We start from the raw sequence: 72,089 nt of genomic DNA, 5'->3' as shown, positions 1-72,089 counted from the left end.
TTATTTTCTTCTTTCAATATGGTCGTTTAGAAAACGTGATTTTAGGGGGGTTTCTTCTTCATGTTTTTCCAGAAAACATCATCTTGGTATCGGAAATCCATCGCAAAGTTCAGCTTTCTATTTTTTTTATTTAGCAACTTTTTGGACCTCCATGACCAGATTTCATGGGGGGGCATTTCGGGCATTCTACATTATATATTTTTTTAATTCTCTTACAAGTCACATAGAAAACTCAATTTTGAAGGGGGTTTCTTCTTTGTGTTTTTCCAGAAAAATTCATCCTTTTGCCCGTTTTTTATCTCAGATGTAGACAGATCATGTAGCAGCTTTTTGCCAACCTGTCCACTTTTGATCTAAGGGCATTTTGGGGATTTCATAGTGAGTTTGTTTCAATTCTGTTTAAAAGGTCGGGTAGAAAACTCGATTTTAGGGGGGGTTTCTTCTTTATGTTTTTCCATAAAAACTCGTCTTGGCCTCCGTTTCAAGCCTCAGTTATGGAATCTCACTTTTTTTTTTTTTTTTTTTTATTTCTTGCTGTTTGCTTGTGCAAGCCATTGGACACCGGTGGGCTCGTGCATGGGCGCAGTGTGCGCCATGGCTTTCGTCGGGCCGCCGCAACGTCTTAACTTCAAACCCTCGTTTCTCCCATGTCCGGACTCCAAATCGAGTGAACTTTTTTTTGAACTCAACTAATTTTTTGCTGTCTTTCCAACGGTGTGCTCAGTTGCACCCAAATCTTCCTGGATAATTGCCAGTTTACCTTTTTAGCCTTAAGTGCTCGTTTTTCTTCGTCAGGCCGTTTCTCCTTCGTCCGGACTCCGAATCATGCTATTCTTGAGTCCGTCCTGATTATTTTTTTGTTGTCTTTCTAGCGGTATACCCGGTGGCACCCGAATCCACATTTTTCAAAAATAACTATTTTGCCCCTGGGGGCTTATTTGTCATATTTTTGATCTTTTGCTTCCGCATCAGTTCTCATTGAGTTCCACGACCTCATGGAAGGTCACTTTAACTTTTTAGAGTCTTGCTTTCTATTTTCGCTTCCGCATTTCGGATCCGTTATCGGATCATCCTTAAGGTTCATCACAGGACACGCTGGCCTAAAAAATCAGGGTCGTCACACAACACATCAATTATCACTTAATCATACATTTCATATACATCATTTAGGCATTTTTTGTAGAATCTATACAAATTAAGCATGCAAATTAACAAGTTGTGAAAGAATAACTCACTAAAACATAAGAATTTGTGTATTAGAGACCCCTACCTAAATGGAGATGAAAACTCCCAAAAATCCCAAATCCAAACCCTAATTTCGAAATCCAAGGATTGGCTAAAATGGTGCTTGGCACCTATCAAATTGATGGCCTCGACGAGTTCTACAACTTTGTTTCACAAGGTTCTACCGAATTCCAAATGGAGAAAGCAAGATGAAGCCTTAAAAGCTTGAAGGAAAGAAAAGAAATAAATAAATAAATAAAAATGAAGAGGGAGAGAGAGACTGCTAGGGAGGGAGAGAAAAATGAGGTCAAAATTGGCCTCTTGGCCCTTAAAAATCAAGTGGTGGGTGTAATGTTTCCGATTTTTACCGTTTTCCATTTTCAGGAATTTCCTAATTTTTCGGGGGTATTTTTGTCTTTTTATGTTGCCAGACACCATGGGTGCTGGGTGTGCCCGAGTGTTAGTTGGGACATTTCCTAGAGTTCAGGACTCTTAGAAATGCACCTGTTGCCATTTCAACATTTTTCCGTTTTTTAGGCCAAAAGATCTTGGGTGGGGCCCGTTACTGAAATTGTTATGCGTGGAAGTTGTGTCACGGGTCCATTGCATTTTATACATACGTATTTTGTGTATAATTTTGTGGTGGTATGTATGATTGTGTGGTTGGGATTTAATTGGATTATATACACATATATTTATATTATTAAAAAAAGAAAAAAAAAAAATGAGATATTTTTAGGACCCACCACTTATTTCATAAGCCATTATATGGCCTTAAGGCCATTGTTTGGCCTCAAATTCTTTCTCTGGGCCAGAACCTTTCTCCCTTCATTTTCTTTTTTTTCTTTTTCTTTTCTTCAACATTCTAGCCTTGATTCCTCTTCAATCTTTGAGAAGTTGATGGTACTCCTTTAGGCAAAGTTGGAGAGCTCGTTGAGGCCGTCGTTTTGATTGGAGCCAAGCACCATTTAGCCACCCATGGAATTTTGAATTTTTGGGCTTAAATTTGGGGCCTTTTGCATCCTTTGAAGTAGGGGTTTCTAAGCTACAATTTCTTTACCCCTTGTGAATTTTCTTTATATAAATTGTTGAATTGTTCACTAAATTATGAATATTATTATAGTTATTTGAAATCTATGTGTAAATGAAGCATGATGAGGTTTTTTTATGTGTTGTATGTGATAAGTTGTATGTTTAAATGAATTGTGATGAATTATAAATGTTTAGTTGAATTATCTAAATGCTCCATTTATTTATAATGTTATATTTGATGAGAATGAGAATATGACTTGGCGTGAGAATTTATTTTAAACTTGCGAGAATGATGTTAATGAAATGCATATAATTATATATTAACATTGGATAACATGTGACATTTCATGCATTTATCATTGGGACTAAAATGGGAAAAAAAAAAAATTTGTTTTATAAAGTAATGAAAAATGGTTTTGGGACAGGATTTTGAAATGAAAGGTTTGCGAAAAACCTAGTCGCCTAGAGTTTCCTAGGATCTGTGGTGTTGATGGGACCTAGAGAGGACTAAGGAGACTGCCTTAGCGTGGTTGAGTTACCTAGGCCCCAAATGATGCCATGGAGTTGCCAGGGGTTAGGGGCAGTTAGCCAATCCTCCTCTCGTGCCGTCATGGAGTTGTCATGGGGCAGGTTTCACTGACGGTTTGGCAATAATGATGAAAATGTTTTAGAAATGGGGAGCGGCATTGCATGACATTGCATCTCATTGCAAAGTATGGTCCATTACGCCTTTGATCCGTGGCTGTTGATTTCGTTGCTAAGTTCTCCCCGGCATGGCTTGACCCCGTTTCCCTTTTTCCTATTCATTGTTTGGATTCACGGGGTTACAAGAGTTGTGTCTTAGGCACCACCTACTGAGCAATTTGTTCACTCCTTTATTATTAACATTTTTTAGGATACGGGAAGGAAGTGGCGGACGACGCTCCTCCACTGGTCTTGATGGATTAGTGGACTATTTTGACATACTTTGTAGTTATGATCTCATTTAATTATTATTATTATTATTATTATTATTATTACTATTATTTATAAACCCTGGAATGACACGTATAATATGTATTGACATAGGAAAGGATGGTAGTGTCCTTAGTTGACCTCGGCTTCGGGTAAGGACCCGGTTAGCGATTCGGACCCACGAGTTCGGGTCGTTACAAACTTGGTATCAATGCAATGGTTCGAATACCATTAAGACGATGGGTAAAGGCCTACCTAGGATTGCATGGGGAGTTGAATTATTTGTTTACTTGCTTAATTGCTTATGTTATTGCATGCTTATGTGCTAAGGTGTTTAATTGTTAAAAAAAATAAATAAAATAAATAAAAATAAAAAATAAAAAACATGTTTAATTGCTTAACTACTTAAGTGAACACATGCTAAGTGCTTATGTGTTTAAATTGCTGATATGTGTAAATGAAGTGTTTATGTTATTTGAAAGCATGTTATACATGATCAGGTGGAAGGTATGAGATACATGATGGTGGCAGGCAGTAGGCATGGTTGGTGCAATTTTTATTTATGCTAATGTGACAAGTAATGAGCATGGTATATGCAAACATGTTTCGTATGGTATTATGGGTTCCATTTATTTTGTGTATGTACATATCTATATTTTTATATGTTTACGGGGTTAAGCATAGGAATGGTTGCTAGCGTTGTAGAGTGTTTGTCACTGCATTGAGGATTGTGTAAGTTTGACCTGAGTAGGCGAGGAGCTCGGTCGCTCCAGGGCTGTTGGGTATTGGTTCTTATTGAACTAAGGGTGTGGGCTTCTAGGCCGTGGATTGAGTTATTTGGTGTGTAGTCATTTTTTATCTTCTTGTTACATTTTGTGCAGTGCATAGAGCACGACCTTAGAACGAGTTCACATTTCATGGCATGGTGTCTTTGTTGTGTGTGAGTTTCATGCATCTATGGATGGATTCCTGTGATTGCAGAGGTCAGGTGTACGAGTAACGATTTCGAGGGAGAAAGGTATAACCTTAGGAGGTTGGTGCTTGTGACTTGGGACACGGTTTGGTGCGGAGGTTCTTTTCGAACCGGTCGTGGTAGGTCTGACAGAGGTTGTTTGAGTCACAAATATGGTCTATGGGTTATAGGTGAGTATTACGATTGTTCTGGTACGGTCCAAGGGAGTATGTTGGTTATGGTTGGTTAAGAGGTGATTCCTATTCCGGGAAACTATAGGAGTGTGTCGCGAGTATTCGATTCATAGAGAGTTGATTGCATAGTTTGGTCGATGAGCGGGCTTCTGGGTTGGTACGACTGCCTAAAGGGTCTCGAGGTGGCGTATAGTGGTTAGTTTTAGCTGTATAGTACAGGGTTGCACAATAAAGAAGGTTGTATGGGGTCATTGAAGTGTTCGGTTGTTTGCGAATGAAGTGATAAATGGTAGGTACTGTGTTACCAAATGGATAGTGTCTTAGAATTTGAAGGCTATGGACTGGAGTTTAATTCTATGTTGCATATGGGGTATGAGGAAATAGTGCTTGTTGTTTGAGGATCCAAAGAGGTAAACTATCGATTTGAAATGATTGGGAAGAAAGTGATTCCGTAGGTCTAGCTGGTAGCCCCATTTGACTTTTGTTATGGCCAAGGGTGTTTTGAGGAATAGTGAAAATGAGAGATAATGATGGTGAACCTAGGGTATGAAGTTTTCTTGTTTAGGCATGTAAATTGCGTTAGGAAGAGTGGTTTGAGTAGTCGGATACGTATTAGTGATTGATTGTATTGTTGATGGTTTTAATGAGACAATTGGGTGTTGAACATTCTGATTTGTGCTCATTTTGTTTTGAGAATTTGTCGACATGGCATTGCCGTATGGAGGTTCTTTTCTAGTGGTAGATAGTGGTCGTTGTGAGGAGTATCGAGAGTAACGATTATTTTCTTGTTATGATGGTATTATCTTAAGGATGTTGGGAGAAGAATCACTTGGTAGTGGCTTGATGGTCAGGTGGGATGATAGGTTTGAACTATTGTTTTGAATGAGTGGCAGTGAAGGTGTTATGGTGTGATTTTTTTTGTTGATGAGCAGAACAATTTAAGGTGTGATCCAAATGGGGCTTAAGGATTGTGAGTGTTTTTATATGTTGTCAAGTAGGTGATGGGATTGTGCGCTAATTGAGACGATTGTGGTCGACTTAGTCTTTAGAGCCAGTGAGAGTGGTGTTGCCATATAGGCATCTTTTCTTTTGAAGAGTCAGTGGGTTGCTGTGACTGAGGTCACGGGTCTTGTGTGCATGGTGTTCGAGGGAGTGTTGCCTTGAAAGGTAAAGGTGGAATGGGTGATCTAATGTCATTGTTTAGCATAGAGTTGTCAATTGGAAGTGATGGTTTCCAGATGGAACGAGACGCGGTGTCTGGAGGGTTGTAATTGTCTCTAGTGTTGATGTGTCGTGAGCATTAGTGCTCTTATCCGATTGGTTTTGGTTAGTATGGGTATCGCGGTGTATCGTATGTGAGGTTTTTGTGTTGATCGTGTATGACGGTCCGTTGGTAGTGAGGTCGTCTAAAATTAAGTTCTTAGTTCCGTATGTGTTTCCAATTGGTTCTTCTCCTTGTGTGTAAGGAGTTCATTTTATCTCAGGTAGATTGGGTGTCCATGGTTAAACAATTGGTTTGTAGCGTGTGACAAGGTGTTGGGCGCATTCAGGTGCGAGTCGTCAGTCTTTTGTGAGAGTGGGGTTCATTACCCTTTCCATTTGTTCTAGTCCTAGTAAAGACATCATTTGTCGTGAGCCTTGTCCTCCATTTAGGAGTTATGCGCATCTGTAACTGGACGGACCTGTATGTATGGTCTGTTATATTGTTAGAATTCATCGGTTGAGGTTTGGTTGATTTGGTCTACTCACTCCCATGAAGGGAGATAAAGTCATTGGTTTTTAGTAGTACTTGTTCTGAGAGTGGTTCTGAATGGTGGCGTGATGGCTACAAATGTGTACCACTTTAAAAATACCACTTATAACAATAGAACATACATTAATGTATATTAATGTTATAGTAAGGGGTTGACGAACCACAAGGATTGCTAGTTTATGGCAACCAAAATTGTAAAATTACTTTTTAGTTTGATAAAATAGATGATAGTTCAATTGGTTTGTCACTTAAATTATGAATTGAAATTTGCATAAAAACAATAAATAAAATGAATAGAATAGATTGAACTTATAGAGAGAAGGCTAGGGAATTGACTTCACCTCAACCTCATAAACATGTAATCTTGCACTCAACTTGGGGATAAAGAAATATGTATATAAAATGATGTGTAGAAGTATAACACAACCACAACATCTTCAAGAAAAATCATACATTTCAGGACTAAGCATAACCCATTTTTGGTTGGCAGGTTCATCCACCTAAACTAGGTTGTGGTATGAACCATCTTCCCTAGGCATGGCTATCAAGGTCCTTCAATTGTATGTTGTTGCACATGAAATCAATTGTATATTATAAATTATATTTAGTCGGTATGGACCATTTACCTAACTAAATTAATCTAAAGGTGTAGCATGGTCCATCTTCCTTAAGTGTAATCTATATAAATTCTCAATTACATGCCAATATAACCATTTCACAAATTCTTTCCCATTGTCACTATAAGAAACAAGTGTATAATTGTGTCAATGTGATATCTAAGACAAGATAAACATATCACCATAATTATATATTCAAATAAAGATCACATACATTAATTCAATGCAAAAACACATCCATTCAATGTAAACAACTTCTAATTTATGAAATCAAACATACATAAGAAGAATCCCCAAATTTAAATAACAATTACTACAAATTTATTTGGTATAAGTTACATCAACTCCCTAGAAATGGAGTTAGCCTATCATGGACATGATAGCAACCTCAAGGATTGAAGAAGAGAAAGATTTCCATTTTTCCCCCATTGTTGCAAAACTCAACTTAAAAACCCTAAAGAGATTCCTCTCCCTCACAATATATTTTTAGAATCTAAAACTACTTGATTTAATTCAAGCATCTGCCCCCTCTTAATCCCAAGGTAAGTTTCAAAACAACCCAACTCATCAAAATTCAAATCCCCACATAAGATGGAATAAACTCTGACTTATTCAAAATGGGGGCCCGTAGTCTTGAGTCCAGACGCGAGGTACTACTATTTGGCGTTCGGATGCGAGGTCCTGCGTCTGGACGCGAAGCATGCTGCTTGACTTCTTCTTTACTTCTACAATGTTGATTGTATCCATCGCCTATTTGGGCCATTTTCTTCTTGAAAACCACTTGATGTTTTAGGCCCAATATGACTTGTTCTCCAAAAATTCTTAAGACCTTATTTTTATTCCTTTTTAGCAATTAGACCTGCAAAAACACAAAAACTTAAAAATGGAGAAAATCTATATACAAAGATCAAATAATGAGCTTAACTAATGCAATTAAGGGCGCTTAAATATGCAATATTTGGCGCTTATCACACCCCCAAACTTACATTTTGCTAGTCCTTTAGCAAAACAAAATTGAAACACAAATTCCTCTACTTTCATGGGAGTGACGATTGCATTTAGCATATGCAACAAGCCTTTTAAACCCCTAGGTTTCCCTAGAGGACGAGTGAAGTCTCGTAAGGGTTTACCAGAAATGATACCCACAAACACTAAGCAACAAGGCTCATTCTAGTATAAATTGAAACATATGACTTTGGGAAAAGACTCTATCATGAAGACTACAACAAGTATGCGTAAAATGATATCTTAAAACAATATTCAATCCCCAACATTCATGCATTAACAAACTAGCCCACATACATAATCTTCAACATCTCATTTAGAATAAAATTTCATCTCAAGTTCCTTAGAAGTGAACCGAAATTTCATTTTCTTTTAAAATGCACTTTTAACCCTTTTATGGCTTATTCAATTTCTTCCACATCCTTAATCTATCTTTTGAAATCATAATCCAAGGCATGTATTTATTTGAACACATTTTATGTTTCTTATTTTTATTTTTATTTTTTTTATTATGATGACCATGTGTAATATCCAAGTTCCTTAAGCTCTCTAATCACCCCATGTAACAAGCGTTGAGCCAACGGCTCCCAAACTAGATAGTCTTAGGGCGTTACGTGTAAAGACACTCCTAAGGGCGTAATGACTCGGAATGGTTAGGCTATGAACTCAAACTAATCATGCATCTTACATTCTTTCCTTATCTTCCTTTTTAATCAGTTGACATGTTGAAAGAATGTAGTTATATATATATATATATGCCAAGGATTATTTCATTCATTCGACTTACTAATTCAGGGATCCAATTAAGTAAAACCACAAGGAAGGGAATGCAATTTTCAGAGTGCCCAATGTGCATTGTGAAGTTACTTAGAGACGAAAAACTCTAAAATAAGACATTTAAATCATACAGTGGACCTTTTTTCATTTGAACAATCATGCTAGCAACTCTCAATCATTCATATCCTATATAAGTATTCAAGTTGTATTAATCACATAAACCTGTGAGATTTATTTGTAATTAGCTAATTTCAATGTCAAAACAAGTCCGATCGAGTTATCATTTTTTGGTTCGCAAGTTCAAAGATTAACGATTGGATGCAGATTTGAAGAAGGTTAAGTGTTCATGGTATACTGCACTCGAAGATGATGAGAACAACGTTATAAGAAGTTTTGGGAGGTAGTGAGAACATTTAGGAAGGGTTTTGAAAGGTTTAGAACAAGTTTTTACATTCTAACCATCTTGAACTGGTTCAAGATCTATCGAACAGGTTCAACTTCATTAGAATGCTAAAATTTCAAGACTGGCCATCTTGAACCGGTTCAAAAGGGTTGAACTGGTTCAAGAGTCCATGGGATTTCTTACTGTCCATCTTAAACCAGTTCAAGAGGGCTGAACCGGTTCAAGGACTTCTAGTAGCACTTAGATTTTTCATTTCCTTTTTGCTGGAAGTTTCCTTTTCAATTCCAACCTCCTTCCAAGTCCTATACACGAAATTTATCATATTTTCTAAGGGATTAGGACTTTCAAAACTCTATATAAACCATGTCATATAAATTAATTTATTTATGGCTTTAGAGAAAATCAATTCTATATTTTGAGAAAGCTTTTAGAGAGAGAAAAATTCAGAAAATCAAATCTGATTATTCTGAATTTATTTTTGAGAGCACACGAATATATTCATGAGTGATTTAGTTGTAGTGTTCTCTATCTCATCGGAATTGGAGCTGTATTAAAGATTCAGATATTCCAGATGATTAGCAGGATTTAATTATTCTATAATCGAGTTCAGATCTTGAAGAAGAGAAGTAAACACAATCACACTTTGAAAGGGTTGGAGCATTCGTGAAGTGCTATCTGATCTAACTGCTACTCTTCTACAAATATCAAGTGTAAGCCTGAGGTCAAGTTGCTGTTGGATGGGGAGTCGCAAAGCTAGAGGATCGTCAGCGGCTGGTGTGGTGTAGAACGATAGGGTGTGAGCCAGAGTCAAAGTTCAGTATACTTTGTTTCAAACATAGTGGATTGGTTTACTTTGAACTGCACAATCCACGAAGTTTTCCCATAACAGTTGATGTATTTTATCAACTTGGGTTTCCTTGCTAAAATCCTAGTGCAATCTCTCTAACCCTAACTTGCTTTACATTTCATATATTTGTGATTATGGATGTTTATATCGGTCATATATTTTAATCTATCATAAATTGAGCAAGTTGACCTGATAATTAGATCTAGGTCATTAAGGGAGTAATCACAATTATTGTCAACTGACTGTTTCTGCAACCCGCGTAACTCTTGTTCCACAAAACCCTCCCCCCAACTTAGTTCCAATAACACCAAAAATCATTTGCCTAAACCTACAATCTTTTCAAAAAATTTATATTATATATATATATACATATATATTTAAACATAACAATGTATACAATTCATCCACATTCAACAATGACAATATGCAAATGAATAGCTAACTCTCAACACCCCCAAACTTACATGATATATTGTCCTCAATGTATGAAGACAAGTATAGAAGCTAAGCATGCATAGAAGTGTAAAAAGAAAAAAACTACCGAGTGCGAAATAGTAACTCCAGTGCAACCAGTCGCAGTGAAAAAGCTAAAGTCCATTCCCCCAAACTTGTACCTGATAATCAGTTCACAAAAATTAGGTACCAAGCATAAAAGCATAGACACATATAAAGATATAAATATAAACTAACATGTCATGCTTTATTAAAAATCGGGAAAGAAATCAAAATTGTGCACATCAAAAAGTACATCCACAATTGTCATCACAAACATGGCCCAAAACCTAGAATAATTCAGAAAGCACAAAGCAAAAATAAATAGCATGAACTAAAAAAAAAAACTAATATAAAATCAATTCACCCTTAGAATAGAGGGCGAAGTGCTGGCTCCTCTAGGAGCATCATCAATTAGTGATTACACCATTGCGGGTAATAAGTGAATCCCTCCAATTTTTGAAATTGTAAACCTTATTCGAGGTTGCCCACTACTCATTGCATGGAATAACAAACCCTTAGTCCTTAATCATCTTTGTGATTAGATAGGGGAATGGGAAAGACCAAGTTAAAGAGCTTTTCTTTTGGCGGACAATCAATTTGTTATAGACCTTCAAGATTTGATTCATAATCAAAGTGGGAACAGAAACCAAAAATCATTTTTCGCTAAATAGAGAGAATCTAGCGGGACACTGTTATTAGCCATAGGTTTTCCAATTGGAAGAACATTCGTAGCCAGTGCACAAAGGACCTTTTAGGAGAGGTGCTCACTAAGCTTGGATTAATGGAGATGGAGAGGGTAAAAGAGGTGATTGAGAAAGTGGAGAAGTTAGGGTTAGGAGGTGGGAAACGTAGAGTGAAAAGATGGATGTAGGAAGTGAAAAGATAAAAGAAAAGGGAGGAAGTTATAAAGCCCAAGCTGGGCTCGGGTTCTCTTGATGGGCCTTCGCGTTCGGATGCAAAGCATAGCGTCCAAATGCAAAGTGGAATGGTGCACGTACTGGGAAGTGTATGTGTGCTATGGTGTTATGGATATAACATGGCGTCCGGACATAAGAAGTGGTATCTGGACATGGAGGGTAACAGAGGTTGGCATCCAGACGCCGGAGGAGGCGTCCGGACGCGTGATGCTTCAAGAGTTGGCGTCCGGACGCAGGAGGTTCCAGTTGGTTCTATGGATATGAGCTTGAAAACTCCCGAACATGTTACCAAAACCTTTATATGATTATAGAAACCCACGATGACCACTGGAATTGAAATCTAAATGATTCTTGAAGAATGCAAAGTGGAGTTTCTACTTAAGCATTTCTTTTAGAGATTTTTGGTTTATAGTAACATAGAAATAAGGAATCTCGGAATGGAAAGAATTTGCTTCCTTGAAGTGCAAAATTTAACATCGAAAGCTAGACGATATGGGAATCTAACTAGTCCTTATAAATTGGATTTGTCAAGATGATGGAATCCACATATCCGACCGGGACTAGGTTGTCATTGTAAGGCTTAAGCCGCTGACCATTGACTTTAAAAGGATTCCTATTCTTTGGGTTCTGCAACTCAACTACACCATGGGGGAAAACAGAAATGATAAGGAAAAGACCTTCCCACCGTGAACGTAGTTTCCCAGGAAAAAGTTGTAACCGAGAATTGAAAAGCCAAACTTTTTGACTCGAAGTAAAAGACTTATTAATGATATACTTGTCATGGAATGCTTTAGTCTTTACTTTATAAATTTTAGCATTTTTATAAGCCTCATTCCGGATTTCTTCTAGTTCATTGAGCTATAATTTTCGGTTAGAGCCGGCCTATTCAAGATAAAAATTGAACCTTTTTATGGCCCAAAAGGCACGATACTCTAATTCAATCGGAAGGTGACATGCCTTACCGTAAACAAGCTGGTATGGTGACATGCCAATTGGTGTCTTAAACGCAGTTCAGTAAGCCCAAAGCACATTGTTCAGTCACAATGACTAATCTTTGCAGTCCGGTATAACTGTCTTTTCAAGGATATGCTTGATTTCCAATTTAAAACTTCCATTTGACCACTCGATTAAGGATGGTAAGGTGTGGCAACCTTACGAGTGACAGAGTACTTAAGGAGGATAAATTGAAGATAGAAATTTCAGAAATGAGATCCTCCATCACTTAAGAGTGATCTAGGTGTACCAAACCGACTAAATACGTTTATTTGAATGAACTGGACCACTACATTGTGGTCATTGGTTATGGTTGCCTCAGCCTCTATCCATTTAGATACATAATCCACCGCTAGGAGAATGTAAACATATCCATATGAAGATAGAAATGGTCCCATAAAATCTATTCCCCATACATCAAAGATTTCGATAATTAGAATGGAGTTCAATGGCATCATATCCCTTTTAGACATGGCCCCAAGCTTTTGACGTTATGTACAAGACTTGCAAATATTTTAAGCATCCCTGAATAATGACAGCCAATAAAATCCACTTCGAATGACTTTAGATGAAGTCTTTTTGGCACTTAAGTGTCCTCCACATTCAAGAGTATGGCAAAATTTCAAAATATTTTGGACATCAGATTCAAGAATGTATCTCCAGATTATTTAATCTAGGTAATACTTGAACAGTTCCGGGTCTTCCCAAAAGAAATTTTTTAGTTGAGCGAAGAACTGGTCTTTCTCTTGCTTAGACCATTGGGATGGAATTTTTCTAACCGCAAGATAATTTACAATGTCAGCAAACTAAGGGGGTAACACATGAGAAATCTGGAACAGTTGCTCATCCGGAAAGGAATCATGACCTGGAGAAAAATCAGAAGTATTCTCAATAAGAAGCCTAGAGAGAAGGTCGGCGACCATATTGTCAGTTCCTTTCTTGTCCTTAATCTTAATGTGGAACTCTTGGAGTAAGAGTATCCAACGAATGAATCAAGGTTTTGTCTCTTTCTTTGCAAGTAGATGCCTAAATGTGGCACGATCTGTGAAGATAATGACCTTGGATCCAAAAAGATATGAACGGATTTGTCCAAGGCATAGACAAATGCTAGCAACTTTTTCTCAGTGGTCATATAATTTAATTGAGCATCTGAGAGGGTCTTGCTAGCGTAGTAAATGGTGATAAGTGATCAAATGTGACACATTTTAGCACCTAAGCGAGGGTATTTTAGTCCATTCATCTATCTTTATTTACCCGTTTTAGTACTTATTTGTGTTTTTGTCTATTTCAGGTCAATAATGTTAAAACGGACTAATTTCGGTCCATTAAGGCCTTTTTGGAGTCAAACCAAGTCTTGGTGAGAATCTGGAGCAAAAGAAGGCTGATCTGAAGAAAAAGGAGGCTGATGTTTAAAACTGCCAAGTTGGATCGATCGAAACCAAGTTGGATCGATCGAACCCTAATCGATCACACCATACCTCTGATAAATCACACCGTTGGTTGGATCGATTGAACTATTCACAGAAGTTATTAAAAAGTAGATCTAAAGCTCATTTCGAACCAACTCGGGCTGTGCTTGAAAGAGGAGATCCTAGGGCCGAGTTCTCACATTTTTTGGCTCTAAAAGCCTTGTATATATCATAGATTGAACCATTTTTGTAGAGAGATTCATATTTTTACATTGTAATTTCTATATCTTCATTAGTTTCTCTCTCTAGAAAGTTAGAGATTAGGGTTAGAAGAAAATAGGGAAGTAGAGGCACATCTCAAGAACATATCTCTAGATCCAAACAGTCTCTTTCTCTAGAGCTTCAAAGAAGAAGAGGAAGAAGAAGATAGAGCTATGTTTGGAGCTTGCTCTTGAGGGCTTCATGACCACATCCACCTCCTCCATGATTAGCTAGATCTACACTTAGGGCTTAGATGAGCCCTAAGCCTTATGTAATCTAAACCCTTGTATTTCTATTTTTGGGGATATATATATATATATATTGTTACGATTAGTGGTTAGCCTTGTGATTATTGATTTAATTCTTCCTAATGATTCTCTATTTTAATTACATGTTTTCTTATGTATGATTATTTGAGAATTGATCTCTACACTAGATTCTCTATGTTGGTTGCATGTTTATGTGTGATTAATTAAGGATTTAGTGATGGCTAAGCATGGTTTTCATTAAATAGGTTTGTCAATTAATTTGATGGATTATACTTATGCTTGATGGGTTGTTCTACAATTTAATTCATGCTTGTAGGTAGGTAGACAATCTATTCTTGATTTAATACTCCACACTTATTATTGCAAATTCCATGATTCTTTAGATTGATGTGTGCTCTCATTAGACCCATTTGTTAACTAATTGATGGATTATGCCTTTGTCTTGGTGGGTTGTTCTATACTTAGTTTACTTGTTGGTTAGGTAGATAATTCACTCTTGCATTAGATAGTTCACACTTTTATATGCAAATTGTGTTTATGTTTGTGGCCACATCTTGATTGCAACAATGTATTCCCCATTAATGGAAAGCAAGTGGTTAATTACATGAGCTTAGTAGTGATTACAACACCATAAAACCTCTCTTCATATCTCTTAAATCCTTATCTCTCACTACTTTACTTTTCTTGCATTTTAATTCAATTGCTTTCTAGAGTAATTAATCAACCAAACCCTCCTTTGCAATCTTTTGATATGCTAGAGTCGAAGTTAAATTCCAACACATATAATCCCTGCGGACGATCCCTACTCGCTATACTTCATTAGTTGTTGTAGTGGTTTTCATAAATGTAAATTTGACTAGAAAGGCTTCCAAAACCACATTCATATTTTGACCTTGCGAAGCGACCTCTTGCATTAAAAAGTCCGTTTTCCAAACACATAGGAAGGGGCTTGCCAAATTTTGGCGCCATTGCTGGGGATTAACGATTTTGTTGGAATTAGACTAGACAATAGTGTTCATTTGATTGCTTCTATTTTTATTTTATTTTCCATTGTATATTCTTTACTCATTCTTGATATTATTTGTCAATTAGGTACTTGACTACAAGAAAGGGAAACATTGGATTTTAAAGCAATCATTAGAGCTTAAAGCTGATATTGCAATTTGAAGTTACTTAAGGACCTTTGTGAGCAATTCTTGGATCTCTTGTATTTTAATTGTTTCACTTCTTTGCATGCTTGTGATAGCCCTTGTTGAGGCTAATTTCATTGGTTTAATTTTTGTCCAAGCATCGGCGCATGTGGAGGCCAAAAAATTTCTTGCATTTGGATTTTAATTGTGAATGGAGGAATTATTTGATCCAAGTTTGGGGGGGAATTATATTCCCTCACCTTATGTCCCTCCACCATATTTTGATCCTTATGAGGTTGAGTCCAATTCATTTTAACATGCATCATCTTATTATGGACTTAACTATTCTCATTATCCTTCTTGTGACTACTACCCTCCCATACCATTTTATTAAGAACCACCTCCATTACCTTATTCACCCGAGTTTCAAGAAAAAGTGTTAGTTCTACGTTATGTGCTTAATTCACAAACTCAACTTATTATTTCACATTCTTATATTTTAGCCAAGTTTGAAGCTCAAGTTAAGCAAATTGCAGGTACTCTTTCTCGTCAAGAGGAAGAGGAATAGGCAAATGAAAAAATGATAAGAATTTCAATGTATATAGATGAGGATGATAAGAGTGAATAGGACGAAGTAGCAAGTGAGCTAATGCCTAGCACTTTATCTTATATAGAGGAGAAAGTGGCAAGTGAGTTAGTGGCTAATCCAATAGAGCACAACATGATTAATGAGGACTTTCCTTGTTTTGATTATGATTTTATCCCAGCCATTGCTACTTTAGAGAGTGAGGAGATGTTGACCACTATTGAGGTAGGGAGGAGGAGGAGGACCTTGTTGAAGAGAGCCTTCCTTCTATTATCTCCAAAGACCCTCTTGAGACATGACTTTTCAAAATGTATAAAAATTATGGTTTTGACCTTGAAAGTTCCAAAAATGAAATAAACTCTCTAATGGACTCCTTAGCTAACTTGGAAGGTGAGGAGATGATGATTATTGAGGAAGAGGAAATGGATGAAGAGAATGCAATTCCTATTAATTCAATTGAGTCTTTGAAAGACTTTGCCATGCCAAGTGCAAGGCTGCTCATCATTGATTTTATTTTCAAGACCGTGGATGAAAAGAAACAAATTTGCATCTTTCATAATTTCTTTTCAAGTCATTCTTTTAGAAGATGTGTATATTGTTGTAAGTGAGGCATCAAATGAGAAAAATGAAAAGAGAGTCAATAAGGATGTTTCATATCCGGTTTTTGATTCTTTTGATTAATGAGTTGACCCAACATCTTGCTAGAGACGTTCAACACTAGTATTTATAGAGTTTCAAAACTCTATTCCTCCCTCATTTCTTTTTATTTTTCATTCTTGTGTACATTCTTCCATCCATTTTTCAATCTCCATTCTTGTTACCATCATTGGGGTTTAGTATAGGCTTTTCTGCACTTTTAGCTTAAAATTAGGCATTTGGTGCCAGTTCAATCGATCATAAGTGTATCCTGGATTGATCAAACCACTCTGCAGTCATTCTCTGCATATTTCAGTTCTCTGTCCACCGTTCAAACTTTATGTTCGATCGATCCAAGTACTCCTCGATCGATCCGGTTGTCCTTGTGATCGATCTCACTTCCATACTTAGAAAAATTTTCAAAGCTCTGCAAATTTCATGCCCTCTGTCCCATCGTGCGAGCATTATGATCGATCCAAGTTAGGATCGATCACAGCTTTGTCCCTTTGACATTTTGACTTTTTCCTCTTTCTATTTTTATTTTTCATTTTCTTTTACATCTGTCATTTCCTTTTATTTTATTTTCTTACTTTTGTCTTTTTTTAAAAATATATATATATATTATTTTGTTGCATTCTTTATTTCCTTGCATTTTTACTTCTTGCATTTTTATTTCTTGCCTTTTTATTTTTGTTTGTGTACATATTTGTTTTGTCTAAAAATAAAATATATATATATATATATATATATATATATATATAAATTAAAAAAAAATACCCAAAAAATAAATTTTCAAAGTAGCATTCCGTCTTGCTAGCGACGTTAAACTTAGCAATCATTATGCATTTTTCTTGCATTTTGTTTCATTGTACATACTTTCATAAAAAGAAAAAACATAAAAACTTTTTACCATTGTGCCCTTGTCTGTATTCATGCTTCCATACTTGGTATAGTGCTTGCTTTCTTATCTCTTCCATCTTGTGCTATATTGCCTTAGAATGTATCATTTCATTTACCTCTTATCCCATTTCATATTTGATGTGAGTTTGCTAGTGTAGTTATTCAAGTAAGATGTTGATTCCAAGTTTGGGGATGCACTTTTTCCCAATGGATCATTGTCGGGCTTCATGTCCTTACCACCATGGTATATTCTTTCCATCTTTTTCATTGTTCTCAATGCACATTGAGGACAATGTGTGGTTTAAGTTTGGGGGTAAGGTGATTTTGTTACATTCTATTTAAGTTGAGCTTTAAATACATGATTGAGATTTGAGATTGATGTTAACTATGATTTTGATCTTTTGAGGACTATATTGCTTAGAATTTAAAAATTGCTTGACTTGAGAGTTCAATACTCCTTATATGCCTTGTGGATGCCATTTAAGAGTAAATTTTTTGAAAGATTGATATCTTGCTTGCATTTGTGGTCCACATCATCTTGATTTTGTGATTGTTTTGAGATTCACTCTAGGATTTCACACTAGCACAGGCACACACTAGCATTCATTTATAGGGTACATGCTTTGTTGATTATTGATTTGGTTATATCCCAAAAGCAAATAAAAAAGTGAGGACTTCTCCTAAAAGGTAAGAAGTAAGAAATGGTTAGATGGAGGTTGTTTTGATTTATAGCCTAGTCGATTTGAGCTTGTAAGTCCTTAGGGATGTTTTAACACCTAATACCCTAAAGCCATCCAGTTTAGAAGTCATTGACCTAACGCTAGACCTCATGGATCGTTAGAAAGCTTAATAGATCAACACATTGCACTATGCTTCCATGTTTGATCCTTAAGGATAAAAAAAAAAATTAAAAAAATAAATCGAGTGAAAAGAATAAGCGCACCTGGAACAATAAGGCTTTAATAAAAGGTCCACTCTTTCTCTTGATAATCGGTACTAGATTTGTGTGCTAGCTTGAGGGTAAGGATGTGATCATTTCTTTAGTTGGCTTAGATAGCAACATATTTGATGTCGGTCCACTCAAAAAGGATTCTAGAGTTGTTTTGATTTGCATGATCATTTTCTTGATGTGTGGAAGACCATACTTGCTTGCATGTTGCTGAGATTTTGGAAGATTGCTTGGAAATTATTGAAGAATTGCATACTTGAGGTAGTTTTCTCCCAATGCTTGTTTGGAATATTGGTGCCTCTTTAGTGAGGAAGAGCTTAATGTTTATGGGTATCATTTCTGGAAACCCACACGAAACTTCACTCGTCTACTAGGGGTAACCTAGGGGTTTAAAAGGCTTGTTGCATATGCTAAATGCAATCGTGTTCCCTACGAAAGTGGCATTATACTTTTATTGCTTTATAGTTCGTAGTTATTTAGTTATTCATTTCTTTCTTTACTTCGTAGTTCATTGCTAGGGACTAGCAATATCTAAGTTTGGGGTTGTGATGAGTGCTCAAATGTGACGCATTTTAACACCTAAGTGAGGGTATTTTAGTCCATTCATCTATCTTTATTTACCCGTTTTAGTACTTATTTGTGTTTTTGTCTATTTTAGGTCAATAACGTTAAAACGGGCTAATTTTGGTCTATTAAGGTCTTTTTGGAGTCAAACTAAATCTTGGTGAGAATCTGGAGCAAAATGAGGCTAATGCTGAAAACTGCCAAGTTGGATCGATTGAAGCCAAGTTGGATCGATCGAATCCTAATCGATCACACCATACCTCTGATTGATCACACCGTTGGTTAGATCGATCGAACTGTTCGCAAAAGTTATTAAAAAGTAGATCTAAAGCTCATTTCGAACTAACTCGGGCTGTGCTTGAAAGGGGAGCTCCTAAGGCCGAGTTCTCACATTTTGGGGCTCTAAAAGCCTTTTATATATGATAGATTGAACCATTTTTGTAGAGAGATTCATATTTTTACACTGTAATTTCTATATTTTCATTAGTTTCTCTCTCTAGAAAGTTAGAGATTAGGGTTAGAAGAAAAGAAGGAAGTGAAGGTACATCTCTAGATCTATACACTCTCTCTATTTAGAGCTTCAAAGAAGAAGAAGAAGATGGAGCTATGTTTAGAGCTTGCTCTTGAGGGCTTCATGACCACATCCACCTCCTCTATAATTGGCTAGATCTACACTTAGGGCTTAGATGAGCCCTAAGTCTTGTGTAATCTAAACCCTTGTATTTCTATTTTTGGGGATTTATATATATATATATATTATTGTGATTAGTGGTTAGCCTTATGATTGTTGATTTAATTCTTCCTTATGATTCTCTATTTTAATTACATGTTGTCTTATGTGTAATTATTTGAGAATTGATCTCTACACTAGATTCTCTATGTTGGTTGCATGTCTATGTGTGATTAATTAAAGATTTAGTGATGGCTAAGCATGGTTTTCATTGAATGGGTTTGTCAATTAATTTGATGGATTATACTTAAACTTGATGGTGTTCTACAATTTAATTCATGCTTGTAGGTAGGTAGACAATCTATTCTTGATTTGATACTCCACACTTATTAATGCAAATTCCATGATTCTCTAGATTGATGTGTGCTCTCATTAGACCCATTTGTTAACTAATTGATAGATTATGCCTTTGTCTTGGTAGGTTGTTCTACACTTAGTTTTCTTGTTGATTAAGTAGATAATTCACTCTTGCATTAGATAGTTCACACTTTTACTTGCAAATTGTGTTTATGTTTGTGGCCACATCTTGATTGCAACAATGTATTCCCCATTAATGGAAAGCAAGTGGTTAATTACATGAGCTTAGGGGTGATTCCAACACTCTAAGATCTCTCTTCATATCTCTTAAATCCCTATCTCTCACTAGTTTACTTTTCTTGCATTTTAATTTAATTATTTTCTAGAGTAATTAATCAACCAAACCCTCATTTGCAATATTTTGATATGCTAGAGTTAAAGTTAAATTTCAACACGTATAATCCTTGCGGACGATCCATACTCGCTATACTTCATTAGTTGTAGTAGTGATTTTTATAAATGTTAATTTAACTAGAAAGGCTTCTGAAACCATATTCATATTTTGACCTTGCGACGCGACCTCTCGCATTAAAAAGTTCATTTTCTAAACACATAGGAAGGGACATCGTCAAATGGCATGAGGAGTTTTATCCACACGCTGGCCCAAAATAGCACCTAATGCATAATCGGATGCATCGCATATGATCTCAAAAGGACAAAGACCAATTAGGTGGTTTCATGATTGGAGCAGAAAAGAGTAGTGAACGGAGCTTCTTAAAAGCTTCCAAACATGCTTCATCGAAGTTAAAATTAGTATCCTTAGCAAGAAGATGGCATAAAGGTCGAGATATCTTGCTGAAGTCTTTGATTAAGCGGCAATAAAAGCCAATATGGCCAAGAAAAGATCAAATTTGTCTCACCGAAGAGGGAGGAGGAAGGCTGTGAATTAATTCAACTTTTACCTTATCAACCTCAATCCCTCTTTTAGAGATAATGTGTCCCAAGACAATCCCTTCTTGTACCATGAAGTGACTCTTCTCCTAACTTAATATCAAATTGGTATCCTTACATCTTTGAAGCACAAATGATAGATTATGGAGACAAGAGTCGAAAGAAGATCCAAAGACTGAAAAATCGTCCATGAATACTTCAAGAAAATTTTTGACCATATCAGAAAATATGGACATCATGCATCTCTGAAAAGTGGTCGGTGCATTACATAACCCAAAGGGTATGCGATGATAAGAGAAAGTTCCAAAAGGACAAGTGAATGTGGTCTTCTCTTAATCTTGAGGATCTACAACCACTTTGTTATAGCCAGAATAACCATTAAGAAAACAATAATAACTTTGACCGGCTAACCTTTTTAGGATTTAATCAATAAATGGAAGCAGAAAATGATATTTCCTAGTTGCAGAGTTGAGTTTTCGGTAATCTATGCACACACGCCAACCAGTGGTGGTGCGTTGTGGCACGAGTTCTCCCGCTGAATTTTCAACAACGATGAGGCCAAATTTCATTGGAGTAACTTGAGTAGGGCTCACCCACTTGCTATCCGAGATGGGGCAGATGATCCCCGCATCTAATAGCTTGATTACCTCTTTCTTGACAACCTCTTTCATGTTAGGATTCAACCAACGTTGCACCTCTCAGGAAGGTGTCGCGTCTTCCTCTAAAAGAATACAGTGCATGCAAATAGAGGGGTCAATTCCTTTTAAGTCAGCCACCGACCAGCCAATAGTTTCTTTGTGCTCTTGTAACACCGCTAAAAGGCTATTTTCTTGATCTTGGGAAAGATCCAATGCAATAATGACCGGAAGAGTTTTGTTTATACTAAGAAATACATACTTGAGATTAACCGGGAGTGGCTTTAACTCAAGTTGAGGTGAAGATTTCAGTGAAGGGATGGGAGGTGTACTGAAAATTAATGGAAGAGGTTCCCTTGGTACTTTCCAAGAGGGACAGTCCGAGATTGCATTGGCATCAAGCAAAGAGTTGACTTCATGAATAAATTGTTCAATATCATAATTTTCGAAGTCAAAATAAGCCAAGCAAGTTTCAAGAGGATCTTGACTTAAAATAAATGAGAGAGATTCTTCGACCATTTCATCAATGACGTCAAGAGAGAAACACTTATATTCCCCATGAGGATGTTGAGAAGCACTAAAAATGTTGAGCTTCACCTTCATATTTCAAAAAGAAATATCCATCACCCCCGTTCGGCAATTAACTGAAACATTAGTTATAGCTAAGAAAAGCCGACCAAGGCTCACAGGAATATCTTTTATTAGATTATGGACTGGTTCAGTATCTAGAACCACAAAATCTACCAGGAAGTTGAAGTTGTCCACCTTGATGAGTACATCCTCAATGATACCACGAGGTTGCCTTACGAACCTGTCCGCAAGTTGCAAGACAACCAAAGTGGATTTGAGTTCTTCTAAACCAAGTTGCAAGTATACTAAGTAAGGAATTAGATTTACACTTGATCCTAAGTCAATGAGGGCCTTTTCTATCTTATTATCTCTAATGACACATGAGATTGTCGGGACACCCGAATCCTTAAACTTTGGAGGTGTATTATGCTGAATGATAGCACTTGCTTGCTCAATTAACCTCACCTTCTTAGAATATTGCTCTTAGAAGTGCATTTTTTAGTACACAAATCTCTAAGAAATTTTGCATAAGGTGGAATTTGCTTAATGGCATCAAGGAGAGGAATGTTGATCTTTACTTGCTTAAAGACTTCAAACATTTTCTGAATTTTATCACCCTTTCTCCCAAAATGTGTGGACTCTATGAGGCGTTGAGGAAAAGGAGCCTTGGGCTCATAAGATGTCTCAACATTTTGGACTAGCAGATTTGGAATTTCTGGACTAACTTTTAGATTTTTGGATAAAGAAGTTGAATCCTTCGGAGCAAGAGTTTCAATTTTTTTATCAACCTTATTGTCCACAATTCTTCCATTCCGAAGTGTGGGGATTGCTTGAACTTGCTCGAGATTTGATCCACTCGGAGGAGTGATTTCATCAATCATATATTGCCCTTTCGGGTTCACCATAAGTTGAGCTGGAAGTTTCCCCATATCCCTCTTATGAAGCTGATTTATAGAATTAGCCAATTGTCCCAGTTGGGTTTCAATGTTAGCTATTGATTAGGAATGAGTACTAACCAATTGCATAGTTGATTGCATACCACTAATGGCAGCCATTATCTGCTTATTGGAGTTTACTAGCTCATCCATTTGGGACTGTTGAGAAGGAACAGGATTTTAATTAGAAAAGCTTGTATTATAGGAAGGAGGACGATAGCTTAAAGAAGCTTGAAATGGCCGGTTCATGGACTGAGAATTAGATTGAGTTGATTGCCCATAACCTTAAAATGATGAATTTTATGGGACTTGTTACCTCCACGAGAAATTTGGATGATCTCTCCAACCCGGATTGTAGGTATTAGAATAAGGATTATTTCCAGGGCGAGAGAACATGGCATTGGCCTGTTCTGGCATACCTTCAGAAAACTGTTCTGGTGTGGGGCAATCTTCTGAATTATGAAAAGTGCTTGTGCAATGTGCACACATGGCACTAGATGAAGAATTCTAAGAAGATGAGAGATGTGGTGCCATAAGCTGAAAAACTTTGTGGGCTATGGCATCCACTTGAGAAGATTCTTCCCTAAGAGTCTGTGGTTGGCACGGATTTGAGGGTTTCATCACATTAGATGTAGAAACTTTACGAGAACTATGTTGCATAGAATTTTCACTTATGTTCTCAAGTAGAGTCCATGCATCATCTGGATTTTTGGACATGAACATGCCCCCACACGAAGAATCAATTAATTATCTATGTGGTTCCGTTAAACCATCATAGAAGGCTTGCACCAATTGCCACTTTGGAATTTGGTGGTGCGGACACTTCCTAATAAAATCTTGAAGTCTTTCCCACGTCTCATAGAATATTTCCCCATCAATATGGGAGAAGCTAAGAATGGGTCAACGCATTTAGTTGGTCTTACTCACATGGTAGTACTTTTTAAGGAATTCTTGTTGCAATTGGACCCACGAAATGATGGAATTTGCAACAAGAGAGTTCAACCAATACTTTGCTCTATCTTTCAAAGAGAATGGGAAGAGAATCATATGAAGAGCATCTTAAGGGAAATCCCTCATCTTGATGGTGGAGCAGATTTCCAAAAACTCATCAAGATGTTTGTAAGGATCCTCATTATCAAACCCATGATATGTTGGAAGCATTTGAATTGTGGTAGATTTGATCTCATAATGATGAGCCTCAACATTGGGTATGACAATGCATGATGGAGATGTATATGTAGAGGGTACAAAGTGATCCCTAAGTGTCATTGGGGATACATTTTCATTTTCAGCATTAACATTTTTGAGATTATCATATTCATTAGCCATATTGTCTACTTCAATTTCAAGTTCTCTTATAGTTTCAGGATCCCTAAGGTTCCTTCTTTGTTGCCTAAGAGTTCTTTCAAGTAAAGCAATATTAATTGATTCCTCAAGATGTGGTAAAGACGATGATCTACGACCTACCATCAACTATCAAACACAACAATCACAACAACCCTTCAACAATACATCCACATACATTGATCCCTTTCTCCTCAATTCAACAATAATGAAAACAAATTAAATTGGCCACGACAAGGACCCATGCTCTGAATAATACAGAAAATTGCAATAGCCTCAACAAGGGCCAAACAACGAATAAACTAGAAACTTCAAAAACTTACCAAAAGTCCTTAAGACTTCAAATTTTGCAATTAAATCACCTAGAAAGTCTTTAGTCCCTAGTAACACAACAACATCAAAAACATAAAAATATATATACAATTAAACAAAAAGCAATTTTTAAATTTTGATTACAAAACCGTATGCAATCCCCGGCAACGGCGCCAAAATTTGATGGCTACAAATGTGTACCACTTTAAAAATACCACTTATAATAATAGCACATACATCAATATAGATTAATGCTATAGTTAGGGGTTGTTGAACCACAAGGATTGCTAGTTTATGGAAACCAAAATTGTAAAATTACTTTTTAGTTTGATAAAAGAGATGATAGTTTGATTGCTTTGTTACTTAATCAATGAATTGAAATTTGCATAAAAACAGTAAATAAAATGAATAGAATGGATTGAACTTATAGAGAAAGCTAGGGAATTGACTTCTCCTCAACCTTATAAACATGTAATCTTGCACTTAACTTGGGGATAAACAAATATGTATATAAAATGATGTGTAAAAGTATAACACAACCACAACATCTTCAAGAAAATGATACATTTCAGGACTAAGCATAACCCATCTTTGGTTGCCATGGTTCATCCACCTAAACTAGGTTGTGGTATGAACCATCTTCCCTAGGCATGGCCTATCAAGGTCCTTCAATTGTATGTTGCAGCACATGAAATCAATTGTATATCATAAATTATCTTCAGTTGGTATGGACCACATACCTAACTAAATTAATCTAAAGGTGTAGCATGGTCCATCCTCCTTAAGTATAATCTATATAAATTCTTAATTACATACCAATATAACCATTTCATAAATTCTTTTCCATTGTCACTATAGGAAAATAAGTGTATATATTTTTAGAATCCAAAACTAAATGATTTAATTCAAGCCTCTGCCCCCTCTTAATCCTAAGATGAGTTTCAAAACAACCCAACTCGTCAAAATTCAAATCCCCACTTAAGATGGAAATAACTCTGACTTATTCAAAATGGGGGCCCGTAGTCTTGCATCTGGACGCGAGGTACTTCTATTTGGAGTCCAGATGCGAGGTCTTGTATCCAGACACGAAGCATGTTGTTTGGCTTCCTCTTTTTTTCTACAGTGCTGATTGTATCTATCACCTATTTGGGCCATTTTCTTCTTGAAAACCACTTGATGTTTTAGGCCCGATATGGCCTGTTCTCCAAAAACCCTAATGACCTTATTTTTATTCATTTTTAGCAATTAAACCTGCAAAAACACAAAAACATAAAAATTAAGATAATCTATATACAAATATCAAATAATGGGCTTAACTAATGCAATTAAGGGCGCTTAAATATGCAATATTTGGCGTTTATCATGGCGTGTGAGGTATGAGCTGCCGAATAGATGTAATGACTCGGTCATTTTCCTTCCTTAACTTTTCCTGAAATTTTACGAATAAATTTTTTTCCGTTGAATTTCTTTTCTGAGTTCTGTTACTCATCACTTAGTGTTGTCTTGAGTGCTCAGAAATGATTTCCGAGACTCTTTCCTATGGATTGACAACTTCCTTTAAGGACCGAGTCATTTTCACTTTTTTTCATTTTTTTGACACTATTCACTTTTCGTCTTTTTCCCGAGAATGATTTTATTCGCGTAACCTCACTTTTTGTGCTCGGATTAGGTTCTGATTTTGCATGCATCCATGATATGTTATTTCCATGATATTTGTATTTATACTTTTTGTAGAAAAGCATGCTAGTGGCTTACTTTTCCGTAAAGGGTATGGATGCATAGTTTTTTTGGAAACATTATTTGTTTTTGGGTTTTTTTTTTTTGTAATTATAGAAAGTAATTATTTTATTTCTTAGGGACTTTTTTGTAATTTATTTTGGAAGATATTTTCAAAAAGTACATTTTTGTAAGTATCGAAAAGTGTGACAAGTGTCGCATTCCCATTGGTCCACTTGTAAGCATCTCATTGGTTCACACTTGGAAGCCTTGGATGATGACATGTGGAGGGTGGAGATTCACCAGCTTGTTGGCCTAGCATTGATGCACTTGTTGGCTTGGATAGTTGACAAGTGTAGGTTTTAGATTAAGCCTAGAATGAACCATTGGATTAATGACAAGTATAGGCTTCTAATTAAACTCTAGCTTTTGTGTGTGTGAGGGGATGGTACAAGACTAGGTGTGTTTGACTTCCATTGACCAAGTGAGTGGAGGAATACACAAAAGTGTTTTAATTATTTCATTTTACACATTAAAACTTCTTCTTCCTCACTTAGAACCCTAGCCACCATTGAAGGAAACCATTAACCTATGCTTAAAACCTTGGTTTTGACCTCCTTCCACTCATCTTAGACTCAAAAGCTTGGAACACAAAATACTTGCCTCACCTTCCTCTATATAATCCTTTAAGGAAATTCAAAAATTCCTTTGTTTGCTTGGGATTCAAGAGGAACAACCATCTTGTGAGGTAGGGGGTGATTTAGGTTTTTAATCTAAGTGTTTTAATTGTTTTTATAGCTTACAATAAATTGTTTACATGTCTTATACTTAATTTTTAAATTAATAGGTTGCAGTACCTTGCATGAAATTAAGCTAGGACATGATATTCTTGAAGGCCATGACTTGATCTATAACTTGTATTAATATAAAGTTATTTGGAGTTGTTTTAGAATCTAGAGATTTAATTATTTAAAATTTATTAATTTCTATTAATTGCTCCACTTACTTAATTAAGATTTTGGGTTGATATATGTGATTACCATGATAGTACCATTGGCATATAATTATTTGGAGTCATTTGAAATTGATTTAAATTCTAGAGAAATTAATTAGTTAGCTTAATTAATTTCTATTCAAGTGTTACATTCATTTAAATTGACATTTGACTTGATATATGCAATGAGTATGGTATGTTCTTTAACATATATTAAATTGAGAATATTTGAATGAGTGTGGAAAATTTTATTTAATTATTTTCTTGTATGAAATTTAATCCACTTAGTTGTACCTAGTGTAGAATTAACTTGTAACTTGATTTTAAACAATGTCTTGACATGTTCTTTCATATATATTAAATAGGGAATATTTGAATGAGTTTTGAGAAATTTATTTAATTATTTTCTAGGCATTGATCTCAATTTACCTTGTTGTAACTAAGGTAGAATTAGCTTGTAACTTGAAATTAAATTAGGCCTTGCTATAACCTTTAACATATATTATATTTAGAATTTTTGGAATTGCCTTGAAATCTTGAGAATTTAATTATTTAATTTAATTAAGTTCCATTTGTATGCTTTCATTGAGGTAATTAATTATTGATGTTATATTCTTACTTAATTTATAATTTACAACTTGGTGTATGATTACAAGATGGTATTCTATGAGTCGAAGTTATGATTTAGCTTGTTGTATACACATTATACTTATATGACATTTAATATGCCATTGTAGCTTGAAGGCCTAAAGCATATCTTGTGTGTATTTCATGACTTGGTTGTGCATGGTAATTGAAAATGTGCATTGTGTATATGTGATATACTTGATGCACAACTTGATGATTTTTGGAAAGCTTGTATGGACATTGTAATATGTTAAGGCTAGGGTATGTCTCTAGTACGGGGGATGAGAGTTTCCTCTATAACATATAGTGCGCACTAGGTAGTTCCTTGCGGGCTAATAACTTGAGATCACTTGTTTGGTCATTGAGACCATATGTCCTTTGTCTTTCCGCCATTGGTTGATTTTGCATTCAATTCCTATTTGTAATTGTGGTTACTTTTAACTTGTGCTTGGAGGGATGGTACTTCATTTCTTGCTTAGTATACTTGTACTTGTATACTTGTATGCCTTGTATATCAAAAATACTTTGTATACTTGGATTTTTATACTTGTATGCCATGTATATCAACATTGCTTAGTATATCAAGTATATATATTGTATTCTATTTCAATATTGCTTAGCGCACTCAATGTGTACACTTGTATATTGATGATTTACTTTCTAGATAACCTCGTATACTTGTGTCTTGTATACTTGTCTTAAGAACATTTCAATATTGATTGTATACTTGTGTACATATACTTGTCTATTGAATATCTTTTTGCGTGTATCGCATGCTTTTATGTTGTTTAAATTGCATGAATGATGTGATTTATGCTATGAATACTCTAGGTAACTTAGGATACTCCCTGAGTCTCACCTTTGACATAGACGCTAGGTGGCATGACCATTTGAGTTAAATTATAGTAACTTAATAGGTTTGTAAAACGTTAGGTCTTTGCATGGTCATCTCCTACGAGTAGCTTTATGTTACTCACCCACGTAGTGGGGACATTTTTCAGGTACCGGGATCAAGATTCGGGATTCACATCATGCTTAGATGATTTGTAAACTTGAAGTTCTCATTTATTGTAAATGTTGGCTTGTAATGCCATTTCTAGCTTTATATGTCAAAATGTGTAAATTTGATTCTATTTATGTAATATGTACATAAGTACACTCTTTACAATGTATTTGATATATATGAGATGAGGCTATAGGCTAATGACATCTAATTTGTATCCTATGTAACTTTTAACTTCTTGAAATATTATAAAAATATTGAAAAATGCTAAGTCATTGTCTCACCATGGTTGCATCGGGTGTGGGAATTCCATTTTTTATTCTTCCATAGGGTCTTATTAATCATGTTTGAAGTGTGGTCAAGGGCCAAATGGTAATTTGACTCCATTTTATATTTTTTGATTTCAAATTTTCCATTTCAAGTCCATTTTCTCATTTTTGGCTGTCGGGGAGTTAGATTTTGAGTCAGGGCTTCTCGGGAGCCGCGGACCATTCCCGCGCACTTAGAATCATTTATTACACTTGCGTGTACATCCGTTTCTACCTAGAAATGCATTTAGGGCCAAATGCATACTTGGTGCAAAGTTGTATTTTCTGAGTTTTTGACCCTTTACTGATCTAGGGGCATTTTGGGCATTTCACAGTGTGTTTTTTTCACTTTCTCCTGTGCTACCGAATAGAAAACTGAATTTAGGGAGGGGTTTCTTTTTTGTGTTTTTCCAGAAAAATTCGTTTAATAGCCCGTTTTTGCTCTCAGTTGTGGACTGATCCTGAAAAAATTTCATGTAGCAGTTTTTTGGGTCCTCTTGACCTTCGCTGATCTAGGGGCATTTTAGGGATTTTAAATCGTGTTTTTTTTATTTCCTTCCGTGCTGCCGAGTCGAAAATGTGATTTTAAGGGGGTGTTTATTTTTTGTGTTTTTCCAGAAAAATTCGTTTAAGGGTCCGTTTTTAGCCTCAGTTCTGGGAAAAAAAAAAAAAAATCAAAAGAAGCTTTCTGTCAAAACACTATTCCTGCCCAGATTTCTTACCCGGAAAAGTTGGTTTTTATAAAACTTTGAGGCTTCATATCTCATTTGTCCCGATTCCAAATCAAGTGATTTTTGAGTTTAAGTTTATTAACTTTTGCTTGTTTATCCACTGGTATGCACAGTTACATCCAATTCTATGTGAAAGGACTAATTAACCCCTTGTCAAGTACCTTTGCCGCACTGATTTGAAACCCAAAAGTTGGTTTTTTTGAAACTTTGACGTTTCATATCTTCTTCGTCCGGACTCCGAATCAAGTGATTCTTGAGTTTAGATTCATTAGTTTTTCCTATTCTATCTAATGGTATGGTCATTTGCATCTAGTTTCATCTTAAAAGACCATTTTAACCTTGTAAAGTACTCTTGCCGCATTGATTTTTAACCTGGAAAGTTTGATTTTTTTGAAACTTTGGAGTTTCATATCTTCTTCATCCGGACCCCGAATCAAGTGATTCTTGGGTCTAACTTAATTAATTTTTTGTTATCTTTCTAGTGGTGTGCTCGGTAGCACCCGATTTTATATTTTCAGAAATAACCATTTTGCCCTTGGGGCAAAATTTATCTGATTTTCTTTTAATTTGTTTCTGCTACTTTCTTTTGAGTCCCGTGACTTCATGGGAAGTCACAAATGTATCTTAGGAATGATGTACATTTCCAAAGACATTGCTTCCATGTGAAAAGACTATTTTGCCCTTGGGGGCCTACTCGGTCTTTTTCTAATCATTCATTTCCGCATTATTCTCTTGAGATCCATGGCCTCATGGAAGGTCACTCTGGCTTCTTAGAGATGCATTGCATCTCCATGGGCTTCTTTTCTATTTCCGGTCCCCTCATTTGGATCCGTTATCGGGTCAATCTTCGGTTCATCACAGGACGCACTAGTTTGAAAAATCAAGGCCGTCACAATAAAAATTGTCTGTTTCCGGTGTTTGGTATTATCGGTGATGGCTAGGGGTGTGTCGTGAATCGTAAGCTTGAGGATGATTAAGTGATGTGATGTGAGTCATGTACTCGGATATTTTTATAGGTGTTTGATTGAACAGTGTCTTGAGGATAAGTGTTGGTATTATGAAATGTTAAGCAACTAGAGAGTAATTATGGGATTCCGTTGAAGAATAATAGGAATGATTGGCTTTGGTTTTGAGGTTTCAGGCATGAGACGGTTATGTTGTGTGTTTTAAAGAAGTAATAATTGAGCCGAATGATGTTATTATGTTGTCTACCTATTGTTGGTGTTATGAGGTGACCGGAGAGCTTTTAGATTAGTTGATGATTGTGGTATTAGCACTATGTTGCTTTTAACTTGTATGATTAAAGTATGATTGGGATTTTTAGAGTAGGTATGTGACTGTATAGCCGTTATGGTTACGTAGAGAGATGGATTAATAGTGAGTGAATCTCATGGTTGTTTTGTGGACTGGGTGAGGTTGTATTTGAGGTTTAGACCTGAGGACAGGAATGACGTCTGTGCTAAGATTAGATCGAGGATGAGAATGGCCTGGCCAACCATTTCTCCTGAATCAATCCCTCTTTAGCACGATGTCAGGTTAAAGGTCGATGATTGTTTCGACTTGTTAGTGATAGAGAGAGCACAGTTTTGTCTGTTGTGTCAGTGTGGACTTGGATGATCTGTTTTGGGTGACGAGGTGTGTTAGGTAGTACCAAGTGTTTGGTAAAGGGTTTGCAGTATGATCATTGATTATTGAAGATCTTGTTTTGAGGATTTGTGTTCTAGGTATAGGATGGTACATTTTATTGTTCCGGTGACTTATGATTATATAGTCGTTGGGAGATTTATTATTTAGTTATCTTGAGGTTGATTAGTATAATGATTGCAGATTGGTGTGGTTAGTGGTCGCTTGTATGACTATGTAGTAGTGTAGCTGTGTGTTAGATAACAAGTACTTGGACTGACGGAGATATATAGAATTGGGATTTTGTGTGTCCTTTGAAGGATGAGTTGAGGTTTGATGTTGTCTTTTTGATGGCCTAGTGACTGTTCTTTTCTCGAGCTTTGGAGTCTTTTGTGGCTGTATAGAGTAGACCGATGTCTGTTTTGAGTCAAGCGTAAGGTCTAGTTGGTCTTGTGTTATGAGGAGGTGAGAGATGGGTACTTACATTGGGTTTTAGTGGCAATGGTGTATGATTGCCTGGTAACGTCCAGTGTCAAAGGCAATAATGTTGGTGAGTTCATGGTCTTGTGGTTTTGTGGGGTGATTCTCGAGAAGGTGTGTGTTGTGGGCCTTCTTCTTTAAGGAGGATAGATTTCGAGGATGAAATCTTTTAAGGATGGTAGATTGTAATGTTTCCGATTTTTACCGTTTTCTATTTTCAGGAATTTCCTGATTTTTTGGGGGTATTTTTGTCTTTTCTCGTTTTACATGTTGGACACTGTGAGGTGTACCGAGTGGGTCCGAGTGTCGGTTGGGACATTTCCTAGAGTTCAAGACTCTAAGAAATGCACCGGTTGCCATCTCGGCATTTTTTTTGTTTTTCGGATAGGAAGATCCCGGGTGGGACCCGCTACTGGAATTGTTATGCGCGGGAGTTGTGTTACGAGTCCATTACAATTTGTGCATAAGTTTTTTGTGTATAATTTTGTGGTGGTATGTATGATTGTGTGGTTGGGATTTAATTGGATTATATACACATATATTTATATTATTAAAAAAAAAAAAAAAAAAAAAAAAAGAAGAAGATATTTTTGGGACCCACCACTTATTTCATAAGCCATTATATGGCCTTAACGCTATTGTTTGGCCTCAAATTCTCTCTCTCGGCTAGAACCTCTTTCTCTTCATTTTCTTTTTTTTTCTTTTTCTTTTCTTCAACATTCTAGCCTTGATTCCTCTTCAATCTTTGAGAAGTTGATGGTACTCCCTTAGGCAAAGTTGGAGAGCTCGTTAAGGCTGTCGTTTTGATTGGAGCCAAGCACCATTTAGCTACCCATGGAATTTCAAAATTTTAGGTTTAAATTTTGGGCTTTTTGCATCGTTTGAGGTAAGGGTTTCTAAGCTACAATTTCTTTGCCCCTTGTGAATTTTCTTTATAGAAATTGTTGAATTGTTCACTAAATTATGAATATTATTATGGTTATTTGAAATCTATGTGTAAATGAAGCATGATGAGGTGTTTTTATGTGTTGTATGTGAAAAGTTGTATGTTTAAATGAATTGTGATGAAATATAAATGTTTAATTGAATTATCTATATGCTCCATTTATTTATAATGTTATATTTGATTAGAATGAAAATATGACTTAGTGTGAGAATTTATTTTAAACTTGTGAGCATGATGTCAATGAAATGCATATAATTATATATTGACATTGGATAACATGTGACATTTCATGCATTTATCATTGGGCATGAAATGGGGAAAAAAAATATGTTTTATAAACTAATGGAAAATGGTTTTGGGAAAGGATTTTGAAATGAAAGGTTTGCGAAAAAACCCGGTCGTCTAGGAGTTACCTAGAATCTGTGGCGTTAGTACGACCTGGAAGGGACTAGGGAGATTGCCTTAGCGTGGTTGAGTTACCTAGGTCTCAAATGACGCCATGGAGTTTCCATGGGTCAGAGACAGTTAGCCAATCCTCCTCACGTGTTGCCATGAAGTTGCCATGGGACGAGTTTCACTAATGGTTTGGAAATGATTACAGAAATGTTTTGGAAATGGGGAACGACATTACATGACATTGCATCTCATTGCATAGCATGGTTCATTACGACTTTGATCTGTGGCTATTGATTTCGTTGTTAAGTTCTCCTCGGCATGGCATAACCCCGTTTCTCTTATTCCTATTCATTGTTTAGATTCACGGGGTTACAAGAGGTGTGTCTTATGCACCACCTACTGAGCAATTTACTCACCCCTTTATTATTAACATTTTTCAGGATATAGGAAGGAAATGGCGAACGACGCTCTTTCACAGGTCTTGATGGGTTAGTGGACGGTTTTGACATACTTTGTAGTTATGATCTCATTTAATTATTATTATTACTATTATTATTATTATTATTATTATTATTATTTTATAAACCCTAAAATGACACGTATAATATGTATTGACATAGGAAAGGACGGTAGTGTCCTTAGTTGCCTCAGGTTCGGGTAAGGATCAGGTTACCGATTCGGATTCACGATTTGGGTCGTTATAGTGGGTCCCTCCACAAAGAAAATTCCAACCTTTTTACATTAAAATATATATATATATATATATATATATATATATATATATGTATGCATTATCCATTTAATTAACAACCACACAAATAGATACATCACCAAATAATATTATGCACAAAATAAGTATGCATGAAATGCAATGGACCCATGACACAATCCCCATACATAACAATTCCGGTAGCAGGTCCCACCCGGGACCTTCCAACTCGAAAAACGGAATAATGCCGAAATAGCAACCAGTGCATTTCCCACCCGACATACCCTACGATGTCCGGCACGCAAAAGGAGAAAAGTCGAAAATGCCCCGTAACGACAAAAATTCCAAAAAAAATAAAAAAATTTCAAATACAGAAACATTACAGGGCCCCACGCCAAATCATTACAATTTTTCTTTTTCCTTTTCTTTCCACTTTCTGCCAGCCACTCCTTTTCCGTTTCATCTTCTCTTCCTTTCTTTTCAATTTCGGTAGCCACTTCACACCACACAATACTACATTTACACATTGTATATATAATATAACAGCCCATCACCCATCAGCATCATACTATATATATATATAATGAAAACTATACATTCACTAAAATAAATATTTACAAATACCCCAAATCCAAGGTCTAATATCTGTAAATATCAATATTTGATCATTAAAAATTATGAATAAATATAGTATAAACTAAAATTTTAAAAATCCAGATTGTTATAATAATATTAATTTAAAAACTATATTTACTAAATAAACAATTTTATTTCACCATTGCATCAGCCTCGCCCAAGTATTTTATTTTATTTTTTTTATAAACAATTTATGACTTTTAATGCACTTACTCTTTATTGGTAATAGGTGTATATATATTATAAACCCACAAACTGAGAACCATTGGATCACTAGTTCTGTAACGACCCTAACTGATGCCAAAATTTTAAAAAAAAATTCGGCATGACCTCCGCTAAAAATCGTCGTACAACAACCTGTTTAAAAACATTTTTAACTTGTCCCAACACAATAAACATCTAATACATTCCATGATGGTACAACCACATACTATATCATCCAGGTATCATAATTACAGTCCCAAAATACAGGATTTATATCAAATGTCCATGTTTTACAACGTTTAGAAAGCTCATACAAAAGTTATAGCCCATAGGTATAATTAAAATATTAAAAGTCTATGAGTCGTCGTACAAAATACATTATGCTTAGTCTTACAAAATAGTGAGACCCAACTACAAAAACAACAAAAGAAGCTCCTAATCCATACTAAGTTGGTGGTAGAATGTCATCCGCCACTTCTTTCCCGTTTCCTGAAAAAAATGTTAAATAAAAGGGGTGAGCAAAATTGCTCAGTAGGTGGTGCCTAAAACACGCCACTTGTGTCCCCGTGAATCCAAACAAAGAATAGGACAATAGGAATTTGGGGTCATGCAAAGCCGGGAAAACACAATATCAATTCTAAGTTCAAAACAAATAAATTTCGTGCCATTAATGCAATGTTATGCATGTCACTCCCCATTTTCAGAAAACATCATCACTTCACAGACTGTTAATATAACCCACCCTTTGGTGACTCCGTAGCGACATGAGAGAAAGATTAGCTATTGCCCCTGACCTTTGGTACCTCCGCAGCGTCATTTGGGGCCCAGATAGCTCAACCACACTAGGGCAATCTCCCTAGTTCCCTCTAGGCTATATTAACACACCGGCCCTTTGATGACTCCGCGGTGACCGGGTTTTTCTCAAAAACCGTTTCATCAGATTCTCCCCAAAAATTCCCTTTTTCATTCTTATCAAAACATTGTACCTTTTTTCTTTCATGCCCAATGCTATGGATGTATGTCACATGCTTTTACCATTTCAAAAAAAATTAGAGAAAAATTTCTACTACACAATTTAGCATGCATCCATACAATAAACACTTAGGCATGACAATTAACATATTAAGCATACTTTACAATAATTTTAGGAGAATTTTCATAAACTTTCATGAATAATTTCTATTAATTTATCAACACAATAATATAGAGAATCCCATGATCAAGTATATTTTTCATACAATTCAACAATTTCACATACTCACATGTTATATATATAAAATCAAGTCATTTAAAAGGCAAATAAATCAAGTTGATCATGCTTGACAACAATTATGGTATAATGAATCACAAAAGCACAAGATAGTGTGAATTAGAGACCCCTACCTCTATTACATGTAAAACCCCAATTTGTACCACAAACCCTCAAAATGGGTCAAGATTTTCGGACTTCTAGGTTGCTCAAAACTAAAATTGCTGGTACACACGTGTAAAGCCCGTCATGCCCTCCGTTTTGCCGCAAACGGCACTCAAAATTACCAAGGGATGAAAGAGAAATCAAGATTTGAAGTTGTAAAAGAAAAAAGAAAATACAGAGAAACAGAGAGGTTGCGAGAGAGAAGAAAGTAGAGAATAAGAAAAAAGGAAGAAAAAAAACGTGGTCTTATGACCACTTAAAACAATTGTGGGCCCCACTAATTGTTATTTTCTTTTCTCTTTTTCTTTTGCCTTTAAATTTACTCTACACACACAATTACATATATGTATATGCATAACACAAACATTACATTCTCCCCAACTTTAAAAGATTTCATCCCCGAAATCAAGACATACCTAAGGAAGAAAACAACGCTGGGTACTTGGAGCGAACCTCCTGTTCGAGCTCCCAAGTAGCCTCCTCGACTCTATGGTGTCTCCAAAGAACTTTCACTATAGGTATCGTCTTCTTCCTTAACACCTTCTATTGTGTGTCAAGGATCTGAATTGGTCCCTACTCATAGGAAACATCCTCATCAATGTCTACATCAACCCAACTCAAAAAGTGAGATGCATCCGGCTCGTACTTCCGTAACATTGACACATGGAAAACATTGTGGACTCTGTCCATCTGTGGTAGTAAAGCAAGTCTGTAGGCAACCTCTCCTACACGGTCCAAAATCTCAAACGGTCCAATGAATCGTGGTGATAATATGCTACTCTTCCCGAATCTCATCAACCCCTTCCGTGGAGAAACCCGTAGAAAAACATGGTCTCCCACCTCAAAAGATAGAGGTCGTCTTTGCCTATCTGTATAGCTCTTCTGCCGACTCTGTGCTGTAAGTAGCCTTTGTCTGATCAGCATAATCTTCTCAGTAGTCTCAAGTACAATGTCAGGTCCTAAGGCGGCTGTCTCGCCCATCTCAGTCCAATAAACAGGAGACCTATAAGGTCTACCATACAACGCCTCAAATAAAGCCATCTGAAAACTTGCCTAATAACTGTTGTTGTATGCAAACTCAATGAGTGGAAGGTGATCCTCCCAACTACCTCCCAAATCAAGTACACATACCTGAAGTATATCCTCCAAAATCTATGCTCCAACTGGCCGTCTGTCTGTGGATGGAATGCCGTACTAAGATGCAACACTGAACCAAACGTTGCTTGAAGTCCTTCCCAGAACTTCAAAGTGAACTTGGCATCCCTATCTGAGACAATGGTTACTGGAACTCCATGCAACCTTACAATCTCCTTCACATAAAGTACACCAAGCTTCTCTACATCGTCTGTTGCCTTAATAGGCAAAAAGTGAGCCGTCTTGGTCAACCTGTCAATGATGACCCATATGGCTTCATTGCTCCTCCGTGACCTTGGAAGACCTGTCACAAAATCCATAACAATATGTTCCCATTTCCACTGCACTATAGGTCATGGTTGCAACAAACCAGCTGGTCTCTGATGCTCGGCCTTCACCTGCTGACAGGTAAGGCACTTAGCCACAAACTGAGCAACATCTTTCTTCATCCCGTTCCACCAATACTAACGTCTCAAATTGTGATACATCTTGATACCACCTGGATGAGCTGCAAAGCGGGAAGTGTGAAACTCTAGTAAGACGTCCTCACGACAAACCGTGGGAACCACCAATAAACCCCTAAACCGTAGACCCCCATCTGCATGCAAGGCCCAATCTTTCACTGTCTCACCACTAGAGATCAAAGCATGAATGACATCTAAATCTGGGTCCTGTCTTTGTAACTCAATCACTCGTACAACAAGAGTAGGCTGAGCCACAATACTAAACAAGAATGCTGGTTCACTGACAACATCGTCATCAAAACAATATAATCCCATCTCTGCCAAATCCTTAAGCATCTTCCACTTCCGAATAGCCAAATAAGCTAGAGTCCCACGAGATTTCTGGCTTAAGGCATCTACTACCACATTTTCCTTGCCCGGATGGTACTCCAAGTCAAAATTATAGTCCTCCAAGAACTTAATCCATATTCTCTGTCTGTTGTTCAAATCCTTTTGGGAGAAAAGGTACTTAAGACTTTTATGATCCAAGTACACCTCGAATCTCTCACCATACAAGTAATGTCTCCAACACTTCAAAGCAAATACGACTACCGCTAACTCCAAATCATGAGTAGGGTAGTTAAGCTTGTGAGTCTTCAACTGTCAAAACCCATAAGCCACTACTCTACCATCCTGCATCAACACACATTCCAAACCATCACGTGAAGCGTCACAATAAATCACATAACCCAAGCCATGCTCAGGTATCACCAACACTGGAGCTGTAGTCAATCTTGTCTTCAACTCCTGAAAAGATAACTCACAGGCTTCATTCCATGTAAACTTGATCGCTTTCTGGGTCAAACGGGTCATAGGAGCTACAAAACGGGAGAAATCCTTCACAAATCTCTGATAATAACCCGTTAAGCCAAGGAAACTCCGAATCTCAAAAACATTCTTGGGTTGCTCCCAATTCAAAACTACTTCAACCTTTGATGGATCTACTAACACTCCACCTTCTGAAACAACGTGCCCTAAAAATTTCACCTCCAGTAGCCAAAACTCACATTTCTCATATTTGGCATACAATCGGTGCTCCCACAAAATTTGTAAAACAATACTCAAATGGACCTCGTGCTCCTCCCGAGATCGTGAATAAACGAGAATATCATCCACGAAAACTACCACAAACTGGTCCAAGTAATCGCGAAAGACACGGTTCATCAAGTCCATGAATGCCGCTGGCGCATTAGTCAAGCCAAAAGGCATAACAAGGAACTCATAGTGTCCATACCATGTACAGAAAGCTGTCTTTGGGATATCCTCATCCCTAATCCATAACTGATAGTAGCCTGACCTCAAGTCAATCTTTGAAAAATAATTGGTTCCTCTCAACTGATCAAACAAATCATCTATCCTTGGCAAAGGATACTTATTCTTGATAGTGGCACGATTCAACTTCCGGTAATCAATGCACAACCTCAGAGAACCATCTTTCTTCTTAGCAAACAAGACCGGTGCGCCCCACAGTTATATACTCGGTTGGATGAAACCTTTTATCCTCAAATCATCAAGCTGCCTTTCTAATTCTTCCAGTTCAACTGGTGCCATACGATACGGTGCCATAGAAATCGGCGCGGTACTTGGCATCAAATCAATAGAGAACTCCACTTCTCGGTGTAGAGGCAACTCTGTCAAATCCTCTGGAAAAACGTCCAAAAAATCACAAACAACCGCAGGATAATCCTCTTTCCCAACATCATCTTCTTTAGCTATAAGGCTAGCCAAGAAGTAATCACTATGACTTCGTCCACGAACTCCATAAAATGATGAAATGTGGGAATCACTCCGATCTCCCACGAAAAAGAAACAATCTCCCTCAAGAGTGCAAACTGTAACCCTTCCTCTATAACAGTCGATCATAGCATGAAATGAAGCTAACTAATCCATCCCGAGAATGACATCAAAGCTAGTCATCTCCAGGAGGATAAGGTCAAACACAAAAGTCTGCTCGGCTATCACAATAGAACAATCCCGCATAACTCGACTCAATGACACTGAACCCCAACAGGTGTATCAACTTACAATGCCCGATCCATGAAACTGATCTCTAACCCCGATGCAAGTGCAAATGATGATGAAATGAAAGAATAAGATGCACCAGAATCAAACAAAACACGGGCCCAAAAACCAAACACCGGAAATATACCTCGGAGAACTGAAGATCCAGGAGATGCATTAGTCGGTGCAAGTGCAAAAACACGTCCCTGCAGTGTCTGTGCCTATGAACTACTAATCTGAACACCAAACTGCTGTGCCAACACAGTAGGAGTATCCCTCCTAGCTGGTTGTGAACCCTGAGAAGACATGGCAGGCTGTGGTGGTGACGGTGGTCTAAAACCTGACTGAACTGTAGCTGACTGTAACGGCCTCTGTCGTGACCCTCTGCCATTAGTGATGCCTGCTCCCTGACTTGGACAGTCTCGAATCAAGTGGCCCTGCTGGCCATACCCATAACAAACCCTCGGAGGTGAAGAAACTGAAGACAATCTCATGGGACAATTGGACTTGTAATGTCCAAGCTGCTGGTACTGAAAACAAATAACTACACTCCTATCAGATCCAACCGGCATAGGAGTGGTAGGAGCGGGTCATGCAGACTACTGCCCCTGAAACTGAAATGAACCACCCATGTTCCTTTTCCCTGAAGGTCCCTCCGCAGATGGTCCTACATTCCTCTTTTGTCTCCACTGTTCCCTTCTTGTTTCTTTATCTTTGGCCTCCACCTCCAACATTAATGCCCTTTCCACTACCTCAGAATAAACCTTGATGCCCTATGCTATTAACAATGGCCTCATCTTGTAGTCAAGTCCGGAGATAAACTTCCGAACCTTATCAACTTCATTACTCACCATCTCTGGAGCAAAGCGGGAAAGAGACGTGAACTTGTTCTCATATTCTGTCACTGACATATTTCCTTGGATAAGGCCAATAAACTAATTCTTTAACTCCCACCTATTGGAAGCAGGGAAATACTTCTCATAGAACAGATCCTTAAATTTATCCCAACTCATTTCTTCAATTTTATATTGATTTGTGATTGATTTCCACCAAAACTTGGCATCCTTTGTGAACTTGTAAGTGGCTAGGATAATTTTCAAGTGATCCTCCGTCACATCAATAGAAGTTAATTGAGTTTCAACGTGCTCCGTGTAGTCATCCGCTACCATAGGATCTGCACCACCTTCAAACATTACCGGCATCAACTGAGAAAACCCTTTAATAATCTTGAGACGCTTCTAAGCTGGCGTCTCCTCAACTTGAACTGTAGGTTGTGGTACCAACTTCGATTAAGCCGCAATCATTGCCCTCACGGCACTTTGCAACAAATGATTCAACTCCAGTGCCACAGAACTTTCACCCACTTCTACGGGTGCTTTAACATTATCCCTCCTTGTGGGGACAACTCTTGGGGGAATCAAGTCCCTTAGAAGTGTAGCCTCATCTGGCTCTGCCGGATTGGAGCTCGAGCTCTCGCCAACATCACCCCTTGTTAGCCTAGGGCCAACTTCCCTGGGTTCCTCACGCCGTGACATCGTTCTATAAAACAAATAAAACGATTCAATAACGATAACACTAAGGTCTAACCGTGAACAACTCAACATAAAAGGATGTTATACTAACACTTAGCATGCAAGACTAGGCAATGAACACATTAATATAAGCATATAAGCACGTAAGCATGTAACAAGTAAACAGTTAAGCATACTTTTGCACATAGCAAAACACTTTAACAATTAATCACATAAACTATGCGAATGACTTCCTATGCAACCCCTATGTAGGCCTTTACCCGTCATCCTAATGGTTTTTGAACCAAAGCTCTGATATCAATTTTGTAACGACCCTAACTGATGCCAAAATTTAAAAAAAAAAAAAAAAAATTTGACATGACCTCCGCTAAAAATCGTCCTACAACAACCTGTTTAAAAGCATTTTTAACCTGTCCCAACACAATAAACATCAAATACATTCGATAGTGGTACAACCACATACTATATCATCCAGGTATCATAATTAAAGTCCCAAAATACAGGATTTATATCAAATGTCCATATTTTACAACGTTTCGACAGCTCATACAAAAGTTACAGCCCATAGGTATAATTAAAATATTAAAAGTCCATGAGTCGTCGTACAAAATACATTATGCTTAGTCTTACAAAATAGTGAGACCTAAGTACAAAAATAACAAAAGAAGCTCCTAATCCATACTAAGTCGGTGGTAGAATGTCATCCACCACTTTTTTCTCATTTCCTGAAAAAAATGTTAAATAAAAGGGGTGAGCAAAATTGCTCAGTAGGTGGAGCCTAAGACACGCCTTTTGTGTCCCTGTGAATCCAAACAAGGAATAGGACAATAGGAATTTGGGGTCATGCAAAGCCGAGAAAACACAATATCAATTCTAAGTTCAAAACAAATAAATTTCATGCCATGAATGCAATGTTATGCATGTCACTCCCCATTTTCAGAAAACATCATCACTTCACAAACAGTTAATATAACCCGCCCTTTGGTGACTCTGCAGCCACACGAGAGAAGGATTGGCTACTGTCCCTGACCTTTGGTACCTCCGCAGCGTCATTTAGGGCCCAGATAGCTCAACCACGCTAGGGCAATCTCCCTAGTTCCCTCTAGGCTATATTAACATACCGGCCCTTTGGTGACTCCGCGACGATCGGGTTTTTCTCAAAAACTGTTTCATCAAATTCTCCCCAAAAGTTCCCTTTTTCATTCTTATCAAAACATTGTACCATTTTTCTTTCATGCCCAATGCTATGGATGTATGTCACATGCTTTTACCATTTCAAAAAAAATTAGAGAAAAATTTCTACTACACAATTTAGCATGCATCCATATAATAAACACTTAGGCATGACAATTAACACATTAAGCATACTTTACAATAATTTTAGGAGAATTTTCATAAACTTTCATGAATAATTTCTAACAATTTATCAACACAATAATATAGAGAATCTCATAATCAAGTATATTTTTCATACAATTCAATAATTTCACATACTCACATGCTATATGTACAAAATCAAGTCATTTAAAAGGCAAATAAATCAAATCGATCATGCTTGACAACAATTATGGTAGAATGACTCACAAAAGCACAAGATAGTGTGAATTATAGACCCCTACCTCTATTACATGCAAAACCCCCAATTTGTACCACAAACCCTCAAAATGGGTCAAGATTTTCAAACTCCCTAGGTTGCTCAAAACTGAAATTGCTGGTATACACGTGTAGAGCTCGCCGTGCTCTCCGTTTTGCCACAAACGGCACTCAAAATTACCAAGGGATGAAAAAGAAATCAAGGTTTGAAGTTGTAAAAGAAAAAAGAAAATACAGAGAAACAGAGAGGCTGCGAAAGAGAAGAAAGCAGATAATAAGAAAAAAGGAAAAAAAAAACGTGATCTAATGACCACTTAAAACAATTGTGGGCCCTACCAATTTTTATTTTCTTTTTTCTTTTTCTTTTGCCTTTAAATTCACTCCACACACACACACAATTACATATATGTATATGCATAACACAGACATTACAAGTTCCGGTTGGCATGATCTCTTCAATTCAAAGGACAGGATGAGATTTGAACCCTGCAAGAAACATACTGAGGGACTCTGCTCATTTTAACTTCCGAAATATACTCACGCATAATATAAGCTTCTATTTTTGCATCCAAAAGTGGTCATGCCAAAGGCTTAATTTTTAGGGATTATTACATATTAATGAGATTAGGGCACTATATTTACTTAGAGGCTGAGTCAAAGTCTCAAAGTTTCTCTAAAATGTGTTTGACCCAAAGGCTGAGGTGGCACATGAAAAAATACTGTTTCATATTTCTGTTGCCTAAAGTACCATTCTTCCTATTTTATGTATTGCCTAAAATACTCTTTTGTACACTTACTAATTCCTCTTTTCACATTCCATTCGTGCTGACCTCTCTCTCCCCCCTTCTCTGTAAACAACAGCGATCAACAATCCTCTAACCATTTCCATGCCTTTCGTGACAAATTGGATTACTGATATAATCCAATTGTAGTGTTATATGTGTTTCTATATATGTAAATCTATATATATATGTGGGTGTGGGTGTGTGTGTGTTTGATTGTTTGCGTGTATACAGAGTCACAGACACACTACAAGACTAATGGTGGTTGATTTATCGTGCCATTTGAGTGTTGGAGTTTCTCATCACATCCGCTCATGTAAACATATTTCATTTTAATTTCTTTGGCTGAAATTTCATTTGTAAATTCTGAAACAAAATCAGAAAAGCTTAAACCCTAACAGATATGTGTGAGTATATGTTGGAGTTCCTTTCGTGAATCATAAATTGATTTTCTTTTTCTCAAAATCATAAATTCCTTTGATTGTTTGAATTCAAAAGCCACTTTATATTGTTGTCATTTAGGTTTTCTTCTACTTTTTCCCCCCTTGAAGAAGCCTACTGATTTAAAGTGATTTTTGTATTGCATGTGTTTGTACAAATGATACAATGAAAAAATGCCATGACAATGATCTTGTGAGGTGGCCATACCTAAAAGCAAGGTTATAAAGTCACAAAATTAAGTTTCCTCGCTGATTAAAGTTTGCATGATTAAATTAGTTGGTGAACTTAGATATTTGGTAGATGGTATAAGCTTTTTGGGCTTCTTGGACCAGAAAGAGTTGGAGATTTTTTGCATGCTAGTTGTTTTATCTTTTGTTTTACTCTTGGTCTTGGTCAAAGAAGTACCTGGGCCCTCGCTTGCCTTTTTTTTTTTGGTATCTCGGATGCTTGATTCTTTAAGTGATTTGATGGCAAATTCAGCTGCTGTAACTTCTGTTGGAACTCGTCATCATCGCGAAAATCATCACTCTGATTCATTAGCGCATGAGGATCTAATTCCTGGTTTTTGCAAATTCTATTACGTTACCTAGGAATGTTCCAGTTTTTCTGTAGAAATTCTTTGTTGGTGAATTTTTTTCAAGTCTTACCCCTAGTTTCTAGTTTTGCTTTCCTATCTTTGTGGTTTTTCATACTGGAAGAGTTTTGATCATAGTTTTACCCCCTAGTCTCTAGTTTTACAATTGCGTTGCTGTGCATTTTTTTCCCTCTATAATCAATGCTTTTCTAAGTGGGCAAGAAATAATAGTAAAAAGTGTCTCTATTTAGAACTTAACCTACAATTTTTTTTCTTTAAAGCATTGCTGATATCAAAATAGACCATATATGCCAATGATTCTTGAATATCTTCTGAATATAAGCAAAGATCATTTATTTTTCTTTTTTCGAACCTTTTGATCTAATTTCTCCATACAACTTATGTTTCTATATTTGTAGATCTATTAATATAATCAATCTAGGTTTTTTTTTTTTTTGTTCTTCAGGTTTGTTTATGTGAGTATATTATATGACTTTGTTCTTTTGAGATCTCTGCTTGTCCATTATTTTTTGTTGCTTTTTTTTTTTTTTTTTTGTCCCCCAATCTTGGTTCCTCTGTTTTTTTATTTTTCTTTTTTATTTGATAAGTCATGTTGATGGTGTTGGATAAACATTAGATGGATATAAAATGAGTGGTGGAATGGAGATTTAAATCTTTTGTCAATATGAATATATGATTGATTCTATTCTAGGTTGTATAACAATGGAAAAGAGTAATCATGTCATTTTTTTGTTTCATTTTTGCTTCTTCAGTTTCCATGACATCTTTTCTGGCAACCTCTCCTAATATTTCTGAGAAATTAATGGTTATGTGAAGGCTTGGGATGAAAAGAAGGTCGAGTTGGGAACTCCATCACAGAAATGTTTCCTTCCCTTTCTCATCGGCATGCCAAACTGGTAAATTTTGATTCGACTTATTTCCCATTAAATATTTAATCTTATTTATATTGTATCTTTTTTGGAGGCTCGAGAAGGGATTCATCAGCTCCAAATATTCAAATTTGGGCCAGCAATTAGCAAATTGTTTATAGCCTTCTCACCATGGCTTTAGGTAAGTCTAAGATAATTAATTTCTAATTTGTTTATGGCTTACTGTAGTCAATACGGTTTTAGTTTACTATAGTCAATCTAATATGTTTAATTCAAAACTTGTTAAACAAGGGGTGAAAAAGACTTCTACCACTGCACTACAAGAAAAATGACTTGAAATCTTCTACAACATTGCAAGATTATAATTCAAACAATGGAAAAAAATTGTCCAGTAAATAGGAGAAGACCAACAGCCAAAAACTTAGAGCAGCAACTTTAAAAACTAGTGCTGTTATTTTAACCAAAATCTAGAGTAAATATGAGAAGAGTAGAAACAAAGAAAATAATAATAATATAAAGGGCAGCAACTTCTTATTCCTCTGCAAAAGCTAGCCCGGTCCAATTTTTAGTTTTCTCTCTCCCGGTTCAAGCTCTGTTTTTCTTCCTATCTCCCTGCTCAATCTCTTGAATTGGGCACGTCATCAAAATCAGAAAATCTAGTTGTTGAAACAGAGTTTGTTGAAAATTTATAGGGCTGAATCCTATTTAAACTCCACTAATTCAACCATAAAATCCCAACCATAACATCAGAAAGAAAGTAAAAAAAAATTAATAGTTCAGTAAAAATCTGGTGAAACATGACCAAGAAATCTGGAGCTTAAAAGCTTAACAAGAAATCTGAAACTTAAAAGCTCTTGGGTTGATCAAAGCTGGCCCAAGTTTTAAAAAATTCAATTTTCAAATTTGGTCCAAATGTGAATGACTAATTTAAGCCAAAAGATAAAATTGGCTTTTGAATTCCAAAATAAAACCCTTTGTGACAGTGGTAATCTACATAATGTTATTAATCACTGCAACAACAAAGTAAATTGTCTTTCTGCGAATTGTAATTAAACAATCAACCATATAACGAAATTTTCAAAATAAAAATCCAATTCTGCCAACCACAAAAACGAACTTGACAATCAATATATCATTTGCTTTTCCTTTCTTTCAATTTCTCAGTAATCAAACAGTGGGGGCATGAGCAATACAACTTTTCAGCTCAATCACCTTCTCTGTTTTTACTTTCCCAAACTCAATGTAAAGCAAGCGCACAAAGTAGAAGAATTAAAAATAAAAATAAATAAAAAATCATTTTTTCATAGATTTCTCAACCCTAAGCCAGTATACCAGTTTTACCGTTGCTTGTAAACACCTCATCTTTAGATAACCAAAACCAAAATGTTGATTCTAGTACATAATTGGTGTAGGACTCCATGTTTCCTGGTTGTTGTTGTCAAACTTTTCATATATGCATGTTATTGGCATTGTCTCATGCTGGTAATGACTGCACACCGATTAGCCACTAAAGGATTATACCATTTGCTATATTCAATAAAAAAAGTTATTTCTATTGCAAAGTTTGTGAAACATGAACATTAACCCGTAGTCTAGAGTGGCCAGAGGCCAATTTCTTGTCTATACTCAAAACTGAACTTTTATTTTTTTACAGTTCTACTGCTGGTTCAAGTAAAACCTCACTTTCTTATGCCTTTTTTTCTCATTTTTCATTGCAGTTTGGTGAGGTGGATATTGAGGGTTCATTGGTTGCTAGTATTATTTTAAACAAGGTATATTAGATTTCTTCTCAATAATCAGGAACTATACCTAACTTATTATGACTTCCTTTGGAATTCAATGAATTCTTTTTCTACTATCTTTATGCTCTTCATTGTATAATGTTGGCAGATAGATTTGGTGACTGAGGCTGACTTGGAGGTGTTGACAAAGCGAATTCAGGTAGGCTTTCACCTTGTACATAGATAGATTTTACTTGTATCTTTGAAATGTGGCTACTCATTGAATTGAGAGGGTTAGAGGTGTTTTTAGACTGTGCCAAGAGAAACTGAACTTGTATGAATGTGGAAAGTGGTAAAACGGTTGTTGGAATTTTTATATCTATTTGATTCCGGCACAATGATCGATTCTTTGAAGTTTAGGCACTTCTTCGGTTAGTTCAGCTGTGGGTTTTGCTGTTGCCTTTTGACAAGCCAAATTTAACTTTAGTCTGGTTTTGATATATATTTTTCTATATTAATGTTATGGTCAACTGGTCTACTGAAAATTGCATTATGTGAAATTTCTTATTTTAAAATATCTGAACACAAAAAGTAATTACAATATTTTACACAATAGGTATCTGTTTGTGCAGTCAATGGGGTATAAAATTAAAAAAAATAGAAATGAAAATTTAAGAATGCATTTGAAGCTTACATGTCTATAACAAACAAGGGTTAATACTGAAAGTGCTCAATAGGTTCAATTATTCAACTTATTCATGTAATAGTTTATGGTATAGCCTTGTGTTAGTATGTTGCTTAATTTGTCATATATGTTCTACTGGTATAGCTTTATGTTAAATGAACAGTGAATTCTCTTTCATCTTTCCTTGGCATGCTATTGATTCTACAGCTTTTGGATTTTTGGTGCACTTTTGTCAGCATATCAATGGGATGACACAGTTAAAGCTGGCAAAATATGGCGTTGTCGACAAGGACTTTGTTTTGGGAGTGGGTGGTTATGATCTAGATAGGTGATTCAGAGTTTTTTGCTTTTTTCATAGTATTTTTTTCCCTATTTGTGGTTAGGAAATACAAATGGCACTGCATATCCATATCATAAGTGGTATTGGGTAATATCATATTCCATGACGTTTGAACATGCCATTCGTTTTGCAGAATTGATTCAAAGGTTCAGTCGGATAGTTCTCATTGTGAATCCCATCAGTGTTGTTAAAGGCGCGCCTAGGCTCGAGGCTCAGGTTTAGCGCTTGTTGCCATCCTAGGCTCACTGATGTTGGAAACGAGAAGGACTGGATTGAGGTAAAGATGAGAAACGGTGTACAGAAGATGGTCATTTCCAAATGGAAAGGCATCACCACCATCAAAATCAACAACTGAGCTTCCATCGCTGTCCTTCCGAGCTCATCTATGTTCATCCTGTTTGCTTAATTCTTTTTTAGGGTTTGTTCATTGATCGATTGATCTCTTTTGATTTCACTATGTTCTGGTTTTTGAAGCTTTGAAAAATGTTGATGCTCTATATAGTTGATGGATCTTTTGTTTGAGGGTTCCCAAATCCCAACTGAAAAATGTTGATGCTTTGCGTGTGCACCACAAATTTCTGTGTAGAAAAATGCCAAACGGGAGAATACAAAATTCTCTTTCTAATTTCTGAACTTATACGACATCATAGCTTTGAATCTTTTGCTAATGGAAATTGTCTAACATGTCAGCTTGGGGAAGAAAATTTCATTTGGAAAGAGAATGCTACTATTATCTCATAGTCGAGTCGGGTCACTAATACCGTGAACACCCAAACTGAAAAACAGCAAATTACAATTTCCAATGCATTTAAAAGAAACTAGTCTTGCTTGTGTTCGTGTTTCCAGATAAGATTTCCAAATCAATTAAGCGAAATTTCTGGAGGGACACAGAGCAAAACCAGACCAAGAGCATGAGCATTGGAACCTTGAGAAGCAGTGGCAGGCAAAATACTAAAATACAAACCATGAAAATTTTAAAAATAGCTGATTTACATTGAAAGAACAATAAACAGGTTAACCCATAAAGACTACCTTACAAATTTGGAGAAACAGGTTCCAGTCTGGAAGACTACAGGATCTCAAAATAATTACTGCACCAGAATTTGCTTTATTAATTGGAGTTCCCAAGCTGGGGTCACAAAGAAAGAGAAAGTAGGGCATATTTCGCTAAAATTACTGCACTAGAATTTGCTTCATTAATTGTTCAATTTCATAAGTAGAGCATATTTCGCTAAAATTTGTTTAGAATTTGTGTAGGCTAAAATACCCTTCTTATCATTTTTAACTTATTTATTTATATTTGGCAACCATGTTTTCTAAACAATCGCTTAGCTAGCTTGGAGAATATTTTGTGTTATTTATGGTCCTAATGGAGCTGTTTATAGATGTAATGAGCAACCTAATTAGCGGTGTGGGGTTTAATAGCATTTTCAATTGCAAAAATAAGTCCCTTTTCCGAAGGTTCCACTTTTTTCCCAAAGGTACCATGTTTTTGAACTAAAGGTACCACTTTTTGGCGTCCAGGTACCATGTTTTCTAAACACCCGCTTAGCTAGCTTAGAGAATATTTTGTGTTATTCATAGCCCTAATGGAGCTGTTTATTAATGTAATGTGCAACCTAATTACCGGTGTAGGGTTTAATACCATTTTCAATTGCAAAATTAAGTCCCTTTTTTTGGCGTCCAGGTACCATGTTTTTGAAACACTTGCTGAGCTAGCTTGGAGAATATTTTGTGTTATTCATGGCCCTAATGGAGCTGTTTATAGATGTAATGAGCAACCTAATTAGCGGTGTGTGGTTTAATATCATTTTCAATTGCAAAAATAAGTCCCTTTTATTAGCGTCCAGGTACCATGTTTTTTAAACACTCGCTTAGCTAGTTTGGAGACTATTTTGTGTTATTCATGGCCCTAATGTGTAACCTAATTAGCGGTGTGGGGTGTAATACCATTTTCAATTGCAAAAATAATTCCATTTTGTGAAGGTACCACTTTTTTTCCAGACGTACCACGTTTTTGAACTAAAGGTACACGTTTTTGGCGTCTAGGTACCATGTTTTCTAAACGCTCGCTTAGCTAGCTTGGAGAATATTTTGTGTTATTCATGGCCGTAATGGAGCTGTTTATAGATGTAATGTGCAACCTAATTAGCGGTGTGGGGTTTAATACCATTTTCAATTGCAAAAATAAGTCCCTTTTGCGAAGGTACCACTTTTCTTCCAAATGTACCATGTTTTTGAACTAAAGTTATCATTTTTTGGCGTCCAGGTACCATATTTTCTAAACACTCGCTTATCTAGCTTGGAGAATATTTTGTGTTATTCATAGCCTTAATGGAGTTGTTTGTTGATGTAATATGCAACCTAATTAGCGATGTGGGGTTTAATACCATTTTCAATTGCAAAATTAAGTTCCTTATTTTGGCGTCCAGGTACCATGTTTTTTAAACACTCGCTTAGCTAGCTTGGAGAATATTTTGTGTTATTCATAGCCCTAATGGAGCTGTATATAGATGTAATGAGCACCCTAATTAGCGGTGTGTGGCTTAATATCATTTTCAATTGCAAAAATAAGTCCTTTTTTTTGGCGTCCAGGTACCATATTTTTTAAATACTCGCTTAGCTAGTTTGGAGAATATTTTGAGTTATTTATGGCCGTAATGGAGATGTTTATAGATGTAATGTGCAACCTAATTAGCGGTGTGGGGCTTAATACTATTTTCAATTGCAAAAATAAGCCCATTTTGCGAATGTACCACTTTTTTTCCGAAGATACCATGTTTTTGAACTAAAGGTACCACTTTTTGGCGTCCAGGTACCACGTTTTCTAAACACTCGCTTAATTAGCTTGGAGAATATTTTGTGTTATTCATAGCCCTAATGGAGCTGTTTATTGATGTAATGTGCAACCTAATTAGCGGTGTGGGGTTTAATACCATTTTCAATTGCAAAATTAAGTCCCTTTTTTTGGCGTCCAGGTACCATATTTTTTAAACATTTGCTTAGCTAGCTTAGAGAATATTTTATGTTATTTATGGCCCTAATGGAGCTGTTTATAGATGTAATGTGTTACCTAATTAGCGGTGTGGGGTGTAATACCATTTTTAATTGCAAAAATAAGTCCCTTTTGCGAAGGTACCATTTTTTTTCCAAAGGTACCACGTTTTTGAACTAAAGGTACCACTTTTTGGCATCCAGATACCATATTTTTTAAACACTCCCTTAGCTAGCTCGGAGAATATTTTGTGTTATTTATGGCCGTAATGGAGATGTTTATAGATGTAATGTGCAACCTAATTAGCGGTGTGGGGCTTAATACTATTTTCAATTGCAAAAATAAGCCCATTTTGCGAATGTACCACTTTTTTTTTCCGAAGATACCATGTTTTTGAACTAAAGATACCACTTTTTGGCGTCCAGGTACCACGTTTTCTAAACACTCGCTTAATTAGCTTGGAGAATATTTTGTGTTATTCATAGCCCTAATGGAGCTGTTTATTGATGTAATGTGCAACCTAATTAGTGGTGTGGGGTTTAATACCATTTTCAATTGCAAAATTAAGTCCCTTTTTTTGGCGTCCAGGTACCATATTTTTTAAACATTCGCTTAGCTAGCTTAGAGAATATTTTATGTTATTTATGGCCCTAATGGAGCTGTTTATAGATGTAATGTGTTACCTAATTAGCGGTGTGGGGTGTAATACCATTTTCAATTGCAAAAATAAGTCCCTTTTACGAAGGTACTACTTTTTTTCCAAATGTACCATGTTTTTGAACTAAAGGTACTACTTTTTGACGTCCAGGTACTATGTTTTCTAAACACTCGCTTAGCTAGCTTGGACAATATTTGTGTTTTTCATGGCCCAAATGGAGTTGTTTATAGATGTAATGTGCAACCTAATTAGCGGTGTAGGGTTTAATACCATTTTCAATTGTAAAAATAAGTTCCTTTTTTTGGCGTCCAGGTACCATGTTTTTTAAACACTCGCTTAGCTAGCTTGGAGAATATATTGTGTTATTCATGGCCCTAATGGAGCTGTTTATTGATCTAATGTGCAACCTAATTAGCGGTGTGGGGTGTAATACCATTTTCAATTGGAAAAATAAGTCCCTTTGTGAATGTACCACTTTGTTTCCATAGGTACCATATTTTTGAACTAAAGGTACTATTTTTTGGCATCTAGATACTATATTTTCTAAACACTCGCTTAGCTAGCTTGGAGAATATTTTGTGTTATTCATGGCCCTAATGGAGCTGTTTATAGATGTAATGTGCAACCTAATTAGCGGTGTGGGGTTTAATACAATTTTCAATTGCAAAAATAAGTCCCTTTTTTTTGGCGTCCAGGTACCATGTTTTTTAAACACTCGCTTAGCTAGCTTGGAGAATATATTATGTTATTCATGGCCCTAATGGAGCTATATATTAATCTAATGTGTAACCTAATTAGCGGTGTGTGGTGTAATACCATTTTCAATTGCAAAAATAAGTCCCTTTTGCGAAGGTACCACTTTGTTTCCAAAGGTACCACATTTTTGAACTAAAGGTACTACTTTTTGGCATCCAGGTACCATGTTTTCTAAACCCTCGCTTAGCTAGCTTGAAGAATATTTTGGGTTATTTTGTGTTTTTCTTATAGTACATTCATGTAATAGTCAAAGAAAATTCAGTTAGACCCTAGTATAATAAGCTATACAATACTAATTCATGAAAACCCAAAAGAGCAACTTCATTTGATTCCATCGAAGGTGTATAATAAGCCATACAATATATGATTGCAAAAACATACCAACCTGATCCACAATCAAAAGTTGCAAAAACTACTCTTCTTTAAAACTTAGAAAATAGCTAACAACAACAGATTGCAAAATACCAGCAAAAAAAATGACACTGTTTAACATTACAAATGTCCCATATCCCACATCATTTCAAGTACTTTTTGGATTCTGAGATCCTCCTATCCCACTTCCTTTAGCTCCCAATTGGGCAAATACAAGTATGTATTTCCTTGTTCTGTGGTAAACCAATTTGTGGCTCTTTTCCTTTGCGTGGTCCTAGTGAAAGTCCTCTTGTTTGTGTATTTGATGGACATGCATTCTTTCTGTCTCTGTGTGTAGTTGGAACAAAAGAACCACTTTGTCTCTGTGACTGTCACATACAATAAAAATTAAGGTATTAAGGCATTTTATAATAATAATAAGGAACAAAAGCAATTTAAAAACAGACAATTCGAAACTTTGAATAATAATAATTTTAAAAATAATCATGACACAGATATTCAAATTTAAATGTCAAGTCTTCATTTAAGCTGAGTCTTATGCAGTAGTTCTGCTGCAAAATAGGAGCTACATGCTTTAGATTTTATATTACTATAATTATAAATTAAGGAAGGCTATTCTAAGTGTAAAGAAATAAGAAAGTGTGCATCAGAAACAAAGAATTAAAGAAAGAAAATGGAGTTAGCATGCTTAGGAATGCAAGGCACTCTTCAAACTGGCAAATGTATGCTAAACTGAAAACTACTTCAACCCTTGTTTTCTTTGGATATACTCTTATTGAAACTCAGAATTTGTAATTTGGTGGTTTGACAAATGTCACACATACATGTTACTTTCACAAAATAAGTGTACATAAGTCCAGTTAACTGATGGGAGATATTTTGATGACGTTTTCTTAAGTCTTCGTTCAAGTTTCAAGCTTAAATAATTTATCTTATCATGAATTTATAAATAAGGTCACATCAAATCCAACTTCTAAATATTAATTTTTTTATCTTTCTTAAAGGGCGATAAGAAAATTGAAAACCCAATCAGGGTCATCTCTCCTTTCTGTATTTCGATCAGCAAAAGGAGAAAAGGTTCTGGAAGTGGAAGGGACAATCACCAGCCAACTGGTTCTTCAACATTGGGAATTTCTACGTGGCCTAGTATATTTTTGTGATAGTTCAACTCTTTAGTATTCAAAATACTACTATATATATATATATATATATATATATATATATATATATATATATATATAATTTGGTGGAAAAAAAGGGTCAGGTGACATGGTGAAAGCTTAGACTGCCCACTGTAAGGAGACTTTTTTAAGTATGAGATCAGCCATTTCGTAGGCTGTAAACAAGCTAAAAGATAGGTGAAACGCATGAAAAACTTAAATTAACAGGATAATCTGCCAATGAATGCTCTATGATGTCTCTAATTACAACAATACCAGAGTCAGGAGCCAATTACAACAATACCTGAAAAAGTAAGAGCTATCCTAAAAAATTTAAGAAGAATCAAGAGAATTTTTGTAATTTTACCGAGATAGTAATAAAATGTTAAAGTGAGAAAAAGTTGCCAAAAGATTTGGAGGGAGTTGCTAGAATTTTAGAGAAACAAATATTTTAAAGAGAACAAAGTATCACAATAAATTTCAGTAGAAGGTACTGACTTTTAAAGAGAGAATAAGAGGATAGACGTACTTTGACATAATTGTTGATATTTTAGAGAGAGAATAAAAGAGTCTAGAGAACATCTCAATAGGAAGAGAGTAACAATTTTAGAGAACTTAGAAAAGGAAAATGGAAATTTTGGAGAAAGGGGGTGTGGAGGGAAAAAATCCCCTCTAATAAGATTACTCCACGTCATCACGGATGCAAATCTGTCTTTCAAAGGCCCGTCATGCTCAAGCCCAAATTGAATGTATTCTTAGCCCATGATCACTGTTATTTGCCCTCCAACCTTTATCCAGGCCAAATCAAAAGGTTATCAACCCGATTTGCTAATATCAACATCCGGCCCGTTATTCAAGCCCAGCCGATTAAAGGTATAGCCAGCCCAGTTATTCAAGATTAGACAAATCCTATAAGTTGAAGGATTTACCGTAGAAGGAAGTTCTACACAAAGAAAATTCTGTGCATGGAAAATTAAATAATGGAAAGAACTCTAATTGTAAAGAAAGTCATACATGGAAAGAATTGGAGGACAAGCAATGCGAGTCCTACCATAATTCTACTACTTTTTTATGTATAAATAGAGGCCAAGACCTCCAATAAAAGGGATCCCAAGCGTCCAAGCAATTCTACGCTTTTCTATATACTGTTCTTGGTTATTTTTATTGCTGATTGAGTGAGTTGTTTTATTTCTCTTAATCGTTATTGGTTGAGCGAAATTTTGCACCTACACTTTGGCGCCGTCTGTGGGAATCGTATAGAAATATATCCCCACCACTTCAAATTAAAATCTCCAAGTCCAACAACGTGACTTGAAATTAAAATCTTCAAGTCTGGGATTTGAACCCAAGTCCTCTCCAACAACGACTATCATAGCCAAAGCAAGCCGGCCCACAAGGTTCTTTACATCAACAATGCCGCTTAATATGCTTTTGGACAATACTGGGTAGCAAGGCTAATGAATGGAAAACCTAAGAGGCATCACGTGTATTCGCCCTGGTAATCAGATGTCTATCCAAGTCCAAAAAGCCTTAAAATCAGATAAGTGTTTTGATCTTGATTTCATGTTGATTTTGATTTTATATATATATATATATAAAATCTTGAGAAACAAATCCAAACATGCGTAATTATTATATAAGCGCTAGCTAGAAGTGGTTAATTAGTTGTGCTTTGTTATTGGCTTTGCTACTGGCGTATTATTATTTCAGTACTACATCACATGAACAGAGGTGTTGGGTGGACCAGTATATTAAGATCTCAATTGTTGGGCAGACTGCCCAATCCGTGATCTCCCGAGGAAATTTTTGCTAACAACTAGTATAACTTGTTTATGCATCTCCTTCTAAGGCACTTCTTAATATACAATGGAATCAAAATTTGCTTTATTTTGAGTTTTCACATCCATGCTTCAATAGGATTTTCAATTTTACTTGTTCTCGTCTGAATTACCAGAAAGCACAGAAGAAGACTAATGACACACACGCACTATATATGTACATCATTATGTGATAGTTTAGATCAATAAGCACTTCGCCAACATAGCTTCATAATTTGAATGCCAATATATGAAAGTGTGTATGAATCTCTCAAAATCACCAAAAATCAATTAATTTAGCACTCTTTTTGTACTGTTAGTTAAAGGGTTTTATTTCCTTACTGAACTGAACTATTCTTTCTTCTTCTTGAGTTCTAGTCAAAGCTGTAATGCAAAATAAGAGGAAAGTTAAGACACATACACGAATATAAAAAGACTAGTACGTTCTCATAAATATGTTCTTTTACTGCAAAATATATTTGTTGATTGATGCTAATCTGAACTCAAGCCTATTGAGTCGAGTTGATCTTCAGAACTCAAGTTCGTAACTTAACCATCAGGCTAATAGAAACAATAATTTTGAAAAAAAAAAATGTTTTTGAAGAAACTTGAATTCTCTCTCGCTTATTTAACACTAGTAGGTATACCTTACTTAATGGTCTAAAAAGAATTATTGATGGAATCTATTGCAAAATCTAATTTATTTTTACATATTCTGGTCAATTTTTATAAGACCAATTATTTCATAGACCATTCATCTCAAAAACAAGATTACAGCAATAAAAAAGTACTACATTTGTATGACACCATCACTAATGTGGAGAAAAAAATAAATAAAAAGTTTTTCCCAAATATATGTATGTGCGTAAATACCAGTCTGAGAATTGAGAAATTAGCTTATTGCTTCGTGCCCTTGAACGTAATCTTTTCTCAATAGCAAAAGAGTGAGCTCCTGTACCAGAATCCTTTATTCTTCTTCTTTGGCAGCAGAGACTTCAGCTCTCTCTTAGCAACGAAATCTTCCTTTAGTTGCTGATTTAGATTTTGACTGCTGGGATATTCTTTCTTTAATATTGATTGTATATTTTATAGGAGATACCTAGCAGACTTGCCGAGTTATAGTCATATGTTTTTCCACAAGGTCTGTTTATTCATTTATTATTCATTCAATGGGCTCTACCAAATGGCTGCAGTTCGTAAATCAGCAAGGCTACAGGAATGAAGCAGATGAGATCTTTTGCTAGCTTATCACAGATCTCCATCATCACAAATAATTTCTTATGCTAATGAAATTTTGCATAACTCTATTGAGACTTTGCTTTTGGATCTTTATCGCCTGAAGTGCTTACTCGGTGTATTTTGCAAATGTTTTAGTTATATGTTTATAGTCCTGAAATCGTTTTCAACTTGTATAATCTCAAAGAGTGCAGATACTGCTTGCATCTTTGTACACTCACAGCTTGGGTGGTTCAGAATTAAAACCCTTTGTATCAAAATGACCTCTAGATGGAAGATCTGGGGTTTGCTGTGCTTATTTCTTCGGAAGTTACTTTTTTGATACCGTGCCTTTTTCTAATTACAAATTAGGATGTTAGATAGCACTATAATTTGCACCTACAATATATCTACTTACATCAATGAATACAAAATCATTGTCTTCATTTGTGAGGCTGTTCTGCAGGACCATTATACTTGTCACAAAGGTATTAATTCTTCTCAATTGAGGATTAGTGGGTATTGGATTATTGGTGACACCAACATGGAACACCATAGTCTTGGTGTTCCATCAACGTTGTTCTGGTATGGACCTAAATCTCATTTTATGATAGTTATTCTAATATTTTGAAGAGAAGCCAGGGACTTGTAATTGAAGGAGATTTGAAGAACGAGATTATATGAGTTTAGATAATGAGCCTCAATTTAACTTTTTACCTAGTGTTATTCTAGGATTTTATTTATATCTGTTGGGAATTTCTCATAGTGATATCTGTTAGTTTTTTTTTTTTTTTTTTTTGAAGTAATTATTTCTATGCCAGTTTGGATCATGAGCCTCAATTTAACCTTTAATTGCTTTCCGTCACTATTTTCATATCCACATCATATGGATTTTAAAGTATCTATGAGTCATTCTTGCATATACGCATAATATTGGATGACATCATTGTTTTGAATTAGAAAGAAACAAAAGCAGAAGTGAGGAAATTATATAATGCATGGATTTGTCTGTGAATGTTAACCATGGCTAATATGTCAATTAATTCTCTGCAAATCAATTAAGTGGCAATAAATTACAATTCTAGATTGCTTTTGGAGCATTACTTTTTATAATTTGGTCTATTGTTGAAAGTCGTAAACATATAGCATACATTGAGTAAATTTCACTTAAACTCTAAATGTGGTTTTTGAAGTTGACATATATGCTATAAAAGAATAAATACTTATTGGTAGTTAGAATTTATATTTATATATTCTATTATGATATATAAGAGGTTCTTGAAATTCTTTCCTTCAAGTAGTAAGCTACATGTTACATATGGACGATTATAAATAGTTTTCTATTTATTTCTCAGTCTTATTTGATCTATGTTTGTATGTTGTTCACTAATATTTGGGTTTGTCTATATGCATCGACAAACAGAGTTAATTCCCAAGTGCAATGACAAATAGCACACTTAAGCCAATTACAAAAATAGTGGCATCGGAAACTAGTATGAAAATGCAGATCGAGAAAGCCGCTAGTTTCTACAACAACCAGTGGGCAAAGCAAAAACACACATAGACAACTAGTGTTGCAGCCGAAATAATATTTGCCCAATAATCTAAAGCCCAAAGAAAGCCAAGTGGAGGTTTATCATGGGACAATCACAACACCAACTGGGGCAATATATTCTCTTCAAAAAGATAAACTGTGCCAGGTCTATATCATTCAGATGGTGTTGAAGAAGTGCAAACAAAGTTTAACACCAAAATCGCAAAGTCGCAAATTAGGGATTACTAAAGGAGTAGTTCCATACAATTTTGCAGCAAATAATCAGAGGACTTAAAAAGGTATTCCAATGGTTTAATCTTCGATCAAGGTATGATCGCCTCTTCAATTAATTATTCCTGATTTCTAGTATTTAATCAAAACCAGCGAGCCATGATTAGTTTTATGCAAAACCACTATCCTGTTGATCCACAAGGATATATATCAAAATCTTGGCTTACCTGGATTATTTTATTTGATTTTAATCATGATCTTTAAAGCAGTGGAGTACTCATCAAATTGTATCTTGCTGAATTTATTGATTGTACCATTGCCGCTCCAAAATCTGAAAGTTACGAATTGAAAACTTCATTTTTTAAGCAATTATATATGTCTGTCTATCTATATAAACGAGACAGATATTTTCTTTCCTTAATGGAGACAATACTTTTATCCTATTCGATGTGGGGTACAATTTTGCTTCATATATTTCTTTCTTTTCATAAAAAAGGGGCTATACTTGTACCCTACGATTTTACAATAATTTTTATGCATTTTTATGTAAAGAAAACCAAAGGCATGTTTCAATAATTGCTTGTGTTCAGAATCTCTTCTTTCATAAGTAACTTATGTGCGGCAACATTTACCGTTACTATTGTCCTACATCGATTAGAAATAGAAAGAATATGCAGTTAAAATATACATGATTTCATACATCAAAATGCTACGAAGAGAGTCTCCATGGAGGAAAGTCTCCCAAGCAAATGAATGGGAGACATCCCAGTCATGGTGACTCTTTTTCGTGGCCTCCTATCATTTTTGAGTCCTCGGCCTCGCCTACTGCAAGATACTCTTCAAGTGCATGGAATTCTTCCTAGTCCACGCTTCGGACCCTAAGTGTCCAGCTCAATACACATCCTCTCAAGCTCAGCGCTGAGGAATAAAATGCTCCAGACCCTAAGTGTCCGGCTCAGCATACTTCCTTTCAGGCTCAGTGCCGAGGAAGAAAACGCTTCGGACCCTAAGTGTCCGGCTCAGCATACTTCCTCTCAGGCTCAGCGCCGAGGAAGAAAACGCTTCGAACCCTAAGTGTCCGGCTCAGCATATTTCCTTTCAAGCTCAGCACCGAGGAAGAAAAATCTCCGTACCCAAAGTGTTCGGCTCAGCATACTTCCTCTCAGGCTCAGCGCCGAGGAAGAAAACGCTCTGGACACTAAGTGTCCGGATCAGCATATTTCCTCTCGGGCTCAGCGCCGAGGAATAAAACGCTTTGGACCCAAAGTGTCCGGTTCAGCATACTTCCTCTTAGGCTCAGTGCCGAGGAATGAAACACTTTAGACCCAAAGTGTCCGGCTCAACATACTTCCTCTAAGGCTCAACGCTGAGGAACAATTCGCTTCGGACCCTAAGTGTCCAGTTCAGCAAACTTCTTCTAAGGCTCGTCACAGAGGAACAATTCGCTTCGGACCCTAAGTGTCCAGCTTAACAAATTTCCTCTAAGGCTCAACGCCGAGGAACAATTCACTTCAGACCCTAAGTGTCTGGTTCAACATATTTCCTCTCAGGCTCAGCTCCGAGGAACAAATCGCTTCGGACCCTAAGTGTCCAGCTCAACAAACTTCCTCTAAGGCTCAATGCCGAGGAATAATTTGCTTCGGACCCTAAATGTCCAGTTCAGCAAACTTCCTTTAAGGCTCAATGCCGAGGAACAATTCGCTTCGGACCTTAAGTGTCCGTCTTAGCATTTTTCTCCTCAGGCTCAGCGCCGAGGGATGATTCGCTTTAGACCCTAAGTGTCCGGATCAGCATTTTTCTCTACAAGCTCAATACCGAGGAAAATACTTTTTAGATACTACCTTCACAAGCCCTCGCGCTAAGATTACAACAAATGAGGAAACTTCAAACAGGGTAATATACTTCAAAATATTACCATTCAGCAGCAAAATGTATGCAATATTGAAGGCATTCATGAATATTCAGAAAAATAAAGTTGAGGCATCTTAGCCTGAAAAACAAAGTTGTATTATCACAAAAATATCGTTCCATTACAAAGAATTAAATTACAAGATTCTACTTCGGATCGAATAGAGTAGAATCAAAAGCATACACTATAGTAGGGCTTGAGGTTGGAGGAATTGAAGGATCAGGAGCTGCAGGAGTTGATAAGCCTGAAGGATCTTCTGGGTGAGCCCTCACCATCTCAGCAAAAAGCACCTCAGCCTCTTAAGCCTTTGGACCCTCATCGTAAAGGAAGGACACCCCCATGTTTGAATCAAAGGCATCGAGATCCATTATTTTGGGCCTTGATTGAAGCCAGACCGGTAAGCTTTTGAGCTCGATAAGCGCACTAAAATGGAGTAATGGCCTTGCATCTGTCTCCTAGCAGTGACACAAGTTTAAATTGACTCGGTCAAGCGTTGGACTTCAGCCTCCAACGTCTCCACCTTAGTTGCAGACTCAGCCAAGCGCTTCTTGTAGGCATCCCTTGCTTTAGAAGCAATCTTCACATTCAGGGATGCGTTCGAGGCTTTCTTCTCATTATTGCCAAGGTCTTTCTCTAGCTTCTCTTGATTGAGAGATATTGCACCTCAGCAGTGGCACACAGGGCCATAGTATGATACAGACCCTACATCATCAAACAACAGAGATAACAATGTAAGTATAGTGGAAGCAAGAACTAAAAGAGCAAGGAAGGAAGAAGGAACAGACCTCTATGGCGCGAATGGGGGCAGATGGAAGTAACTGTTCCAGTCCCATTCTGCCGATAATCTTCTCGTCTTTGGGGAACCACATTCCCCGGGCAACCACCAATGCAGCTGATGGATCGGTGATCATAGAATCACCAGAGTGCAGGACCGATTTATCAGCCCTAAGAAAAGGAAGGTGCCCAAGGAGTCCCAATTTTAGCCAGAACATATGCTCTGACTTTATCCTCTGGCTCAGTCTCTCCAGCTTTTTTCCCCTTACTCTTAGAAGGAGTCTTACTCCTGCCAGAGGAAGATGGATTGGGCCTAGTCTTCTTCAGAGGAGGCTCATCGACCTCTGTCTCATGCTCATTCGACCTGATAACTGCTAAGGGCCGATCTTCAGCAGCTTTCTTCTTTAGGGCCTCAGCCCTCTGTTTTCCTTCCTCAATCATTGGGAAACTATCGAAGGTCGGAAGAGACAAATCCATGAGGTCTGCAGCTTCAACTCTAGATGTGATTTCCTTAAGGTTTGCTAAGGTAAGCAAATCCTCAATAGAAGGGGGCTCGCACCAGACTTTCTTTTCAAAAAGGAAAGTCTCTTCTTAGCAATAGAGGAAGGGAATGTCACTAAAACAAGACCAAGAAATTCATAAGTATACCGAAAGAGTAAAACTTGACATGGGAAACAACCAGAACAATTTTTATGTAGAGAGGGGGCATAATCTATACCTAGCTTCCCAAACTTGCGTGGGATTGGGAGCTTGCTCGATTGAGATACAGCCCGTTTCCCTTTAACGGTTATCGTCCTCTATATCCACTTCTTTTCAAAGGAAGGGAGGTTTGTACATATCCTCTGGTGCGAGGAAGAGGTAAAGTAAAAGCGACCAGGTTCGGTCCCGTGCTTGAAAATAGCATAAGTAATTAGCAAGTCAGCAAGAGTCAGATCAAGACTCTCCAGCCTTCGGCGAGCTAGGAATGCCAAGATTATTCGGAAGAAGTTAGGGTTGACTTGTAGGGGTGCAATCCCTAATTTGTTAAAAACTAAATGATAAAAAGGGTGAAGGGGGAATCGAAGAGCGTTGAGGTGCCCAACAGAGAGGAGCAACTCGTCATCGCCGACGCCCTCACCGGCACAAAAATCGGCGCCCTTGGGGTATTATACAATTTCTACCTCCTCGGGAATCTCAAAATCCTCTATTATGGATTCAATGGAAAACTTAATACGACGAACAGATAAAATTGCATTTCTCTCTTCGTTAATAAAAACACTATCTGACCTAGAGGTGGATGTCTCAGCCTGGAATGGAGAAATACCCGGCTGATTGGTCGAGTCATTTGCAGATCTAAGAAAGTTAGAAACCCTAAGAGGAGGAACCCTTAATGAGGTTAGAAGAAGACGATAGCATGGATTCAGAATCCGCGATTTCTACATGATCAGGAGTAGTCGAAGTACTTATAATGCAAGATTGAAAGAAGAAGATGAAGAACTAACCTGGTGATATGAGAATGTGAAGAACGCAAGGGACGAAACGAGCGCAGTAAGAACAAAAGCAAGTCTTGAAGAAGTCCTTGAGTGAGAATAACAATAGACACAACTGGAAATGCCTCGTGCAAAAGTGGTAACTGCACAACTTCAATTCCCTTTTAATTAGGAGCTGTAGTCCAATTAAAGAGGAATTGGGGGCAAAGTGTGGAGGGAAAAAATCCCCTCTAATAAGATTACTCCACGTCATCACGGATGCAAATCTGTCTTTCAAAGGCCCGTCATGCTCAAGCCCAAATTGAATGTATTCTTAGCCCATGATCACTGTTATTTGCCCTCCAACCTTTATCCAGGCCAAATCAAAAGGTTATCAACCCGATTTGCTAATATCAACATCCGGCCCGTTATTCAAGCCCAGCCGATTAAAGGTACAGCCAGCCCAGTTATTCAAGATTGGACAAATCCTATAAGTTGAAGGATTTACCGTAGAAGGAAGACTTTGCAATAGGAAGTTCTACACAAAGCAAATTATGTGCATGGAAAATTAAATAATGGAAAGAACTCTAATTGTAAAGAAAGTCATACATGGAAAGAATTGGAGGACAAGCAATGCGAGTCCTACCATAATTCTACTACTTTTTTTATGTATAAATAGAGGCCAAGACCTCCAATAAAAGGGATCCCAAGCGTCCAAGCAATTCTACACTTTTCTATATACTGTTCTTGGTTATTTTTATTGCTGATTGAGTGAGTTGTTTTATTTCTCTTAATCGTTATTGGTTGAGCGAAATTTTGCACCTACAGGGGGGAAAAAAGAAATTTTAGAGAGAGCTGGTAATGGAGGTGGGAGGGTTATGGAAGTGAATTTGATTGTCATGGTGTGAATATGGGATAGACAATGACAGTTATGCAATTAGGTTTCAGTAAGGTTGATTATGATGAACTGATGGTTATCTACAGATGTCAGAGTGGTGAGTTTTAATGGAGTTGTTAGCAAACAATTAGGATGGTGGATGGTGGCCATGGTGATGGGGTTTCAACCAGAAATGGAGAAGTGATATTCTGGTGGTGTAGGTAGTTGTCAAAAATATTGTAAGTGATTAGGGAGTGAGTGATGTGCTAATCAGATGTGGCTTTATGCTAAGAAGGTCAACAATGGAAATGATTTAGCTAGTGGAAAGACTAATAGAAAGCTTTAGCTAGAATAAGAAAGATCTTTCTATGATTTTTAAAGATTTCTTGGAAGTTAGTGATAGGGTCTTAAGAAATGTAACATGACGTATCTTAGAAAAGGGAAAAAGTAATAAATAGCACATATTAACATATAAAAGACACATATAATGGAATTGTGACTATAATGAGAAAATATGGGGGGAAAACAAGTGACTTTCTAATTGTTATAACTTTACATCATGGATCAGCATGGAGATGTTATCTTTTGTCTTAGTTATGTATGAACTGAAAATATACATTAAGCTGAAATTACTTAGAACATACCATGTACTGGTGCTATTATTTTGATTGATGGAACTAATGTAGGGACAATCTAATTATAGGTATTGAAATAAATTCTAGAAAATAGAACTAAATTTTTGTAATGTAAATTTACTTAAACTAGGAATACAAATGAAGATAAAGCAAAATTTGAAAATTATTAGATACTAAAATGCGAATAATTTCATTACCTAGGCTTTATTGTTCATATAGAAGGACAAATTGAAGATGACATTCCTTACAGAATTTAAAACAAGATACATTAAGTGGGGGAGTGCTTTTTTATGTGTAGTTGACGTATACCTTTAAAACTAAAAAAATTATTATATAAGCCATACATAATTTATAGGATAGAATGAGGGGTGATTAACAAACATGTTCATAGATGGAGTGTGGAGAAATGCACATATTGAGAAAATGCATGCTAACACAAGAACAAATAAAATTAGGAATAAATACAATTTTCAGATGGTTTTTCTTTTCTGGCAATGCATTCATGAGAGTTGAGACAAATGAAGCAACACACATTGGGAATAAGATAAAATAAAATAAAAAAATGATTAAGTTGGTTACCAATAACTACATATGCAACTAGAAAAAAAAATAAATAACTACATACGCGACAAAAGTGACATGATCCACATTGAAGACAATGCAAAGGGAAAGACAAGATAAAACTTAACATGGATTGAGACAGTAACAAAGGAAAGCAAAGTCACAACACATATTCTGCTACAGATATGCAGGCTTTAGAGTGTGATGACACACACACAAACAAAGAAGACAACAAGAACTAATATTATTTAATATTATTTTTTTTCAGTTTTTCACCATGTTAATTCCATTCTATCACTAAGTTATTTTTAGGAAAATTATAAATAACACAACAAAGGAAAACAAATGTATCAGTAAGCATGAGTGAAGACTTCTCAGGTGATGAGTCCACGCAGGGTGAGTAATAAGACACCAGAGAAGTCTGCAATATAGCCCATTCAAGAATTTATACCAGACATAAAGGCTTAAAGGAGATAGGATGCACACGAAACAAATCTCATGGAAAGTGGGTTAAAAAAATAGAAATAAGGCGCACTTGAATTTCCCCAAAACCTAAGAGTGAAAGCAAACAATTAAGGCATAAATATAATAATTTAACCTACCTCACCAATACTGAAAGCACCAAGCATGGGTGATGAGTCGACACAGAGCGAGTAGTAAGACAGCAGAGAATTCTGCAATATAATCCATTCAGGACATAAAGGCCATTTGGTTAAAAAATTAGAAATAAGGCACTTGAATTTCCCAAAAACCTAATTAGGAGAATAATTTAAATTACCTCACGAGTACTGTTGTCTACGTGATCGTGATCAACCTCTTTGACAATCCCATTACGGTGGGCTTCTTCAAGATTCAAGAGTCAAAAAAACAAAAAAAAAAAAAACACAAATTATTAACTGAAGAGACAAATTACTCATAAATCAAAATTGAAAAAAATTATAACTCACCGATAGTTCGTCATTTTGCAGTGTTTGGCAGTGATGGCGCTCTCTTGAATGGGTTGGAATTAGCACAAACAACTTGTGATTAGGGAATTCTTCTTAAAAATCGATACATTCCCTCTAAAAATGTGCTCTGCCTCACCCTCAAACTCTATGAAAAGGGGATAAGAATGAATTGGGGATTCTTTGAAAACCCTCTCTAAAAAAGTCTGCTTGCACGAATGGAATGTTAGGGTTAGGGGTTTGTTGATCGTTTTACAGAGAAGGGGGAAGACTGAGGCCTGCCTACACGAATGGAATATGAAAGAGGCGCTTTAGGGCTTACAATTAGGTCATTATAGAAAAGGGCATTTTAAGCAACACATAAAATAGGAAGAAGGGCATTTTAGGTAACACACATTATAAACAGTATTTTTTCATGTGCCACCTCAGCTTTTGGGTCAAACACATTTTAGAGAAATACTTGACTTTGACTCAGCCTCTTAGTAAATATGAAGCCCTAACCTCATTTATATGTAATAATCCCTATTTTTTATGTCCTCATAATACAAGCTTTATTTTCACTATTCATGCACTTGCCATGGCACAATTCAAACACGGTCATTCCAAATAAAAGGTGAGACCACTATAGGACTCATCACATTGTGCTTACCACCATCTTCCACCCAAATTACATAACCAAATTTGGCGGCCGTGTAAGTCTCGTTCTTCATATAACGGATGGTCAAAGAGTAACTCTTCTTCTCATACATCTTCTTAAAAATCATTGTCTTTGGCGAGACTGTGACAACAGAACCCATTGGTGCTTCAACCTGAACTTTATAAGTGGCCATGGCGTTGCCAACATTCGTGACTGTCCTCCTAAATTTCTTAACCAGTACTATATCCTTTTCATCAGCGTAGAAAGCAATAAAGGATGGATAATTGAGGTCAGACGACGGGTTTGAACAACTGTAACTGTTTGATCTTGTGATGGTCAAGATTTGATTCTTAGTGAAGTTCATTGAGCATATGAGATTCACATAATCCTGTGGAGTAGCATCATAGATAAGACCTGGATCAAGCGCTCGGTTAGGATCAACATGACCTGATCCCATGGCTAGAGGTGTAGCTTCGCCATTAAAGCTATTGTGTCGGATAGGATTGTGAGTGTTGTCAAGTGGGTTGGCTGTGGTCATCATGGCAGACTTAATAGCAGCTGGACTCCATTCCGGATGTGCGCCTTTTAAGAGCGCAGCGATGCCAGAAACATGAGGACACGCCATGGATGTCCCGGATATCATATTGTAATCACTGGACAACCCAATATTTGAGCCAATATGACTTGCCGGACCATTTGGAATCCATGCTGCTAAGACTAATATCCCCGGTGCCAATAGGTCCGGCTTCAAAATGCCTGGACAGCTCTCGGCAGGACCTCTTGAAGAGAACGAGGCAACAACAGGGGCACGCTTTGTTCCTACAATGGTCTGTTGGAACTTGATGCTCGCTGTTGGTGTATTTCCACTTTCAGCATATTTGATCACAGTTGTGGCTTCTTTAGAACTAATAACAACTCCCGGACAGGGGAATTCATTGGATTCAAATACTTCAACATTATCAGAGGTAACGAATGCAGGATCATCTTTGATAAATATAGCTGCAGCCACATTTGACTGTGAGATATACCAAGATTGAGTAGAAAATTGATAATAAGATGACTCTGGAGTTTCATCACATATGAGGATGACATCATGAGGGGCTTCAGACAACAATTCACTTGAATCGCATGAAGACAGAGTCTTGTTGTAAATAAGAGGGCGATCTAATACCAAGGCACTTGCAGGGAACAGGGTCCATCCGGTGATGGTTAACCCGTTTCCGAGAGTCAAAGTTCCAGCAAACGAACGGTCGATTGTACCTGCCGCGACGGTCAAGGCCCATGGGCTCACATTGCGCACCTCTCCGAGAGAACCGCCTCTATTACCTGCTGTAGCTGAAACAACCACACCCTTCTCCATGGCTCCGAAGGAAGCTATGGCAATAGGATCCTCATACAGAGGTATCCCACGTCCGAAATTCATTGAAATTGATATCACGTCAACGCCATCAGCTACCGCCTGGTCCATACCGGCAAGGACATCAGAAGCTTTCCGCCCTTCATTAAAAATGACCTTATAGATGGCCACGCGAGCACTGGGCGCAACCCCTTTTGCTGTTCCCTTTGCATAGCCAAAGTATGAAGCGCCTTCCACAATGCTTCCAGCAGCTATGGAGGAAGTGTGTGTGCCGTGGCCATCAGTGTCCCTTGCAGAATTCATACTGATTGTAATGTTGGGATCTGCAGCTAAAATCCCCTTGTTGAAGTATCTAGCTCCAATGAGCTTCAAGTTGCACAGTGAGGAATTAAACTCTTGTCCTTCCTCACACTTACCCTTCCACCTAGAGGGGATTGGAGTCATTCCTTTATCATTGAAGCTCCTGCTCTCCGGCCAGACACCAGTGTCGATGACACCAATGATGACATCTTCGCCGTAATCTGAAGCCGGCCATAGGCCGGTGACATGATTGAGGGAAAGGAATTCAGTGCTGTGGGTGGTGTCAAGTGTGACTTCTCTATCACTATAAGCTGAGACAAACCCAGGGGAATTCTTTAGAGTCTCTAGTTCATCTTGAGACAATACTGCACTGAAACCATGAAAAGCATTATCATAAGTGTAGACAAGCTCTGGGTTGGATTCATGACCGCTTGATAATGTGTGACCTGCTGATTTTATGGAATCAACAGTGGAGGAGTACCAATGGTTGTAGCTAGCAAAGATCTTGGGCATTTGAGACTTGTCCATGTGGACAATATAGGTGGACCTCCCAACTGATGCTGATCTAGCCTGGAAAGCCAGAAGACACCATGCAAGCAAGATCAAATGAAGAAGAGGTACCCCATTAACGATCTTCATTGTTTCCTCCAAAACTTGAAGCTTTGGTTAGACAATAATTGGACCTGTAAGTTGGTTTATATTTTGCATCTCTATATATAAGCATAAATATGATACTATGATAGTTGAAATTGAGATGAGCGTGTATTAAATTATATTGAAACAACGACGGCGGAGACAGCATTTACTTGAGTTGTTAGAATTTATCTTTTTGTCATCCACACAAATGGTAGGCATTGATGTGTTTTTAATCGGCAAGCTGTCACCGAAAAATACTAGGCCACATATTGTTTCAGCTGGTCATTTAAAGTCAAAGTTGAAGGGCTATGCACTGCGGACTTGGATGTAGTCTTGTTTTGAGTTGTTAGAATTTATCTTTTTGTCATCCACACAAATAGTAGGCATTGATGTGTTTTTAATCGGCAAGCTGTCACCGAAAAGTACTAGGCCACATATTGTTTCAGCTGGCCATTTAAAGTCAAAGTTGAAGGGCTATGCACTGCGGACTTGGATGTAGTCTTGTTTTGTTTCTTTGACCCAACAGTAGCCGACAATTTGGCGTAGGAGGATCCCTATTGTCTCCCTGGGGCAGGATAATCTCTTCCAATACCAACACCAAATCTATCCTCCATCAATGAAACATTTGTTCCAAATATTTTTTTACTAGATTTTAGAATCATTTCTCATGTTTGGACTATCAGATCATCAAATCCAAAAAACAAAAATACACTCAAATCCAAATCCACCTCCACCCCAAGCGGGCCAACCAGCACTCCATTTCAAGTCAAGGTTGGAAGGCTTTGGACCCACATTAGACAATAAAATATTATGTAATAATTTTCGCATTTTTTATTTTTCAATTCAATAAACCCTCTTAACTTTATGTCTAAGCTCTGTCAAGGTTGATGATTATTTCAAGTAAAATGGAGACAAGAAGCCAACCTACGGTAAGGGATTTGAACCCATAATTATAATAATAATAATTATTATTATTTTGTCTTTTTTGTTGGTTTTTTTTACAAAACAACAAGAAACAGAAAATTACAACACAAAGAAAGCATCTGTGAAAAGGGCCTTCTTGACAAGAAGAGAAATAACCTCCCAACGGATAATAGAATCATCGGTAAATATAAGGGTGTAATTTGGACAGGCCAACTCAGCTCAATTCGAATTCAATTCAAAAATTTTAAAATTTAAACTTTTAAATTTACAAATCGGGTTTAATTTGAGCTGAATTTTCTCCGAACTCAGCCGTGTTCGGGTTGGGCTCAGGCTCAACCCGAACTCAACCCAAAACCCAAAATTAGAAAGCTTCCTTCATAAACAACTTGATTAACAAATCTAACCACCTAACCAAGGAATAAATATTATGTGCGCACCGGACTAATTTGAGCGGTTCGTGATGTGCATGCGTTGGTTCATGTTGTGCGTGCCCAACTAATTTGAGCCGTTCGTAATGTGCATGCGTCGGTTCATGTTGTGCACGCACGACTCAAATTAGCTCGATTCACGGTACACACCAAATATCTACTCTCAACTGATATATAATTCTCGACTTATAAAAATCAAGAGTTTCACAACATCCAAAATTGAATCCAAAGCTTCCTCTGTAGTTTGAAGATCCAATACTAGCTTGCAGACACCTTCAATTATAACCTTAGAAAGGCCCCAACTATGACGGGCAAAAAGCAGCTGATCTGAGGGATAGATCTTCAACTACCGAAGCAGGCACAACATAGCTAAAAGAGACACACCATTTGAAACAAATGACCTTCTCTGTTCGGATAACCCCCCATGCTCTTCTTAGAAAATGAATTATAATGAGTATTTAAATTTTTAAACCCATACCTCGATCATTTTCGTATCAAATACTGAACTTCTCGAATACTCACGTATCAATACTTTTTAAACGTATTCATAATATTAAAATATATTTTTCTATTTCTAACACGTCAAATACTTCTGAAACACTTCGATTATGTATTTTGAGATACTTCAGAACAAATTCTTAATAAATTTTGGACATTAAAATGTAGTTTTTGTTGCAATAATATCAAAGTATAGTTGTCATAAGGATTTAAAATTTATTTTTAAAAAAGTATTGAAATATATATATAGTGATTTAGTACAAAATTTATTCATGTGAAATATGCCCATATATGACTCTTTTAACTTTTATTTTATTTGTTAAGCAATATATTTTATTAAAATACTGTTAATAACAATATGTATAACATAAAATCAACTTTATTTTTTGTAAATATAAATATATAATTTATTATTTTTATATTGTCATATCCTGCTCTAACCGTATTTTTTTTTCATTTTTTTTTAGATTTGTCTTCATCTGACATGCTTATAATCTGTATCTCTATCCATGCTTTGAGTTCCTCCAGCCAGCAGACAATCAAGACTCAGTAGAGCCTGAGTGGAATATTTGTGAATGCGTGTGGATTTAGAGGTCCCCAACATCACCAACATCAAAGACAGCTTCAAAGCCTGACAAAACTCGATTATACAAATTCAACGTAAAAATTAGAACCAACGATTAGAATTTGATACCAATTGTTGTGATAAAAACGCAAATAATAAAGTTATTCGTGGAATAATCACAAACAATCACAAAGAAAAATCATACACAAGTACACAAGATATATATGGTTCACT

The 72,089-nt window shown here is 36.6% G+C and overlaps 1 protein-coding gene and 1 long non-coding RNA gene across 3 annotated transcripts; one reads left to right on the top strand and one right to left on the bottom strand.

Moving 5' to 3' along the window:
• The first annotated feature begins 44,953 nt into the window (after positions 1-44,953).
• LOC132278986 (uncharacterized) lies at positions 44,954-48,552 on the top strand. Of its 2 annotated transcripts, none has more exons than XR_009471186.1 (4): positions 44,954-46,059; positions 47,597-47,650; positions 47,769-47,819; positions 48,521-48,551. It is a non-coding gene; the product is annotated as an uncharacterized LOC132278986 (long non-coding RNA). The 2 variants fall into 2 exon arrangements; XR_009471187.1 differs by having other exon boundaries at positions 44,955-46,059; positions 48,492-48,552.
• An 18,230-nt stretch (positions 48,553-66,782) lies between these two features.
• LOC132276572 (subtilisin-like protease SBT3) lies at positions 66,783-69,572 on the bottom strand. The gene has a single exon (XM_059778053.1). It carries the CDS (start codon positions 69,441-69,443, stop codon positions 67,098-67,100), a length of 2,346 nt encoding a protein of 781 aa, XP_059634036.1. The 5' UTR covers positions 69,444-69,572; the 3' UTR covers positions 66,783-67,097.
• Between the last annotated feature and the right edge of the window lie 2,517 nt (positions 69,573-72,089).

The sequence above is a fragment of the Cornus florida genome, unplaced genomic scaffold (assembly GCF_030987335.1).
Source record: "Cornus florida cultivar Cherokee Brave unplaced genomic scaffold, ASM3098733v1 CherokeeBrave_3.0.0_Hap2_Chr10, whole genome shotgun sequence".
Classification (NCBI taxonomy): domain Eukaryota; kingdom Viridiplantae; phylum Streptophyta; class Magnoliopsida; order Cornales; family Cornaceae; genus Cornus; species Cornus florida.
The sequence above is the reverse complement of the archived record's forward strand: the minus strand, read 5'-3'. Positions and strand labels throughout refer to the sequence as shown.

Coding starts and splice junctions, on each gene's coding strand:
- LOC132276572 (XM_059778053.1), bottom strand. CDS start 69,443: ATGAAGATCGTTAATGGGGTACCTCTTCTTCATTTGATCTTGCTTGCA.